The 60,948-nt window shown below is 41.4% G+C and overlaps 3 protein-coding genes and 1 long non-coding RNA gene across 9 annotated transcripts; 1 reads left to right on the top strand and 3 right to left on the bottom strand.

Annotated features, from left to right (window-relative positions):
* Positions 1–12,506: 12,506 nt before the first annotated feature.
* Positions 12,507–17,093, bottom strand: LOC124328658. The gene is made up of 3 exons (XR_006916427.1): positions 17,083–17,093; positions 13,077–13,150; positions 12,507–12,989 (listed from the first exon to the last, which is right to left on the bottom strand). It is a non-coding gene; the product is annotated as an uncharacterized LOC124328658 (long non-coding RNA).
* Positions 17,094–18,114: 1,021 nt separating this feature from the next.
* LOC124328519 (importin subunit alpha-5-like) lies at positions 18,115–21,068 on the bottom strand. 6 transcript variants are annotated; one of them, XM_046787331.1, is made up of 8 exons: positions 20,931–21,068; positions 20,212–20,277; positions 20,098–20,136; positions 19,885–20,032; positions 19,568–19,823; positions 18,956–19,508; positions 18,612–18,892; positions 18,115–18,443 (listed from the first exon to the last, which is right to left on the bottom strand). In XM_046787331.1, exons 2-8 carry the CDS (start codon positions 20,252–20,254, stop codon positions 18,405–18,407), a joined length of 1,359 nt encoding a protein of 452 aa, XP_046643287.1. In that variant the 5' UTR covers positions 20,255–20,277; positions 20,931–21,068; the 3' UTR covers positions 18,115–18,404. The 6 variants fall into 6 exon arrangements, with proteins under 6 accessions (XP_046643287.1, XP_046643288.1, XP_046643289.1 ...); XM_046787332.1 differs by having other exon boundaries at positions 20,212–20,296; positions 20,940–21,063; XM_046787333.1 differs by lacking the exon at positions 20,931–21,068 and adding an exon at positions 20,540–20,722.
* Positions 21,069–24,402: 3,334 nt separating this feature from the next.
* On the bottom strand, positions 24,403–26,259 carry LOC124328541 (galactoside alpha-(1,2)-fucosyltransferase 2-like). The gene is made up of 4 exons (XM_046787373.1): positions 25,993–26,259; positions 25,158–25,932; positions 25,063–25,087; positions 24,403–24,992 (listed from the first exon to the last, which is right to left on the bottom strand). The coding sequence occupies exons 2-4, from the start codon at positions 25,854–25,856 to the stop codon at positions 24,598–24,600; spliced, it is 1,119 nt and encodes a 372-aa protein (XP_046643329.1). The 5' UTR covers positions 25,857–25,932; positions 25,993–26,259; the 3' UTR covers positions 24,403–24,597.
* An 86-nt stretch (positions 26,260–26,345) lies between these two features.
* On the top strand, positions 26,346–28,461 carry LOC124328520 (NADH-ubiquinone oxidoreductase 49 kDa subunit-like). The gene is made up of 8 exons (XM_046787334.1): positions 26,346–26,482; positions 26,622–26,847; positions 26,922–27,123; positions 27,200–27,387; positions 27,455–27,738; positions 27,805–28,031; positions 28,094–28,234; positions 28,303–28,461. The coding sequence occupies exons 1-8, from the start codon at positions 26,379–26,381 to the stop codon at positions 28,338–28,340; spliced, it is 1,410 nt and encodes a 469-aa protein (XP_046643290.1). The 5' UTR covers positions 26,346–26,378; the 3' UTR covers positions 28,341–28,461.
* Positions 28,462–60,948: the final 32,487 nt, after the last annotated feature.

The raw sequence follows: 60,948 nt of genomic DNA, 5'->3' as shown, positions 1-60,948 counted from the left end.
ACTAAAAACAAAATGATTCCAACATTTTGGCTTACCCAAGTTGGGTTGCCACAAAGAGTCGAAAAAGCTGTTGACGACAGTTGCACAGCATTTCAAGTCAGCCCTCTTGCATTGAATTCAACAGCAGCACTTTGTTGTTTGTGGTAGGCCTGCAGGAGGAAATTAAGTGATCCAATTAATTAATTAAAAGGAGACACAATTGATGAGTAGTTTGCCTTTCCTCCATCTTAATTCACAATTTTTCTAGTTCTGACATCCAAACATGAACTCACAATTTCTATTTGCAGAGATTTGGTTATAAAGATTATTGAAAATTAAGCTTCATACGGGGAATAACATAGTTTATCGAACTATGAGGTAAGAGGCTTAATTTTTAATTAATTAATTTTCATGAAAGTTGATATTTTTCGAGCAGCCATCTATGAACCATTTTTGAAATAATATTTCGCAACCTTGATTTCGCAACCTCTACAATCTAACCCAAGTCTTGGCCCATCATCTACATTCAAATTGACGTAAAAAATAAAGATAATAGAATTAAACAAAATTTCTTTTTGAACATTTTTCGAAATATTAAAATAAATTGGAATTCAATCAAAATAACAAGATTTGGCTACTCTAAATTATGAAATGCCTAACAAAAAGTGACTTTCCAATAGCTGCCGCGTCAACAATCTGTTCCGAAGGTATAAAGGGGGTTGACAGTTGGTCTGCAGTTATATCGTCTTTACTCTTTAACTTTAAGTCAATGATTTCCATTTTCAAGGCTTGACGAATCAAACTAACTGAAGAAGTAGCCATGGCAAATCTATCAGATGAGAAAATTCCACAAGAACTCCTCTATCCGTGGTCACTTCTACAAAAAGATCAATATCGTGATAATCGTGGAGATCCCCATTCATTGCCCCCAAATCCCGAAAAGTCTGAATGCGAGGAAGGAGACCAGACACCAAAGTATTTCAATGTCAGAGTTCTGAGAGGATACCTTCCGGAAGCCAAGGATTCTGACAAATATTACCTTTCAGTTTCCACGCGGGTCCAGGAATGGGACGGCAAGATTCGCGAACAGGACAAGAACAACAAGAAAGTCAGCAAAACCAAAACGATCCGCGGCAGCCAGCCGGAATGGAATCAAGACTTTCCCATCAAGACTCTCAATCCGGAAGCGTGCCTAATAACAATTAAACTGAAAAAGTCATCGAAATTGGGTTTGAAGACGTCCACGGTCGGCTCCGTCAGAATTTACGTCTCCGCCTTGGAAGTAAATCAAGTCTATAAACTGCAACTGTTCAAAAACAATTTCTATCCTATCGGCAAAGCTTATCTTGAGGTGGATATCTTGAATTCGTCTTGAACTTGAATTCGATAAAGGGAACAAAGAAGCAACTAACACGCATATTCCCGGCAACTTTTGCAATATTCATTGATTATACGGAAGGTACTTTTTTCATGATAATGTCCAATTATTTCCATTATAAAACAAACACCAAAAAGATTTCGAAATAAACCAATTAAAAGAAAAAGTGATTAACGTTAACGAGTTTTGTTACTGATTTTAGTTTACGGGAAAACGGTTGTCAAACAATATTTGGTCAGATATGGTATCAAAAGTTTCACGTCGTCTCTCATCGAGTGGAGTATGGAGTAACTGAAATTTGAATTCTTAAAATATAACCTGAACGATCTTAACGCCCTAACGAGCTTAACACGGCTTACCTCGTTACACACTTACATTAGGCTAGACAACACGCAGACGATTAAATTAACGACTTCTTGGGGTCATGTATTCATGTAACTTCATTTATCATTTCGTTATCGGTTTTTTAGGGCAAACCCAACTAGAAACAAAATAATTGCCGTGTAGAATCTCAATTCAATGAAAAATGATTCCTTTAACTTTTATTCTTCTTAGTTGGTGGACTTACCGCTACGGGCGCCCTGTCGTTTCCCAGACATGTCCAGACCGGCAACATTTGAATCCAAACCGGAATTCCGAAAACTTTCATTTCAAAATCCAATTAAAAGATTAAAATGAATTGCAATACATTTTAAACTAATTGAACAATGTGCGTTAGCCCTTACTGTATGAATACAATTCAATACGAAAAGTTAAAAACCATTTTCGTAATTAGAAATCTGATAAAAACAGTGGAAATAGACAGTGCGGAAAGGGATTCCCCTGGCAAGTCTATATAGGCAACCCCAACAGCAATAGCAGACACAGCAGTTTTCAATTGCAAACACCCTAACTACCAGTGGTGAAAATGATCGTTATAGACATTTTGGCAGTCACTATATTGGCTTTGCTTTTTGCTTATGTCTGCTGGGATATAGGCAGAGATTGCAACTTGATGGATTTATTCAGTCGATCGACCGAATCACAAACTCGGCTTTCGGCTGTTAACCTGAAGATGATTGAACCTGACGTTTTATGCGCAACCAAACTTGCAATTGACAAAGGTCTTTCGACTCCCAGCGGAGATGACTTGAACCAACAAAGTTGTCTTCCTTTGATGGCGAAAGACGATGATAAAAACCTGACTGTATTGGAAAATGAACGCTTGGAGAATGAGTTGAGTCTGCTTCAATCCAAACTGACAGACTCCTCATCAAAGCTGCAAATGTTTCAGAACGTACACGACGAGTTGGCAACTACCAAAAGTGAACTGGAAGAAAAGAAACGAGAAATTTCTGACATAAAAGAGAAAAATCTCCGCTTGACAAATGACGATTCGCAGCTAAGGCGAGAAATAAAAGACAGGGATAACCTTATCGCATCCAGTCGGGCGGAATTGGAAAATCTCCGCGTTTGCCTTGCCGAACAACAATTAGACACGCGCGAGTTGGCCGTGGCTACACGAGAGCTTGAGTCAAAGAATAGAACCATTTCTGAACTTGAAACGAAAAATCTCCGTTTGGCCGAAAACGATTCACAGATGAGGCGAAAAATGGAAGATACCAATCGTCTTCTTCTATCCAGTAAGGCGGAAGTGGAAGAACTACGAGCATCCCTTAACAACCAGACCGACACAATCGAGCAACTGGGAGATCAAATGAGTAGTCTGACCCCGAGGAATGGCGAGGAAGTCGGCATTAAAGTCGAAAAACAAAATGAGATAATGGTGAAAGAACAATTTGAAATGCTCCAAAACAACCCGAAGAGTCTCAACTTTCAAACACGGGAAGCTATTTACGCCACCGAGAGTTTATCCAACGAAATGCAAGCCGAGAATCAGGAACTGGAAGCGCCAGAAGAGCCAGTTTCTAAACCCAAAGACATTCCGGTTGAAGAACGTCCATCCAACCAACAACTTGAAATGGACGAGAAAAAGCCGAAACCGGAGAGTTTGCCCGAGATCATTGACGATATCGAAAATATTTCTAACAAAGATCCGGTGCTGGGTAAAACTGAACTAACTGAAATCACCGAAGAGACGATTATAAATGAGGAAAGTGAACAAGTTGAGGAACAGTCATCAAAGGCTCAATCCAATAAGAGCACTGATAATCAATTCCTTCATAAGCCTGAAAATCCACAGGTACAGTCCCAAATTCCTGAAAAACCTGAACTTCTAAATGATCAGACATTGGATGAGAAACCGGAAGGACCCAGCCCAGAGATCGTTTCTAAACCCAAGGAAACTCCGGCTGAAGTACCTCCGTCTAACGAACAACTTGAAATGGACGAGAAAAAGCCGGAACCGAAGAGTCTGAACGAGAATTTGCAGAAGACTATTGACGACGGAAAAAATATGTCTAACAAAGATCCGGTGCTAGGTGAAACTGAACTACTTGAAATGGCCGAAGAGACGATTGTACCTGCGGAAAGTGAACAAGTTGAGAAACAGCCATCAAAGGCTCAATCCAAGACCACTGATAATCAGCCCCGCCAAGTACCAAAAGACTCACACGCATTACCTTCAAATCCCGAAAAATCTCAACTTCCACAGAAACAGAATGGGGCAATGGATGAGAAAGCGAAACCACCAGAGCCGCTGCGTGATTGCAAGCAAGGAAAAAGGACGCCCAAGCATTTCCAAATCAAAGTTGTGAGAGGAGTAAACTTTCCGGAAGCAAAGTATTCTGACAAGTACTACTACGTTTCCATGCGGTTAGAGGAATGGCACGGCATGAACCGCGTCCAATTCAAGAAAATAAAAACCAAAATCATCCACGGTAGCCAGCCACAGTGGAATCAAAACTTTACCATCAAGACTCGAAATCCGGAAAAGTGGGTGATGGTCATTAAACTAAAAAAGTTGTCGAAATGGGGTTTGAAGACGTCAATCACGGTCTTTTCATTCGTTATTTGCGTATCCCAATTGAAAGTCAATGAAATCAATAGGCTGAAACTGTACGACTGTTATTCTCCAGTGGGACATGCTTGTCTTGAGGTTGAGTACAAGATCGACTACCTGACAGAAGTCATTCCCAGCTCAAAGATCGTTTCTGAACCCAAGGAGACTCCCGCTGAAGTACCTCCGTCTAATGAACATGAACTTGAAACGGATGAGAAAAATCCTGAACCGAAGAATCCGACCGAGAATTTGCAGCAGACGATAGACGACGGCAAAAATGTGACTAATGAAGATGCGGTAGGTGACACTGAATTACTTGAAAAAGCCAAAGAGACGATATTAGAGGAAAGTGAACAAGTTGAGGAACAGCCATCAAAGGCTCAATTCCGTGATAATTATGGAGATCCACAGGTGCAGTCCCAAATTCCTGAAAAACCAGAACTTCTTAATGATCAGACAATGGATGAGAAACCGGAAGAACCCAGCCCAGAGATCGTTTCTAAGCCCAAGGACACGCCTGAAGCTGTAGAACCTGCGTCTAACGAACAATTTGAAACGGACGAGAAAAGGCCGGAACCGGAAAGTTTGAACGAGAATTTGCAGCAGACGATTGACGACACCGGAAATGTAACAAAAGAAGATCCGGTGGTTGAAACTAGACTGCTTGAAATCGCCGAAGAGACGATTATACCTGAGGAAATTGAACAAGTTGAGGAACAACCATCGAAGGCTAAATCCAATAAGAGCGCTGATAATCAATTCCGAAATAAGCCTGGAGATCGACAGGTACTGCCCTCAAATTCCGAAAAATCTCAACTTCCACAGAAACAGAATGGGGCAATGGATGAGAAACGGGAAGTACCACAGCCGCTGCCTGTTTGCGAGGAAGGAAACCAGAAGCCTTTGAAGCATTTCAAAATCAGATTTCTGAGAGGAGATAACCTTCCGAAAGCAAAGGATTCTGACCAATATTACGTTTCCATGCGGGTCGAGCAATGCCGCAGCATGAACCGCGTCCAGGACAATAAAATTAAAACTAAAACCATCCGCGGAAGCCAGCCGGAATGGAACAAAGACTTTACCATCAAGACTCATAATCCGGAAGAGTGTCGAATGACCATCAAAGTAAAAAAGTCGTCGATATTGGGTTTGAAGACGTCCACGGTCGGATTCGTTAAACTTGACTTGTCCAGCTTGAACGACGGCCTTAATAAGCTGCAACTGTACGACAAGTCTTACAATCCAGTGGGCAAAGCTTGTCTTGAAGTGGAGATCGAGTACCTGCTGCCGGTAGTCATTCCAAGCCCAGTTATCGTTTCTAAACCCAAGGAGACTTCGGCTGAAATACCTTCGTCTAACGAACGATTTGAAATAGACGAGAAAAGGCCGGAACCGGAGAGTCTGTCCGATAATTTGCAGCAGACGATTGACGACACCGGAAATGTGACAAACGAAGATCCGGTGGTTGAAACTAAACTACTTGAAATCGCCAAAGAGACAATTATACCTGAGAAAAGTGAACAAGTTGAGGAACAGCCATCAAAGGCTAAATCCAATAAGAGCGCTGATAATCAATTCCGAAATAAGCCTGGAGATCGACAGGTACTGCCCTCAAATTCCGAAAAATCTAATTTGTTCAACAAGAAGGACAATCAGCCCCGCCATGTACCAAAAGACCCACACGCATCGCCCCCAAATCCCGAAAAGTCTGATTGCCATCCCGGAAAGTGCGATTGCGAACCCCGGAACCCTTATAAGGAGATCAAAATCAGAGTTATCGGTGGAGTAAACCTTCCGGAAGCGAAGGACAATTATTACGTTTCGTTGCGTGCCGAGGCAACCGAATCATGGTTCGGTTTGAGACACGTCCAGTCCAGGAAATTCAGAACTAAAACCATCCACGGCAGCCAGCCACAGTGGAATAAAAAAATGATCATCGCTCATACTCAGTATCCGGAAAATTGGATGTTCACAATTAAACTGAAAAAGTCGATATTGGGTTTGAAAACGTCCACGGTCGGTTCCGCCGTATTTAAAGTGTCCAACTTGATGAAAAATCAAGTCAATACGCTGCAACTCTACGACGAGTCTGACAATCCAGTGGGTAAATCTTGTGTTGAGCTGGAGATAAAGATAAAGTACCCGCTGAGGGAAGTCATTCCAAGCCCAGAGATCGTTTCTGAACACAAGGACACTCCGATGCTGGGTGAAACTGATCTACTTGAAATAGCCGAAGAGACGATTATACCTGAGGAAAGTGAACAAGTTGAGGAACAGCCATCAAAGGCTCAATCCAATACCACTGATAATCAATTTGGTCATATAACAAAAGACCTACACGTATTGCCCCCAAATCGCGAAAAATCTCAGCTTCTACAGAATCGGGCAACGGATGAGAAACCGGAAGCAGCACCAAAGCAATCAGTATGCGGCCATCCTGATTGCGAGGAAGGAAACCGGACAGCACCTAAGAATTTCCAAATCAAAGTTGTGAGAGGAGTCAACTTTCCGGATGCAAAGGATTCTGACAAGTATAACATTTCCATACGGGTCGAGGAATGGATCGGCCTGTTCCCCACCCTGTTCAAGAAAATAAAAACCGAAACCATCCGTGGTAGCCAGCCGGAATGGAACGAAGATTATATCATAAAGACTAAATATCAGTATAGGTTTAAATTGATCGCCAAAGTAAAAAAGTTGTCGAATTTTGGTTTAAGGAAGTCCACGGTCGGCTTCGTTAAACTTAGAATGTCCACCTGTGACGAAGGCCTCACTCAGCTGCAACTGTACGACAAGTCCAAAAATCGGGTGGGCGACGCTTGTCTTGAGGTGGAGATTCATAGACCGGCAGAGGTCAAAAGGCAAAAGCTCACAAGGAAGGCGAAATGACGACTGCTCCAACAGTGGAGAATCTGATACCGATCTGATACCCAGATGGTCGTTACACGCGTCGGCAGTACAAATCTACAGGGCCATTGTTCGATTGATTTCAGGGTAAACTTTTAGGTTTCGTCCAGTTGGGTACCGGATGGGAGGAGAGTGGGTAGAGGGTGGGCGGAGAGAGGGCGGATTGGACCAGGAGCCAAGAGAAGAAGAGATGAGGAAGTTGAGATCGAGAGTGGATGGGAAGGAACTGAAAGAAAAGAGAATTGAGGATTTGAGAAATGAAGGGAAGGTGGAAACCGGAATTAGACAGGACAGGTGAATGACCGGAAGTAGACAGGACAGGTGGATGACCGGAAGTAGACAGGACAGGTGGATGACCGGAAGTAGACAGGACGGGTGGATGACCGGAAGTAGACAGGACGGGTGGATGACCGGAAGATGAGAAAATTGATGACCCGTGTCTTCTTTCTTTCTTATTCTTTTTCTACCCATTAATACTTTTCCTTCATCATTTCTTTTTATCTTTTTCATCATCTTCTTTCATAATTGGGTCAGATATTGCAAGTTTCATCCGACCAAACTTTAATTCGACACCTTCCATTTGATGTTACCTTCAACATTTTAAGGCAACTGCATTTCGACTGGTGACAAAATACGTCGACACAGTGTAGCAAAAGTACTTTGACAATTCGTTTTTAAGATTAGGTTAAGTTAGTTAAGTTAAGTTTAAGTTAGGTTAGGTCAAAGTATTTGTACGCTACATCCGTTGTCGAAATATTTTCACACCATTGCGGAAATGTAGTTGCTTTGCTTGTTGTTGAAGCGTCGAATAATTGGTGTCGAATTATTAAGTTTTGTTGGGTGAACGTGTTAGTAATTCCGACCCAATTTCTTTTCTACTATTTATACCTTTTTTCTCTTTTCTAGCTTTGAAACTTCAAATTTTAAACAATTTTAACCCCCACTCTCCATTACCTACCTTTCCTTTATACCGGCTGGCCGGCTGCTTTAATGAGTACGGCATCTTCATATCAAGCCATGGCCTTTCATGATTGCCGTTTCGTGGCATCAGACTGATCAGGTCTATAGCAGGTACCGTATTCGTTGGGTGGTAAAAGGCAATCTATTCTCATTAAGTTATACAAGGCAAAAGTGAAATATACAGGACCCCCCCCCCCCCGCCTAATACTTAATCGAATCAGAGCAACTGGCAGCTAAAACAACAGATGCCATACCGTCAACATTTTATAAAAGCATATAATCTTCCGTGCATATTGGTATATACACCGCCAGAGGGGTAAAAAATAAAAATAAGAAAACAGCTGTTATTTCTCATTTTTTTTAAATGTCGGCCAGCAAGTTCCAGAAGCCCAACCGATGAGCTCGTGACCCTGTAATGCTTAGCCACTCGATCATCATTCATCAGTCGACAAGTCATCATCATCACATCCTTTGATGGAACAGCGAGAATGGAGGAGAGAAATGAAAGAAACGCAGGGAAAAACAGGACGCCACAAAAGCAACACAACACACCGCCAAAATAAACCGGTATTTCAGTACACACACACACACAGAGAAAAAAAAAAGAATCAAAAATTCACGGTACCCTTTTATTCTTTCCCGAAAAAAAACGGGAAAAAAAAAGAAAGAAAAAGTCTAGTGTGGATGATCCGTACCGTACCATAATGGCACCAAAAGTCCCATCACGACGGTCCCATTGTGCTGTAGATATTTGTGTCTCATCTCTTTCCTGTTCAAACGAAAAAACTAACGACCGATCGATTGCAGCGCAAACAATCAACGTGTGCGCAGTACAATGTTCATTTGTTCTATTCTCCTTTCCCGGAAAGATGAACCGAAAAAAAGTAACTGCAATCAAAACCGGTAAACCGACAATGACCGACCAGCATCTGTAAACAAGGAGTTGAACGCAGTGTGGCGGCAGGTCCCCCTCTCGCTCAATAAAATCTCCTAGTTGAACTTTGATTGAATTCAAGTTTGAAATATTTTGGAAAAAACAAGCCTGATCTGTTGTGGTACTATGAGCTATTTAATGAACCCAGAACAAGTCGACGAAAACGGCAAGAGAAAACAGTTCCAGTCAATAACTGGAACTGCCTATAGTTCAGGAATAATCGAACTCGGTAACGATTCATAATCAACGCCCACTCAATAGTCAGAAAGAGGAATAGAGATAAATTGTTTTCCTACTTTTGAACTTTGGAAATTCAGCCAGGTATCCTTCCACAAGTGATCCATCCATCCGCTGAAAAGTTGAGTCCACCAGGCGGGATAGGGAGAAAAGGGAGTCCTCGTGAATACACCCACATTCACATGAAGTGTACATGAGGACATTTTAAGAAAGGGAGACGAAGGAAGAGATACGTAGCTCGGCCATGGTTAGAATCTCCAATCAACAGGGATGCTGTTTATCTAAATAAATAAAAATTTAGTCACGAAAAATATTTGGACAACAAGTAAGGCAAAGTTGAAAATGAAACATTAACTGGCAAGTCACAGGAATAAAAGTATTGAAAATTATTTACCCAAATGATGATGCTGAGGTTGTTGCTGAGGTGACAGATCCAGCAGAAGCAAAACTGGAATATCTTGTTGTCACGATGGCTGTGCATGGTTCAGTACTCAAATCTGCACAAAGAAAAAGGTTAGACAGTGTGAACAAACTGCCATGCATTGACAGAAGGCTTACATCACGAATGCTAGTTAAATGCAGTTAAAGGCTAGTCACAGGAAATACATTTCTCAACTTTGTAACAGGCTTAACTGTTTTACTTAAGCTCCCATAAACATTATTTTATGTAAACTTTATCTTATTTACCCGCTAAAAAGCATGGAGTGTGATTTAGGCGATTCTATTGAAAGAGCCACGACACAAAGTTTACTCGACGAACACATTTTTTTTAAATTTGATGTGAACTGCTATTTTTCGTGCAGCCACATATCGTTACAATTGCTTTGAAATCATACTTCATCTCTTTAGTCTTCTGACTTTTCTCCAAAACTTAAAAAATGAATCACTGAAACTTTCAACAAATTGAAAGCAGACGACACTTTCATTTTCTAAAGATATCGATAGAAAAAACAATCGACCCCTTTCCAGCTCTCCTGATCCTGATTAAACAAACAAATCAAAAATGAATGGGATTATTTACGTATCTAATTATTGATTGTCATCTCAACAAGTTACACTGAGCCCCCCTACCACATTCAAGATAAAAAAACAAATAAAATTTACACGAATCCGTGAAGATAATTACTTTAAGACCGGCACAATGAATAATAATGGAAACGTTATGTATAATTACGTATGTATAATGTGGTAACGTTCGTCCTCTTCTCCGTCGCTTGATCTGGTCAGAATGACACCATGATGATGACACGGTCGAACGGGATCGACTGGACCTGGTATAAGTTCAGACCTTCTTAACCTACCCGCGTCAGATGGGTGGCAACAGCTTGCAGATCGTATCGTACATTTGAACGCGGAAGCCGAAATAGTGCTGGCTGTTGACTCCGCTGTACCACTGGGTGATGCTAGAGCGCTGTCCAGAATGGCCGCTGGACTGAACTAGTGAAGGCCGGGACTTGCTGTGGTATTTTTTTCGCCCTTGGACGCGATGTAAATGTTGAGCCCAGTTGTGTCCGCGAACTTCATGATCGCCAAAGGTTTCCGAGCAAATAATCCAGATTTGTGGCGATATGATTTTCTCCGGCGGCCGACTTGGCAATTTGCGATGCTGATTTGCGATGTCAATTTGTTCAGGGAGTCCCGAGAAGAATGAAGGCTCGAGTCGATGCCAAAATGGCCATCGAAATAGAGCTGCTAATTTCATCCCTGATTCCCAACTAAACTATTGACATTATATAAGCAAACAATTAGCTTACATTTTAAGATATTTTAAAAGGTTTAATGAAATTCGCTAGCAGATACAAAATCTTTGGAGATACTAAAAACAAAATGATTCCAACATTTTGGCTTACCCAAGTTGGGTTGCCACAAAGAGTCGAAAAAGCTGTTGACGACAGTTGCACAGCATTTCAAGTCAGCCCTCTTGCATTGAATTCAACAGCAGCACTTTGTTGTTTGTGGTAGGCCTGCAGGAGGAAATTAAGTGATCCAATTAATTAATTAAAAGGAGACACAATTGATGAGTAGTTTGCCTTTCCTCCATCTTAATTCACAATTTTTCTAGTTCTGACATCCAAACATGAACTCACAATTTCTATTTGCAGAGATTTGGTTATAAAGATTATTGAAAATTAAGCTTCATACGGGGAATAACATAGTTTATCGAACTATGAGGTAAGAGGCTTAATTTTTAATTAATTAATTTTCATGAAAGTTGATATTTTTCGAGCAGCCATCTATGAACCATTTTTGAAATAATATTTCGCAACCTTGATTTCGCAACCTCTACAATCTAACCCAAGTCTTGGCCCATCATCTACATTCAAATTGACGTAAAAAATAAAGATAATAGAATTAAACAAAATTTCTTTTTGAACATTTTTCGAAATATTAAAATAAATTGGAATTCAATCAAAATAACAAGATTTGGCTACTCTAAATTATGAAATGCCTAACAAAAAGTGACTTTCCAATAGCTGCCGCGTCAACAATCTGTTCCGAAGGTATAAAGGGGGTTGACAGTTGGTCTGCAGTTATATCGTCTTTACTCTTTAACTTTAAGTCAATGATTTCCATTTTCAAGGCTTGACGAATCAAACTAACTGAAGAAGTAGCCATGGCAAATCTATCAGATGAGAAAATTCCACAAGAACTCCTCTATCCGTGGTCACTTCTACAAAAAGATCAATATCGTGATAATCGTGGAGATCCCCATTCATTGCCCCCAAATCCCGAAAAGTCTGAATGCGAGGAAGGAGACCAGACACCAAAGTATTTCAATGTCAGAGTTCTGAGAGGATACCTTCCGGAAGCCAAGGATTCTGACAAATATTACCTTTCAGTTTCCACGCGGGTCCAGGAATGGGACGGCAAGATTCGCGAACAGGACAAGAACAACAAGAAAGTCAGCAAAACCAAAACGATCCGCGGCAGCCAGCCGGAATGGAATCAAGACTTTCCCATCAAGACTCTCAATCCGGAAGCGTGCCTAATAACAATTAAACTGAAAAAGTCATCGAAATTGGGTTTGAAGACGTCCACGGTCGGCTCCGTCAGAATTTACGTCTCCGCCTTGGAAGTAAATCAAGTCTATAAACTGCAACTGTTCAAAAACAATTTCTATCCTATCGGCAAAGCTTATCTTGAGGTGGATATCTTGAATTCGTCTTGAACTTGAATTCGATAAAGGGAACAAAGAAGCAACTAACACGCATATTCCCGGCAACTTTTGCAATATTCATTGATTATACGGAAGGTACTTTTTTCATGATAATGTCCAATTATTTCCATTATAAAACAAACACCAAAAAGATTTCGAAATAAACCAATTAAAAGAAAAAGTGATTAACGTTAACGAGTTTTGTTACTGATTTTAGTTTACGGGAAAACGGTTGTCAAACAATATTTGGTCAGATATGGTATCAAAAGTTTCACGTCGTCTCTCATCGAGTGGAGTATGGAGTAACTGAAATTTGAATTCTTAAAATATAACCTGAACGATCTTAACGCCCTAACGAGCTTAACACGGCTTACCTCGTTACACACTTACATTAGGCTAGACAACACGCAGACGATTAAATTAACGACTTCTTGGGGTCATGTATTCATGTAACTTCATTTATCATTTCGTTATCGGTTTTTTAGGGCAAACCCAACTAGAAACAAAATAATTGCCGTGTAGAATCTCAATTCAATGAAAAATGATTCCTTTAACTTTTATTCTTCTTAGTTGGTGGACTTACCGCTACGGGCGCCCTGTCGTTTCCCAGACATGTCCAGACCGGCAACATTTGAATCCAAACCGGAATTCCGAAAACTTTCATTTATAAAATCCAATTAAAAGATTAAAATAAATTGCAATACATTTTAAGCTAATTGAACAATGTGCGTTAGCCCTTACTGTATGATTACAATTTAATACAAAAAGTTAAATAGTATACATAAGTAGAAATCTGATGCAAACAGAGGAAATGGACAGTGCAAAACGGAATTCCCCCTGGCAAGTCTATAAAGGCAACCCCAACGGCTATAGTCAACATCGCAGTTTTCAATTGCAAACAAACCATCTAACAGCAGTGAAAATGATCATCCTTTTGGCAGTCACTATATTGGCTTTGCTTTCGCTTATGGCTGCACTGTATATCATCTTGGAGCTCATATGGACAGTGAATGCACTGTATGCCTCCATCATCAATGCACTGTATGCCTTCATCATCAGTCGACTGACCGAATCACCAACTCGGCATTCGGCTGATAACCTGAATATGATTAAACCTGACTTTGCATGCACTAACCAGCATGCACTTCCCCGACCTGTAATTAACGATGGATTTTCGACTCCCAGCGGAGAAGACTTAAACAACCAAAGTTTTCTTCGTTTGATGGAAGAAAACAACCTGATTGTATTGGAAAAAGAACGCCTGGAGAATGAGTTGAGTCTAGTTCAATCACAACTGACAGACTCCCATTCCAAGTTACTACAACAATTCCACATCGAGTTGGCAACCACCAAAAGCGAACTCGAAAATAACAAACGTGAAATTTCTGATATTAAAGAGGAAAATCTTCGCTTGGCAAATGATGATTCCCGTCTAAGGCGAAAAATTGAAGACAGAGATAGAATGATCGAATCCAGTGCGATTGAGAAAAACCTGATTGTATTGGATAACGAACGTTTGGTGAATGAGTTGAGTCTAGTTCAATCACAACTGGCAGACTCCTCGTCAAAGCTACAAATGTTTCAGAACGTACACGACGAGTTGGCAACTACCAAGAGCGAACTCGAAGAAAAGAAACGTGAAATTACTGACATTACAGAGGAAAATTTCCATTTGACAAAAGAGAATTCGGGGCTAATGCGAAAAATTGAAGCCAGAGATCGACTTATCGCATATAAACGAACGAAATTGCAGGAACTACATAATTGTTATGAAGAAAAAAAATTGCACAAGGTACACAATGAGCTGGCTTCAAGTCAACGTGCTCTGGTATCCAAAAACAGAGCCATCACTAAACTTCAAGAGCAAAATCAAGAAAGTCGAGTAGAATTGGAGAAACTGCGGACTTGCCTAAGTGAACAACAATTAGACACCTCGCAGTTGACCGTGGCTACACGTGAGCTTGAGTCAAAAACTCGAACCATTACTGAACTCGAAGCGAAAAATCTCCGTTTATCCGAAAATGATTCACAGCTGAGGCGAAAAATGGAAGAAACCGATCGTCTTCTTTTATCCAGTAAGGCGGAAGTGGAAGAACTACGAGCATCCCTTAACAACCAGACCGACACAATGAAGCACCTACAGGATCAAGTAAAAAGTCTAGAAAAGGAAAAAGACGAGGCCCTCCAGAAGTTGGCAGAAATGCAAAATAATCAGAAACAAATGAAACCAAAATTGACAGTGGACGTTGGATGCAGCACCGATGAGGAGGTATTCAACCAACTCCAAAACGAAGAGCCCATCATCCCTCCAGTCACTGAAATTACCGAAATCTTAACGCCATTCTTAGCTTGTAATTCCCTTGGTAATTCCACTGCAGTTCAAGCTAAATCACCAGTGACCGAACCCCAGCCTCTAGTAACTGACGCAATGGAGAATACCCCGGCCAACACCTTTAATGAAAAGAAAGCCGTCAAGCAGTGTACTGAACAACCGCAGGATGCATTACCCGAATTTTCCATCAAAACCACTATAGAAAAAGAAGTCTACGTCGATCGAATTGTCGTGACTGGGATAGCGAATAAGGATTGCGGGCGAGTTATTGGACGCCATGGAACAAATGTAAAAAGGCTAGAAAATGAATATTGGGTAAGTGTCTACTTTATCAATGGGAATCTTTTCATCACCGGCGGAGATGCTGAAAGCCGACTGGCCGCTTGCTCCGACGTTATCGACAACCTGCCAGTCACCATCGAGTGTCCTACAATCAATTTGAGAAGAAACATCTTTTCCGAGGATTATTTGTTGAGCGAATTAGCGTTTAATCATGATGTACAGATTTATCGTCCGTGTCGAGAATATAAGTACGTCACGATCTGGGGTACGCTAGCCAATTGCAAAAGAGTGTACGCAATTCTTCAAGTTTCTCGCTAGTTTTTGATTATTTTTTTTTCTTAAATTAAAATTAAGTTACAATTGAAGCTGGACGTCAGTTTTACCTTTCAAAATAGTTGTTATCTGGCGATGACGTTACCTCCTCTCGTGACAATCCAAAGGGATTGGCGGATGAACCCGTCGACGGAGTTGGTGAGCTGTCGCTGGTGTGATGTAAGTGAAGACTTTCGAAATTCCTGGCACTTGTGTACGAGTTGAGTTATCATGACTTCTCTATACACGGTGAAAGGAATTAGATCGTCTTCACTCGCACGCCAGTGTACAGTTGACTAACACCTTGACGGGGGGTTTCAATACCCTCAAACGAGTCCATCAGTTTCTAACGTGCGTTGCGGGTGGAGGTAGCCGAGCAAGATGACGACTATTATCGATGGTAGGGCTGGTCCAGTAGTTTCTTTTGTTTACCCTTTGATTTTGTTTTCCCCTCATTTTCGACCCAAATAAAATTTCATTTTTAAATTTCAAATCTTTTAGTTTCGTTGTGTCATTCATTTTACTAGACCAAGGGGAAAAAGAAAAAACAGATTCCTAGCTGATTTTATGTTGAATATTAAACGAAAATGGTAAAAAGGAGAAAACGTCAACAAGAGGTTGTCGTATTTGCAATGTCTAGATTTTTTTTTCCATCAAAGCGAATATTGAGGAGGAATAAAAAAGTCAAGAAGCAGAGTCACAAGATCTTGACGAAGAGATGAAACGATTTACTTTTGATTAAAAACAACGAACAAAAAAAGGTCTTTGTCTTGCACTGTTCGGCTATCGGCTATTACACGACAATGTGGAAGGCTAATTTCGGTCAATTTCGGCAATAAAACTCTATTGAAAATGGCGATATTGAGCTGTCGACAATTTACCATTTGTGGAACGCCATCAACAGAAAACCTTGGGGAGCAACGTCGAAATTCCCGACACGGAATTGATTGGCGATTATTCCTCTTTTGAAAATAGGCAAGACTTATTCGTGCCATAAAATGACACGCAATGAAGAAAACATAATTAAAGAGCAAAGTTTTTTCCCCCCAGCAGCACCAAACCTTTTCCAAGAACGAAAGACAACCAGAACGCAAATAAGTCCTTTCAAGAACGTGGAAAAGAAAATCAATTCAATTATGTAGGGAATAGGGATGGAACCTTCCACCAAAATGGCGAAAAAGCTACACATTATCCTCGTGTCATGGCAAATCGATATTGCTTTTGATCAATGACTGATTTCCTGAGTTTTAAAGTCTACACAAAAAGGCGCTATATTACGCAACGATCAACCAGAACGGCCACGGCGAATGAATTGCCAATTTGTTGAAAGAGAAAAAGCGCAACGGAAAAAGAGAAAACAAACCGGCGAATGCGATGGTAATAATGAGAGTCTACAATAAACGTCCTACGATAAACGTTCTTCAACAAATTCAACTGGGAGCCGACCCCGGCATTGCTATAACAAAAATGGATTCATCACCTTTCTTGGCATGGCAACGTCTATATGCAAACATTGAACTTTGAATTTCCAAAGCAATTAACTAAATAATGTTACAATATAGATGACCTGTTAACGCTTTTCAAAACCAAAGTCATAGAAAAGTGTCTGTGTCATCGAACAACTAGGAATAACATGCACCAGAAGTAAATAAACTGTTTTCACCTGAACAAAGGTATAGTGGCGGTGTGTATCAATCACAGATTTCGTGGTCGAGGAGCACAGGCGGGAACACAACAAGTTGAAGAAAACACAGGGCGGAATCAGAAGTTGAGGTCGGGATGAATATTTCCTGGAATGAATTTTCGTTGTTAATATTAGGGCATTGAACACAATATCCTATCAAGAATAAAACGCAATCGTGTTAAACAAAGTTCTATCTTGATTTAAACTGGATAGAATTCAACAAACAAAAAGTATAGCCGGAAAACCAACGAAAAGAGCTCTAATAATACCTCAGCCTCTAGAGAGTCCCGATCCGTCGTCCGGACAACTTAAAAAAATCCTATCACAATGGTAAAGGGTGAACCTGAAATTGGATAAAAAGACTAATTAAGAGTGCAGTAAAAAAAAAAGATAATGAGAAGATACCTCGAACAAGTTCAGCATCTCCTGGTCTATGGAACAGCAACAACCCAACAATTTCCGAAATCAATTGATACAAATAGAACTTTAATACTTAAATTACCGAAGCGAAAAAATAGGACAAATCTGCCCGAAATCCCATATTTTGACAAAACTGGATCACCAGTTGCGCAACCTGTGATATCTGATTCAAACTCATACAGTCATATACTTATTAGCTCCTGAGAAGAGAAATCGATATCAATGACTGCGATCAAAATGAGGAAACTTCATTACAACACTCGCCAACAACGTGAATGGGTTGGATGGGGTTGCTGGAAAAAGGAACCGATCCCACCATGCGCGACGAGAATGGAATCCCTCCGTTTCATTTGCAAGTGGCAACGACACGAAAAAAGATTTCGAGATTCTCTACTTAAATAATTCTAGCAAACGAAGTTGACATCAACGACGGTGGCAAATCTGAATTGACTGTCCTTCATTTGACTACAGGTCGTGACACGCAGTCGAAAAAGTTTTCCTCCCAGCTGTTGCATTTTCTATTTTTCCTGGGTAATGAGTCCAACAGAAAACTTGCAACATCAAACGACCCCAATGCAAAGTTGATCCATGTTTGATTGAGCTGTTTTGTATTGCTCTTTTATCGCGCATTCAGAAAGAGGAAAGAAGACGTCGTGCATGAACAGAAATGAAAGCAAATGGAAACTTTAAATTTAAATAAATTTTGAAATCTTAAAAAAAGGCCGAAACTAGTTAGGAATTAGGATAGCGTGGAAAAGAGTGAAGAACATATTTACCGTTGTAAAGGCAGAAAAAAGAATTTTGGATGATAAAATTTGGAATCATAAACCTCATTCGGGGGCTATTTTAGATGGATGGTTGTTGAATTCGTAATGGCCGCTCTACGATGGAGATAACGCCAACTCGGAATCTTCATCCCTCTGTCGAAATAAAAAACAAAAATATTACATAAAAATGAAGGGGATTTCAAAATAAAAATAATTTTTGAAAATCTCAGTACATGGTGAAGTTGTCAGCACAAACACTCTGAATGTGAACAGTTGTGATAATCATTGAAATAAAACCCAAAAGAAAAAAGAATAATTTACTTCAGTTGAGAAGTACTGCTCCAGAATGGCCAGAAACTTGTGATAGATTTCAACATTGTCGTGGCTCTGCAGAGCTTCGATGCGATCCAGGCCACCACACTCTTCGACGTGAAGGGTAACTTTCTCCAGTTCGCCCATTTTCTCGGCAGCGGCCAAAATATTAGCCAAGCCATCCAAAACGACCAAGATAGTCTTGCTATCTTCCTTGGCCTCTAGCAAAGCGCACAGCGGAGCGATGACACCAAACTGGCGCAACAAAGCGATCTGCTCCACATTGCCACCTGAAATTATAAAGAAAAAGTTTAAAAATATCAATCAGCACCAGTTAAACTAAAATGTTTTACCCAAGGTAATGTTGGTGATGGCCCAAGCTGCTTCCTTTTGGCATTTGAAGTCACCTTTGCCCAGCACGTCCACCAACGGACGAACAACGTTGTTGGTGAAGAGAGCCTGAATCTGGATGGCATTGCCGGCAGCAATGTAAGACACGGCCAAGGCAGCTTCCTTGACGATGTTCATCTGTGAATTATTAAGCAACTTGGCCAGCAACGGGCAGACACCAGCAGCCATGACGGAATCGATTTGGGAATCACTTCCTGCAACGATGTTGCTGATAGTCCTTAGAGTGGGGATGACGACGGCCAATTCATTATGGTCCAACAAAGCGACAAGCCGAGGGACGACTCCGGCGTTGACTATTTCTTGAATCCGTTCGTTCGGGCCATCGGTGAGGTACGACAGAGCCCAGCAAGCGTCGGCTAGGATCTCTTTGTCGTTCTTGTGGATAAGCTGGGATAGAGCGGGAAGAATCTGCCGGACTGCATGGACACTGGGTGGAAATATCTTGTAGCAACACAAGTTGGACAAAGTCCAAGCGACATTACGCAATAATGTATACTAATAATAAAATCACTTATTAAATGTTCACATGTATTTAATTTTAAAACTGAACTTACTGGAGCACCGGGTTTTATTAAGGTGATCAAAGGCTTAATAATGCCTAGCTCGATGACGTGATCTCGAAGCTCTGGTCCGTCTCCGGCGATGTTACTGAGAGCCCAGACAGCTTGCTCGGCCAGAACTGAATGAGGTGAACCCATTAAAGAAATGAAACCAGCAACAGCCCCAGCACTGACGACAACTTTAGTCTGATCAGATGTGCCGGACGCAATGCTGGTGAGAGCCCAGGCCGACTCAAACTGAAGGTCTGGGCTAAGACATAAAAGCATCATGATGAAATGTTCAGAAACCAAGTTATAAAGACACAACATACTGTTTGACACGACTGAGAAACTCCACCAGCTTGGGAATGACATTGGCATCGATGAAGATGTCAATTGGTGGGTTACGTTCCTTGCTGAGGATTTGACGTGCAGCGTGTGTTGCAGTAATTTCAATTTTTTCATCACCACTATGGATACCTACGTGATATAGAAAAAATTGAGAAAATAGGATATGGAGAAAACAAAAGCTGCCACAAACATACCATTTACTATGTCCTCAATGCTCATGTTGGCTGCAGTCACACGATTTGTTTTTTCAAGAGGGCTGAGGGGCTCATCATCGATTTCAAGGTTGCGTCGCTTCAGGTGGTCTTCCTTCTGGCATTTCCTCAACTCAACATTCACCTCAGTACGCCTCATTTCCTTTACACAAAATGAACAGTCTGTCCATAGATTTAAAAATATATATTAAAACATATGGTATCAAATCGTCATTTCCAACCTAAGAATGCCCTATCTTTCAACTACTATTCAGCCCATACCACAAACAAGAAGGGAAAAGGTAGAGAGAAAAAATTGAGAATGCAGTCGGTAGCTAACCAGCACAAAAAGAAAACATTTCCCTACTGAGCTACAGCGTTGGTTTAGGTCTAGTATTACAAAAACCAAAATATCCTACGCAAAACTGTCCTGGTTCTTGTGTACCTGGAAAATGAATAACTCAACACCAAAAACCCATCCCGATAACTTGAAATCAAGGCTGAATCACCTGAATTCTCTTGGCATCTTTGGTAAATAGTGAAAAATGGAATGAAATTAACTTGACAGTCAGTTATGTCATGTGAATACCTAACATGGGAACACCAAAACAGAAAACCTTGCAAACTTTGGCATAAAATTAGTTTCCTCGTGTTCTAGGCATCAGTCATATCTGAACTGTTAATACAAAGGAAGTTGAACAGGTGTTAATAACTGAAGCGAGCAACGTTTGATGTGGGAATTGAAAACGTCATAATTCACAAAGGACATTAGAGAATTTGACTATGTGAACAATCTTTTAACAGCTGAGAATTCGATAAAAATAAAAAAATATTACCTGTTTAACGAGAAAATCGTCAGTTTACCACACCCAACGAGGAACAAACTCGAGACTTCACACCCGAGTAGTTTCAAAAAAATGCAGCAGACTGCAGACGACACGAGTCACGATTCCTGATCGTAGCCATCTGGCGCTAAAAACTACATCAATCGCAAATTAATCGACGGCAATCTTAGAAATTAAGAATCAAGCTTAAGCGATTATTATATCGGCGATATAATAATCAAAAATTAACTTTAACGCACAATAATTTCTTTTGAACATTGATCGTAAAATTCTGCTGATTACATTCAGATAAAAATTTTGAAGTAATTACATAGAAAATTGAAATATTGAACAAAAATACGAAAATTCCTATCGATCCTATTGAAAAAATGGCTCTTTTAGTATTCGTTTGCGCAACCATATTTGCTTGGGTCTGAACCTAATCCGGAATCTTGTCACAATCAAGTTCCGACAACCAAAGTGCAAGAGGCAACCAGCCGGACCTGTGGGGTGCGGAATGAACACTTTTTCCAAAAAAAATTTTCAAAAATCGATTGCCATATTTGATTTAAAAACAAATTGATAATCGATTTGAATTATGGGGTGCGAAATGAACACTTTTTCCAAAAAAAAATTTCAATAATCGATTACCATATTTGATGTGAAAACAAATTGATAATCGATTTGAATATTGAAATCAAGTTGAAAATATATTCAAAAATTGAAAATCTTTTGAAAACGATTTCATAAATTGAAAATGATTTTGAAAAATGAAAATGAACTTGAAAAATGAAAATTAATTTGAAAAACTAAAATGAATTTCAAAAGTGAAAATGAATTTTATTAAAAGTGAAAACGAATTTGAAAAATGAAAATTAACTTGAATATCCATACAATTTCGGGAGTGCGATATGACACCACCCTACTCTATCCCCAGCTCTCTCCATAGCCATCTCCTATAGCCACCCCGAGACAACCGACTAGCCATTGATGGCTATGTCGCTGATTCCAGCCAGCTAGGCCGTCAGCGATACTGTCAGCCCTTGCCGGGCGGTGCTGGCCACCGCTGCCGCCACAACGGCCGCCGCTGAAGTCTCTCTCGACCGCAGGCCGAGTATTCTACACAAAAATAGATTACACGATCCAACGTGAAAAGTTTCATGTTCCTATACGACTACTTTTATTTGAGGCCGGCCATGAAAAAAAAAAGCTTTTCTGTTGAAACGGACATGGGCAACATGACCATTTGGATCCTCTTCTTTGGCCTCCACCGCCATGTCCGCTGCCTCCATGATGGTAGAAAAGATAGACGTTGCGCCAATTTTTGATGTTCAATCCGTCGCTGCAGCTGAGACAGAGCCATCCTTCCAATGAGCTCTTCCTTGGAAATGGCCCAATTTTATATAAATGCCGTAGAGTATCGGGTAGGTAACACTTCCGGCGCAAGTGGACCACATGGCAAAGACGTAGAGACAATAGAGAAGTCCAGCTCCCCAATCCGCTTAGATAGCGGATAATTTCCAGCAGGGCCAGCACCAACATAAGGATCCACGTCAGCAAGAAGGCGTGTCCGCCTTCTTCTTCTCGTCGGATTGAACGGCAGAGTATCGCAGCAGTACAGGACGCATAGGCCTATCCAGCGAAACGTACCAGAACACTTCTTTCCGGGCAGTTGGCAGTTAGTGGAATGACGAGAACTTCGCGAGAACGTCATACCGAGGCGTGACTGGAACTTTTCTCAGGTGAAAGCCACCCATTCGGCCGTTCCGTCTTCATCGTTGCTGGGTAGGCTGTGTGTCATTTACTGCAGGAACATGAAACTTTTCACGTTGGATCGTGTAATCTATTTTTGTGTAGAATACTCGGCCTGCGGTCGAGAGAGACTTCAGCGGCGGCCGTTGTGGCGGCAGCGGTGGCCAGCACCGCCCGGCAAGGGCTGACAGTATCGCTGACGGCCTAGTTGGCTGGAATCAGCGACATAGCCATCAATGGCTAGTCGGTTGTCTCGGGGTGGCTATAGGAGATGGCTATGGAGAGAGCTGGGGATAGAGTAGGGTGGTGTCATATCGCACTCCCGAAATTGTATGGATATTCAAGTTAATTTTCATTTTTCAAATTCGTTTTCACTTTTAATAAAATTCATTTACACTTTTGAAATTCATTTTAGTTTTTCAAATTAATTTTCATTTTTCAAGTTCATTTTCATTTTTCAAAATCATTTTCAATTTATGAAATCAATTTCAAAACATTTTCAATTTTTGAATTTATTTTAAACTTGGTTTCAATATTCAAATCGATTATCAATTTGTTTTTAAATCAAATATGGTAATCGATTTTTGAAAATTTTTTTTGGAAAAAGTGTTCATTCCGCACCCCATACGGACCCACATAACACCCCAACTACCTGTTATGTGGAAACCGATTATTGAAAATTAAGCTTCATCCGGGGATTAACACAGTTTATCGAACTATGAGATAGACTAAGATGCTTAATTTTTTAATTAAACTTTAATTTAATGAAAGTTGAGATTTTTCGAAAATTCCAGGCCGACTTTTGACTTCTTTTTCGAGCAGCCATCTATGAACCATTTTTTGAAATAAGATTTCGCAGATGGCGCGGAACCTTGATTTCGCAACCTCTACAATCTAAATCAGTTTGTTCTGGCTCTCACAAAACCTAATCGTTATCTATTTAAAGTCTAATTTAAATTTAAAGTCTAATTTAAATAACGGTTTAAATTTTAGTTATTAAATTTTAGGCAGACTATGCTTTTTTAATGCAGCGTTTCATATATTATATATTTCATATATTTCTCTCTACAAAGTACAAACCCTTTATAATGTGCTTCGCTTCACTTTCAAAATTTGGTGCGCGACTTTTCATACTCAAAGCAAAGAGAAATAGGATGAAAGTAAAAAAGTTGGGTGTTTCGTCACGGAACTTCCACGATTCCCCTTTTTTGTGGAACGTTCTGCATTTTGTATTTTAATATCTCCTTTAAATGATTTGTGAGAAGAAATATAACGGTAACTATTGGGGGTAACGGAAGAGCAAAACCAGTAAACAAATATAGATTGGACCAGAATTCTCGACGAAATTACTGCCGGCGTCATGCCGTGCGTTTACACAACTCACATGAGTAACCCACAGACAATTCCGGTTTCATAAAAGAAAGAGCCTCATCTCATTGGCACATGCAACTTGGAACAATTAACGGAAAAAAGTCTGTATGTGCACTACGAAAGGTGAAATAACAAGAAAAAATAATATGACTGTAGAAGACAAGGCAGAAGGCACATAGAAAACAAAACTGTCAACGTAAACCTGCAACAATGCAATGATCCCAAATTTTACTATCTGGGATATTATTTGTTTCTCCCCTACCGTACGCCCATTTTTCAACAATTGTTTTCTAAAGAATAAAAAGTTAACTATGTCAATTAAATTGTGAGGCGGATGATCGATAGTGATAAATACTAGGGCTTTCGAGCTTTCTCGAAGCGCATATCAGCTACATTCGATTTTAGTTGTGTATACGCGTTTCATCTCATACAGTCTCATCAGATTTAAAGGCAATGCGAGTATTGAACAATGATATTAGTAATACGTGTGCTAATGAAAAAAATCTTTAAAATGAGCACCAAGCGACATTTAACTGTTATTAAGATTCAAGCAAACTTAGAATCCAGGAAAGAATTGCCAATTGGAGATATTAGCTGAACGAATGGAATGTTGAAGTTCTGTCGGGACACTAGAGATGTTACCGGCTAATACGACCTCTCCTCCACCCAAATACGCACTCCAGAATCCAAAGTTGCCGTAGGATATGATGGTGTGGTTGCAGGCTGCTAGTAATGCCATATCCTCGGCTGGATTTTCAGTATTTCGATTACCAGCGAATACGACATCGTTGTTGATCGGTTTCAGGTGACTTCGACACCAATCCATATCATCGCTGGCGACGACAAACAAGCTTGAAGGAAACTTTTTTCGAAAATAATCCATGGCACGCGTGAAGTAGACTTCTCCGACTAGTTGCGCTTGGAAACGCCCTTTTAGGAACTGGCTGTAATCTACGTAATTGAAAAGAAAAATGGCACATTTATTTCCAATGTTCCATCATGAAAAATTATAAAAACTCACCTGTTCGGCGGACGTGCACTCCTACCTTGAATATTATAAAACAATTAATAGATTTGAAAAAAAAAAAATATTTTCGATAAATTTAAATAACTTACAAAAACAACGTTTTGGCGATTTTCTCTGAGTCGATATAATTCTGCTTGTGCTCGTTCAACGAACTGCTTCTTAAATCGAAATTCCTTCATGATTTCATTCCGATGGCGATGAAAAAGAGACACCGATGTAGGATAACCATCAATGTAGATGCCTTCTTCAGCAATTTTCGAGCGCTCACCCTTGTTCAATTTGTTGTAGACATGTAAATTCATAGAATTCCACACGAGTGAACAATTTAGGTTGACAATTGTGGGAATTGAAGTTTCAAGGAAGTATTTGGTCAATGTGGTATAAGTTCGATGCTGCAAAATGGGGAAAAGGCCATCTCTCTTAGCTAATGCCCACAGTGTGGCATATTCTCCCATAAGATTTCCTAGGCGGCCTCCAGATTTGACTGTCAAAATACCACCTTTCCCACAAATGAAAGTTGAATTCTGGAAGTGCAATTGATGATTAAGGCTGGGATTGTTTGAAGTTAAAAGATTTTTGTGGGGTAATTTAATGACTGGCTTGACGTGGAATGATTGATTATTTGAGATTTCGTTGATTGGTGCGACAAGTTTGACATCCTTTTCTTTTTTTAGCTTCCATGGATCTTGAGTGAGAAAATTACTTGTTCGACAAGAGAGTATCAGAAAGAAAGCAAATCCAATCAGGAGTAGAGAAAACACTGTCCGTTTTATGTTGCATCTAGGCATTCTTCTTCCATTATTTTAATTGCATTAGAAAAATTGTTAATGAGTATGATATCATTTGTAAACAAATCGCGGATGCCTGAAAATACAAGGAATGTTATGATTACAACTACATGGGGAAATTTAAAAAACTGTTTACCTTATTTTCTGAAAGAGATGACGACAAATATTAAAACAGTTGTTGAAATCATTGCAATTTCCTGTGCGTATCTTCTGTAACTCCTAGTTTTGTTTTTAGTTTTTTTACATGAAATAATTAGGGGGTGGATACCACCGGAAGACTTGACTAACAAAGTATCGACTCGACTTTGACTGGACTGTAAACCGGATGGCTGAGAGCCAGACCAGCCAGACAAAAAAAGAAATGATTGTCCACAGCACATGCTGTCTGATGCGCGCAAGACAAAAGTAGCTAGTTACCAATTGTACTCCTAGGTATCGCTGTTCGATAAATGTGCTACTTCAGAGACATCTAGCAACTAAATGTTACATTCGGGAATTTTTTGTGTATTTCTCTGAAGAAAAATGTCGGCCGTTATTGGACTTGGGTTGAAAAAGGGAACTATTTCCCTAATTAATTCTGCACCAAAGTCTCTGTTACCCCATTTTTCCTTGGGATTCTTTGCCAAGTAAGATTTGTGTTTAATTTATTTTAAATGGTTTGCTCAGCAACTTCATTTACATGAACCCAAACCCTTACATAATTTCTTGTAGGTAGTGGGTTATTCTTTCTTTCGTGTCGGTAAATGATTTTGTTTTCTTTTGCAGCCCACGGCGACATGGAGCAACATGGAATCCTGATATGGAATATTACAAACAATATGATATGCCATGTCTAATTCCGCAAACCAAAGCAAATGTATGGAAAATGCCTCCTTTAAACCACTATGAAGCTCCAGTAGAGAAATCGGTCACCAATATCAACCTTAATTTTGGTCCACAACATCCAGCTGCCCATGGTGTATTACGTTTAGTCTTGGAACTTGATGGAGAAGTAAAAACCGATTTTTTCTCTTTTTAGTGTGACTGCCTTTGTATTCACATTACCATTACTTTTTCCTTTGATAGACTGTTGTCAGAGCTGATCCTCATATCGGCTTGCTGCACAGAGGTACAGAAAAGCTGATTGAGTACAAAACTTACACTCAAGCTCTTCCCTACTTTGACCGTTTGGACTATGTTTCTATGATGGGAAATGAGCAATGCTATTCACTGGCTGTTGAAAAATTGTTAAACATCGACGTCCCACTAAGAGCCAAATATATTCGAGGTGAGACAGTGTTTTTATCGCAATTCTAAAAACCTATAACTAATGACATTTTTAAAAATATTTCTCAATTATTTAGTGCTCTTTGCCGAACTTACGCGCATTCTAAATCACTTGATGCAAATCGGTACTCACGCCTTGGATATCGGTGCTTTGACGCCCTTCTTTTGGCTGTTCGAAGAGCGTGAGAAGATGATGGAATTCTACGAACGTGTATCAGGAGCTCGCATGCACGCTGCCTATGTTCGCCCAGGAGGAGTGGCTCTGGTAGAATTTTCTTTTCAAATGTCCACTCAAAACATTTCTCTTATCGCCAATGTTTTGATCTTGACAGGACCTCCCATTGGGTCTCATGGATGACATCTACGAGTTTTCCAGCAAATTCGGAGAACGTATCGATGAAATGGAAGACGTTTTGACTGCCAACCGCATTTGGAAACAGCGAACCGTCGACATTGGTATCGTTTCCGCCGAAGACGCCCTTAATTACGGTTTCAGTGGTGTCATGTTGCGCGGATCCGGAATCAAGTGGGACCTGAGGAAAACTCAACCTTACGATGCCTATGATTTGGTTGAATTTGACGTTCCCGTGGGACTAAAAGGCGACTGCTATGACAGGTGAATATTCGTCGCTTATAATTTTTCATTTGGCAGCACAAGACAATCATTTCATAATTTTCTTAGATACCTGTGCCGTGTTGAAGAGATGCGGGAATCTCTCCGCATCATCGAGCAATGCCTGAATAAAATGCCGGTGGGTGAGGTCCGTGTGGACGATGCCAAGATCATGGCGCCCAAGCGATCCGAAATGAAAACGTCGATGGAAGCTCTCATTCACCATTTCAAGTTGTTCACACAGGGCTACAACGTTCCACCAGGAGCCACTTACACGGCTGTAGAGAATCCCAAAGGTATCTTGTTATTATCTATTGGCTTAAACCAAATTTCAATCTAATTTGTTGTTGATTTCCAGGTGAATTTGGTGTGTATCTCGTTTCTGACGGTTCTTCACGCCCATATCGCTGCAAAATCAAGGCGCCAGGTTTCGCCCATCTGGCCGCGTTGGAGAAAGTCGGCCGCAACCACATGCTCGCCGATATTGTTGCCATCATTGGTTCGTTTTTAATTATATGCAAATTTCGTCCTGGAATATATGACCGTCTAATTAAATTTTATTCGCAGGTACACTGGATGTGGTTTTTGGAGAAATTGATCGCTGAATGTGTTCCACGCCCTCTTTATCTCCACACCAGTGACTTGAAAAACTGGAAATGGAGTTGTATATGTAAAGCCGAGTTGAATTAGGTGATTATATAATACACATACAGTGGTTGAAATGTGTATGGGAAAATTTAATTCAACCTCTCTACCGTGAAACTCTTGACTTTAGTTGACGTAAAATCCTATTCATGTTCAAGTTTTAAGCAGAAATGGTTCGAAAATGTATTCATTTTCCTCCTGGTTTCGTGTTGTGATGACTTAGAAACACGATCATTGGATATTAGACTATTAGAGAACCCCAGCAGTCAAAGTAATTCGTGGGCGGATAGGTATATTCAGCCTTTTTTATTTCTTCTTAGGAAATAAAAGTAGATTTTCTGTTTTCTTTTAATTATTTTTCTTATTCCTCCTTTTTGGCGCTTTCTTTAATAGGGTCGAGGCGTAATCTCGGTAATGGTGCCTTTTAGCTTTTTCGTACACGCGAGAGTCATGTGCATTTGAGCTCCATTACTTGGTTGCATGACACCATTAATGCAGTTGGCTACTGCTTCCATTGCAACGACGACGACGCTGTCACTGGATCGAATGTAATCTTGACATTGAGGTGTAAGCTCTTTCTTAGATATATATTTTTCCTCCTTCCTTTTATCTGAACCGGAGGAGGAGAGTGGGCTGCGCTGGTTCTTCTTTAGCTCGGCACTGTTCAACTAGCATTCAGGAATCGATTCACAATGTTTGGATCGCTGCTGGTGTAGTAGACTCGATGGCGTGGTTCGGTGGACTCGGGAAAAAAAGGTGCTGGGATCCACTAGTGTAGGCAGTAGGGGTATCAAGGAGGATCCTGTGATCTATCCGTAGGGGGGAAAGACGAGCGTCAGTGCCCGAGGGAACGCGCTCGTGTTCACGAGATCAATACTCGACGGCCGGGCCGCCGCCAACCCACGCCAAGCCCCACTCCTGATCATTCCAACCCACCGTCTTTTGATTTAAATGCATCGAATTGCATCGAATTTGGGCCTAATCAAATGCAATATCATTCATTTCTTTTGACTCGAATCAACAAATGGAACAACCCGAAAAAAAGATTTTCTTTAGAGTATTTGTTTTGACATGTCCCATAATTACAGCTCGTCTATTATAATATAGAAGGTATAGGAAACCAATTGGGATTTAGGTTGTTGGCTTTTTGGGGGTTGTATATCTATAAAACTGCTGGCAGTCGAGTAATATATGTCGAGGTCGACCGTACGTCGGTGTAGTTCTATTCAGTTGGTTTGTCCTGAAAAGGACGTGTGGTGGTAGAGTATCGATTTTTCGGCTGCAATGAAGGGGGCGGACAACACTGTACGAGTGGTGTATAGGTGGGAGGTTTTCGGACGTGAAGCTGTACCCCACCGTCTTTGATGAGATATATCGCATGTAACCCATGCATGCCCATACACAGCAGCCGAATAGACGCGGGGGGACCTTATGGCCGGGGGTGGTGGGCGAGAGTAACTGTAATGACTATTGCCGGGCATATGTAGAAGAGATGGGGGGAACGGACATGTCAGACCCGATATCACCGCGCACACAAGAAAGATGGTTAAAGCATATCGTCCTTTTTTCTTTCTTCTTTTGTTGTGGCGCACACACGCAAGAGATAATACCAGCAAGCCCCTCCTGTGAGCTTGTAAATTGTGGTGACTCTTTTCATTATCGTTTCTTCTGAGACGTCTAAGCGGTTGGACGTTTGATGGGTCGGTCGGTGGTGGTAGCGGGGGGTTGTTTCATTTCTGGGACCTGGTTATCGCGAGGAGAAGACGGTCTGGCCGGCGTGATTTAACGATATGGGGGCGCTTGCTCTTGTGCACGGCATCTAATAGTACCCGCAACACCAATTTATGCAACGACCATATAGTCTGCCAAGCATGAAATTTTCCCTTCTTCTTTTCATCACTTTTTCTTTTGGGTGATGGTTATTGTTGTTGTTGTTGATGGCCGTCGTTGTTATCGTACACGCACTTGAATAACGTCTGCTGCACCGCGTTCTATAGACAATCTATCCGCCACGTCTATTGGCCGTTTTTTTCTTTTTTTCTTATCCAACAAAAGGAAAAACTGGGAACGTTTTCCTGGTGATTTTTCATGAGAAAAATTCCCGAATGTACGTACAATAAGCCAGCGGACAGAAATAATAAAATAAAAGTAGCCATTGATTGTCGTGAGATGGTTCTGATAAAAATTTAGCCAGTCGCATTTCCTTTTAAGGTGCTGGTTCCACAAATGTTTTTTGTTAAATATTTCTAACGTCTGCCAACAAGGGTTTGCCAACTTGACGCCCAGAGCACCAAAATCGTAATATTTAAAAAGTAGAAAACCTGTTTTGATTATATTCACAACTCTTTGCTCGATTTATGTACCTCAGACACACAGACAGGAGAAACATCCAACACCTTCACACAATAAATTCATCGGTGCAGACGAGAGAGAAAAGATTGTCTGTTGTAATAATGTGGCGTCTGTGCTCTGCGGATCGAATAAAACTGTCGGGGCTCGACGATGGAATTGTGCTCAAGGTATATAATAGTAACTATAGGGTCTCTCAACAGCCACCATATCTTCCGTCTGTGCTCCTCTTCTTCTTCTTCGGCGAAACAAATAAAGAAGGGGGGCATATCCAATATTATTAGATATAACTCTATATTCTATCCTGCTATGTAGACGTGTACACGTGTGTGTGTTCTCTCTCCCTGGCATCTTGCGCCGAGTTGATTCGATTGCCCTGGCATCTCTCCGTCTTGTCTCTTGTATTCCCGTTTCTAAATAATAATAAAAAAAGGACAGCGACACGGACGTTCTTGTAATTGTTTATCGCCCCGATTGTATCAAACGAAACGTTCCGGTTATTGCGGAAGCGTGCTCCGTTTTCATCCATCTGATGCGGTTGTTTGGTCGTCAATTGTTTTCTCGTTGAAAGCCAGCAGTTGCTGCTGGATCGGATTTTCCGTTTTACTTTCAATCCTTGTCGTCACGTATATTATACATATAAAATGGTACATGTATAGGCTCCTACGAAATGATTGCTGGACGCAGCCTTGATGGCCAGACACATTTCCTATACAGCTCCTTATTCTTCGGCCAATGAAAAGCCGATGCTGCTGCTGCAGCACTGATGTAATCTTCTTTGGGTCTAATCTTTTGGATATAGTAGAAGGCCGGGTGCTGATAGCTCTTGCTACTACTACTAGCCTACTATAGACTTGTCTCCTCTGCCCGTTTAGGCCGCGCTTTTGTTTCGCTATCCACTTGAAATTGCTGTTGTTGTTTCTTTTCTTATTATTGGACGAGTATCGCCCAGCTGTGGCCCGCGTCTTATATAACGCGCACCCGGAGCATTGGCTGTGTATATAAGAGGCTAGACGTTGAGCTACGGCCTCGTCTATACACAGCGAGAGAGCCCAGCAGTCTAATACAATAGCCGGCAATAGATCCCTGTAGCTTATATAGACGGGCACATATAACTGTCCGAGTGCTGAATGAAAGTGTTGCTGCTGCTGCTGCCCGTTCCGGCATCAGCTCATATAATCGCCGGCCTGCTGCCTTTTGCAACGCCGCCGACTTGAGAGAGAAGAAGAAGCTGCCGGCCTATGCCCGCCTACTTCCTTCGTGTAATAAATCAGCTCCCAAGACAACGCCTAGAGACAATTGGCTTTGGGGTAGTACATCGCCAAAGAGGCGCAAGAGCTTTTCATCGCGCTTATATCTTTGATTGCCCCTTGCAGCAGCAGCAGGCCGGCAGCTCTCTCTCTTTGATATTTATTCGCCCGTCTACCCCACTCCTGCAGGCATCGCTAAGAGTCTCGCTGTTAAACGTCCTCCTATATAGACGAGAGAGATAACATTTCATGTTCCGCATCTTATACATTTATCTAGAAAACGCTGGAACGTTTAGATAGTACAAGACTAGACACCACACCTCGTAGCCATTTTGCCACAGTATAGAAACCCTATAGACACACTATATCGCAACTCTATTGCGGATAGACTCCTTTTGAAGACTGCTGGGGCCCCCTTCCAAACTAGATATTATACCAGTGCTGTATAGACGCGTGAATAGAATACCAAATGGCCATCAGACCACTATACAGCTATATGCCTATAAACTAGGCGAGTCGCGGTGTATTGGTTTTTCCTTTGGCGTAGTAGTGTAGAAATGTTGTCGTCCTTTTTTATTTTTCTCTTCATTATTCCGCGAGCTGGATATCAACTCTTGGGGTTTAGGGTTACACACGGATGGAGTTACGGCGGGTCTTGTCGACCGAGTTATCGGAGATTCGGTATAGTACCAGACTCCCCGCGCTCGAGTGCTCCTCCGTATTTTGCGATGGATTAGGCAAGCGCAGCACGTGACCAGTATTATATATTGTGCAGTCGTTCTCTTTCAAACGTATGTCGAGAAAGCGACCGACTTGATGATATTCTACAGGATAGAAGAAGAAGATGTTTTGATGGATCGACCGGAGCATCAACTAATATTACGGAATCATCATCGCTCACGCTGCTCATCCAGGCGTATAAGGCAGCACTCTCAAGTATGTGATGGCACATATACAAAGCGCTAAGTATATATTCGAGAGTCGACTGTCAATTCAATCGAATCAATCATACTATGTACCGCAGTCTTGCACGTTTTTCGGTGATTTCAAATCAATATTATTTGCGGCGAATATTGCTGTGCCGTTTCAAAAGTCAACATTCCAATGTCGACAATAGTACATAGTCAAGAATGTGCATTATTATTAAACAGTTGAATATATAAAATATTGGAAATGTCGACGCTAGAAATTTTATTTCATCCCTCCCTATAGGCCTATACCCCCTATAGTTTGTATGGGGAAAGATATGAATATAAGAAGAAGAAGAGTGCTAGAAGAGACGGCCAGCTTCCTGTTTTGGCCGTCTATAAGCCAACTCTCGGCGGGGATTTTTCTCCCCCATGAAAACGATGGGGTCTCCCTCCATATAGTTTTGAATAAGACGAGTTGTATGTCAAACCACAGCACGACAGAGAGGCTCATGCCGGAGGAGTATAGTAGGTAGTGCTGCTGCCACTGTATATGGATTGAGAAGCTGGCCAGCAGCAGGAAAAGCAAAAGAGCTTTTTTTCCCTTTTGCTGTTTTAAGGCGTTATGCCATCATTGCGCTCGTCTTCAAAAAGTCTATTTTCTTTTCCAAACTGCTGGCACGGGCGCTGTCGCCTCTGAAAGCATTATCAGATGCTTGTTATTGGAAGCAAAGACTATGTGGGAATTGTCAAAGTTTATTCAAAAGTGCCAGGGCCCACATCAGCGTCTGCTGTACCATCCATTCAAAGTGCTGGTGGCGCTCCTGTTCTTGTCTAAACACAAAAATCTTTTTTGTTTAGACGACACGCTAAATGGCATGGCAAACAACACACACAGACCACATGCGGAGCTAGAAAAATAAGAGGGTGGAATTTTTATGGATTATTATACGGAGAGTTGTAAACGATGGAAACATTTATTTAATTCTTGTAGATTTGAAATCAACGGTGGAAAAAACGGAAATAGTTGACTGATGTAGGCCTTTGATATATATATGGTGACGGGTGCTATAATATACTGGCGTTGTGTGTATAGATGCGACGATTGGTGATGAATATTGGGGGGTTGACACAATGGAGCGTGCTGGGTGTCGGGAGACAATCGGCCGCCGGATGTGTCGGATGAGGTGGAGGAATAAAGATTGTAGGGAGGAAATCATCCATTGATTCACACACAGCAATAGTGAACGTGTGTATATAGATTGAAGGGATATATCGCGGGTGAGAGAAAGGGGTTGTGTATAAGGGGGAAGTGTGAAAAGCAGGAGAGATCAAAAATCTAAAAAGATTCTTTGATTAGAAACGCGTGAAAGGAGGGGCTGCTGGATATGATGGCAACCGCACCACCACCAACAAGAACAAGAAGTCAGTGGGGTGTGTGGATGGAGGAGGAGGGTGGCAGCAGCAGCAGCGACGTTAGACTTTGATCACAATTTCCCAACAAAGACTCTGAACGCTCCAAAAGTCGCCGAATGAATGGCACCAGCTTCTATAAAAGATAAAGGGACTCTATATTCCTTCTTCTCACCATATGGATTTGTAACGGCAACGGCCAGCAGTAGAGAGGGTGGCTGGCCAGAATGGGCCGCGTAATTGAATCGACTAATGGAGGTCACCCTCCGCCTATATTCACACTGCGGTAGAAGAACACGGCCAGCAGTAGAGAACAGGAAAAAAAGTGAACTGTATACTATCAACTTATATACATCAAGTCTATATAGCTCCTATATACTCTTTTATATAGTGAAACGTATATATCCGGCGCACGGTCCTATACATGTATTATAAGACCCAGCACAGCACAGCTGTCGAGAGATCAGCCAAGGGAGGGAGGGAGAGGACCTATATAGGGCCGCCGTCCAATTAATGAAACGAAATACAACCCTCCCGCACCATCGTCGTCGCTTATATTTCCTGCAGCAGGTTTGGATTTCATCTCTCTGGCTCCTTGATTTCTTGTCGAGCGGATCTAGATCAATTTAATTTTGATTTATATCTCTGTTTTTTTCTTTTTATTATTTCTTTCTAGCTGTGCTGTATATATTCCCCATTGTGTTTTACATTAATTTTGGGGGTTTGGCCGGGGTTGCTGGTATATAAGAACCTGGGCTTTTGTGCTGCTGCTGGATGAGAGCGAGAGAGAGAGAAAAAGAAAAAAATCTGTGATGGATGGGAGGTTGATAGATTCATCACCCGGTGCGCACGACGCGCGGTCTTTGGGTTGACGTGCAAGAATGAGGAAGTTAGACCTTCCTCCTTCTCTTTTAGCCCATCAGCTCCGGCCATGTTGTATATGGCGTGTGGGTTTTAATAGGCCATAGCATGTACAAGGACGTCTCTCTTTCTATTTCCCAGCAGCTATAGTGCATGAACAGGCACGATATACTCTACTACAACATGCTGTATTGAGTAGAAGTTGCACAAGAGCAGAACCGTCATGGAGCCGCGGGTCTGCGGACCGCGTGCTGATGTAAGAGACGTCTCATTGTCGGTAATGGGTCCATTGATGGATAACAAAACGAGGAAGAAGAAGAAGAACCAGAAGAAGGAAAAGGAATTGACACTGAACATGCACACGTGACCGTCAACAAAGTGCTAATAACTAGAGCTATGCAGCATATGTAGAGAGACGCCCTTCCGGAAATACATTGACGTCATCAGTGCTCTCCATATCATTTGCTATTTACGCCGAATTTGTAATTATAGTTGACTATATTGTACTTTAATTCTGGACAAGAGCAATAACACGTGAATTTCAATTACAACAGCCTCAGCCAACATTTGAAATGTCTGTAATTATTGGACAGAGTCTACTCTGTTTGTGCTGTTTTCTCTGCAGCACTCGTCCCGGCTGATGTTGCGTAACACGAACCAAATTTAGACGCAACGAGCCGGGCCGAATATTAATCGGATGCGCACGATTCTTATTCCACTTTTGAAATGAGCGCGCGTGGGCCCTCTGCTGAAATGTTTCATCTCGTCTCCTTGCTGCGTGTTTAATTGGATTTGGACTCGCTCAGCCAAAATCCTGCACAGCAAACACAACAAAAACAACAGACCTCCTATGTATAAATTCAAAATGATGAGACATAATATAATAAAATGAATCCAAAGATAATAAATCCAACCAAGAGCATTAGATTTTTCTATTCTTTTTCATTGTTGGTTGTGTGTGGCGCAACTGAGACGTGAACACGCAGGAGAGGTGAAATTACAGACGGACCAGTAGCAGTAGTAACATGGCAGGGATTCTGTCTCTGCTGGGCAAGGGCTATACCAACTATACGCGGACGCGGATGAATTGTTTGCGGCTGACCGAACGCTTTGGTTTCTTTTAATATCAAATCTACTACATCAAAAACATCTTCCACTACAACAGCAGCAGAAACACAATCCAAAGGGGTTTATATATTTACGAGGAATAATAATCATCCAACATTCTCTCTTCGTGGTGGATCATGTTTTTGTCGCTCTGATCCGCGAGGCCCAGCAATGCTGCTGCTGGGCATATATGTCTCCCCCCTTCTCTTGCTTCTTTTCTTATGTAGACTGTGCACAAGAGCAGAGCAGCAGCAGAGAGTCTATTATAAATGTATAAGGCGCGGACAGCAGCAGCGATGCGATCATATTTCCTGGTAGAATTACTCCCGCTGAGAGCAGATTGGATTGGGGGTCGTCGTCTTGGGTGGGAGCGCATGTGGGAAATAAATAGACACAAAGCAGCACAACATCTATACAAAGCGCCCAATATAGAAGCAGATCTATACTATATACTATAAAGCATCAGAAAAGGAATATAGAAAATAACGCTGGAGCGAATTGAAAAAAAAAATGCATCTCTCAGAAACTGCTGGCCAGGAGGGAGACCAACAACATGTATTAGGAGACGGCCAGCCGGACAAGTTTGTTTTTTTCTTCTTTTTTATGGATCTATATCGAATAAGGAGGGCGAATGCTTATATAGAGATAGAAAATAGACGACGGACCTCTCTCTTTAGACTGAATGGACGGCCATCAAGGGCCGCCGAGAGTGACCATCAATAGACTCTTCTTTAGCCCTGGCCGGCCGCACTGCTGTGTGTCTCTTTTTTCTTTCCCATCACTATATACTACAGTATATGCACTTTGGTACACTCCTCTAGAATATTATGAGGGGCGGAAGAGACTCCATCAAACGCAGAGACGAATGTACATAGTCCTGTTTTTACTTATTCCTTTCCCTGCTGGATGCGCTGGACCTTCTCTCACAGGACTAGTGTGTGTGTGCTGGACGTCAAAGCCGATTTGCTATAAAAGACTTATTCATTGGAGCGCAGTACAGACGTGAGTACACGTTTTTAGCGCGGCCAGCAGATGTTGATCGTTGACGGACGTGTGGGCTGTTTGGAATTCAATTCCAGCACAGCAGCAAAACTCCCGGCGAATGAAAAAAAGGAAAACCGATGCATTTCCACCACGAATTTCATCGATATTATTACACACATCTATTTCCAAGAGGATCATATCAACAGCTCGATTGAGATTTTGATGTGGCCGGCCTGATGATGCCAGCGGCTTCTTTAGTCGCCACTTGTTCCCAGCAGAAACTTTATCGGAGAAAGTTGCTGCTGCGCTGGAATCGAATTCCGCCGTCGAGCCGCTGGAGCCGCACCGCTCGTCGACCGACGACTGTGCCAATCAGCTAATTAAAAGAAACGTTGAAAGCTATTCGCCTCGATGGCTGTTGGTATATGTCGGAGAGTCTATATAGCAGGGGCTTGACGTCGTTTGCTGCTGATAGCTGGGAGCTAGAAAACGAGGTTGGCAAAAGAGCTCAAGGGGCCGCCGCCGACACTGCTATATGCTCCCACCGGCTCCTGTGTGCTGTGAAGGTGCCAAGTTATAATATTTCTTTTTCGGGTTTTGAGATTTCCCCCCTAGACGAGTTGGCTGACAGCAAAGTATAGGCAGAAATATAAAAGAGAAAATGTTGTTTGATATTGGACGCTCATCATCACGCGTTTGCTGGAGTAGTGCGCGTAAATCGGCGTAAATCAACATCCCGCGCGCCAAAGTCCAGCAGCAGTCGCCGGACAAGTTTTCATCTGATATGCTGTCGACAACCGTAAGACGTTGAGAGACCTGGATGCTGTGCACACGGACGTCGTCGTGTTGTTGCTGTTCGAACGCAAAAGCCCAGCGATGTGCTGTGGGGATATCAACTCCCTCGAGAGGGACTGTCAAGAGCATAACGTTGCGCAGCTCTCAGTTGATCGGAGATGTTGTGCTGCTCATCGAAGGACCTCTCCCTCCCACCGCCGATGGACGGAACTGAGCGCAACTCGGAATAGACAATACCAAAGAGGATACGCTAGTATTTATACCTTATGAAAAATAAAACTCGGCCGTTAAGTGAAGAGTTACATATGTCCATATCAAGATGTCTAGTATAGAGCAGTAGTTATTTGGTAGGCTATATAGGTCATAACTTGATGTGCCTGATAGAAGTTAGGTGAAATAAATAGGCCTACATGGCTGCTTCTATAATAAGAGCCAAAACAAGTCGATCTCTCTCCAGCAGCACTTTTCATTTTGAAACTTTAGTTCGTCGTCCTTATATTCCCTTTTAACCTTTATAAATGTGCCTGTTGGAGCGCTACATAAATGAGCAATGATTTCAAAGTACTAAATAACAAATCAAGATGAGAAATGCTACTATAGAAAACTGTTGGCTTCTATTACGTATAAATATAGTTCATATAGTTCCTGCGCTATTTCCCGGTTGCTGCTGCTGCTGTGTATAGCCAGAACGGGTGGATGTATATAAACTTTGGTTCAAAAATGCATCGACGCTGGCAAAACTTTATATAGACGACGCCCGCTCAGCCAAACTGTGTACCTACTAAGCTCAAAGTGAAAGGTTAGATTTCCGACGAGGAGCTTTTCAGCTATTCACGTCATGATTTCATCATGGCTGGGGATATTCATGACTTTCCAAACAAGCAAACGCGCGATAGGATTGACGGAGATATATACCAACATGGGCGTAGGCCGCCTTCATTGCACCGACTCTTTTCTTTCTCTACATGTGAGGCTGCTGGTGGATGCTGTGGAATATTATATAAAGGCATCAGCCAATCATTAATATAGCTCCGCTGTGGGTCTCGCTATAGACTTGTATTCCATAGACATAGACATGGGCGGGATCACAACAACAACAACACAGCTCGAGAGTTGTTTATATTCGTGAAAGAAATCATTCAAAAAGAGCACAGCGGAAAATAAATGGCTTTGTGGTTTTGGCTATGTGATTACACGATGTGAAACAAATGGCTCGTCCATTTTATTTTTATTTCTACGGGATCAATCATATCGGACCAAATACTCACGGCGCAGCAGTCGTCATGCTTTTTATATATTCTCATTCCGAAATTGCCTGGTTTTTTCTTATGTAATATATTCCTTATTCGGTTGTTGTTGTGTACAAATATTTTACAGTAAAAGAAAGGCTTATACAAGTACTTGTTTGCTTCTACATACAACGGTGGGGGGAAAAACAGGTTGGTGGGCTCTCGGCACAGCGGGAGCGATGCCGCCGATGTGCGTTTTGTTTCTGGGTGTCAATCGCTCCACCTTTTTTCGACCCTTTTTCGACATTTTTTGGTTTTCCTGTTTTTCTTCTTTTGTTTTTTTACTTTTTTGGGGTTGGGGCTGGGCTGCTGGGCTGCGCCATGTGTGTGGTTCTCGGACCGCACACGTCGACAAAAGAAAAATCCCTTTCCCTTTCGCTATGTATATTATTTTTCAATTTGGGTTCGTCTTTAGTTTGTGTTGTTGTTGTTGTTTCATCATTTTCCAATGTTTTCCCTTCTTTCGCTAGAATAACCAAAGATTTTTTTTTTTAAGTTATTCTGTTTCTTGTTTTTCTTGTTGAAGGGAAAATGAAGACTAACGAGAAGGGAATGAAGCTAGCCAGGCAATAATCTACTGTAGCCTACAATGATACACGGCGGCGGCAATCACAGCAGCGGACCTGAGTATACTGATGCCGAGTGTATGACTTGGCACGGGTCCATCAGCCGCCGCCTCGTCATTTGGCTATTTCATCGTGAACATAACCGAAAAGAAGAAGAAAATCAAGAAAAAGAAATAAGATGAAACGATATATTCGTCGGGCCTCGCCGTGTATGGCTCGAATCGCACAAGCATAGACACATTGAATCAATCACTGGTGCGACGGCCAACAAATAACCATCCCAGCACCGTCGCTATACACAGCAGCAGCGCATTGGGTTTTCGAATAAGAATAAGTTTCCGTATCGCGGATCACGTCCGCACCAGCTGGATACCTGCGAGAGCTTGGCGCCACCAGCCAAAAGGAAAATAAAAGAAAAAGAGAATCTAAACGGCCGCGTGCGCTCATCTAAATAAGGGAATCGAGAACGACTATACAGAGCAGCATAACCCATTCGTCTCATTTCCAGTTTTGTTGTTGTAATACAAGAGATGAGAGACGTGTCTGTCTGTGTATAGTCGGCGCTTCTATAATAAGAATCACAAAGTTTATGCACCGAAAAAAATCTCTTTGGGTGGTGGTGATGTTCTTCTTTCTTATTCTTCTTCTTTTGGCTTCGCTTAGTTTTCTTTTCGTTTCATCGTCAAAAGAATAAAACTAGAACTGACTATATACAGGGTTGCATCAGGATCATATCGTCGGATGTCTGGTCATTTTCCCTTTTCTGATGGATGTATAGTTGTATACAACACGTTTGACTATAGCTGTTTCGTATTTTATATTACAGCCATCATCACGCTGCTGCTTGGCTCTGAAGGTTATTTGTCGCGACGGGCAGACCGGGGAAAACTAATAAATATCAGCGAGTTGTTTTTCCCCATTTTTCGCCAACAAATCGCAACTGTAGAAATAGATGAGTTTTAAAAATGTGTATCGTTCAGAAAATTAATCCCGAAATGCTGCCGTCAGTTGGCCTGGCTCGTTGCCAACGCAGAGGGAATATAGACATACAAACGAAAGCAACAGGCTCTCTCGAATATAGAACTGCAAGTGATTCGTCTTGTATAGACTCATTCATCAGCGCAAGAAAGAGTAGCAAGTGTATAGCTACAAGTCGAGCAGAGTATAATAGTCTATACTTTTACTATAGCACAGATAACTAACTTTTCGGGAAACAGATGCTTGATTGGAAAGTTTCTCTCGCCGACAAGTTCTTCATTCGCTCCGGCAAATGAAATATGTACGAGAGAAGAGAACGACGAGTTTCTCCCGACATTTCCCCTCCAATCCCTGGCGCTAGCTATAGCTGATGCTTTCAGTAAATATATATCAATTGAGCTCCACCTACTGCAGATCTCCAAGCACTCTAATACACAACAACAGCATCTCTACCGGGATGTATAGAATCTGATATAGATTATACAACACGTACCTATAAAAAGAAGAAAAGCATCGACTGTGTCGACCTTTTGAAAATGTCGCCAACTACATCTAATGCCATCGGCTTAATCGATATACACTTGGCATACGTATAAAAATGTGTTTCCGCTCCATAACTAGATCTAGGATAGAGTTCACTGCACAGATTTAGAACGTAGACGAACGTAGATAGTAGTTGCCTAGTATAAATACGTGACTCATTTGTCCACAGACACGAGCCGGAGGGGATAGTATTGTATAAACTTGTGGGTTTACAATCCAACGACGACGAGGCGCTCCTTTAATGAGTTGCCATCAAACTGCTGTGCTACGTCTATAAACTACACATACAAGGGCGCCCGTGCCGTGCCGTACTGGGAGGACTATAACACAAGGGGGGGCGATGTGTCGCCCAGTCAAGTGACGCAAACACACAGCACAGCACAGACTTGGATGACTTGATGTGCGCTGCTGCGACTAGTATTTAGCGCTGCTTATTAGTTGCTCGAAGATGAACAGGCCTCGGAGCGCAGGGGTCGATGCATATAATAATAACATCGGCGACTCCTTCCCCAACTCGAATATGCATAGATATACGCGCAATCCGCGTATGCTAATTGGATGTCAGCTGACATCTATAAAGGCGTTTTCCTAATGAACAGTTTCGTCAACAAGAGGAATTTCAGGATCCAATCCTGCTCTATAGCTGTATACAATAGAACCTACGATGTTCATTGTCCATAAGTCACGGAGACAATGTTTTTGTTTGCCTCGGCGGAGCATGTTTGAATGCCCCGGGTCGTTGTGTGTGTGTGTGTTCAACTGCTGATATGTGTTTCTCTCTCGTCTCTATAGCTATAGACTATGTGCTCAAATAGCACAAGTATAGCACATTTATTATAGAGGCTGATATTTGTACTACTATAGACTTTTGTGCGATATAGAGTTACTAGTTGGGAGCAAATAGACAACATTATCGGGCAATGTGTATACAAGAGTCGTTCAATTTTCTCTCTTGTATAATATAAAGAGATTTAGAGAGGGGCCAGGTCACCGGTATATAGAATTAGCAGGGGTGTGTAAGAGAAATCGACATGCTGGCTCCATGACTCCCCTACTAACACAGCGATGTACCATGGATATGACTGAAGCGTACTCCCAAGGATAAGGGAGATACAAACAGCATATCCATGGAATGCTTCATGTTTATCCTTATTTCCCCTTCCCCGCATGTACCATTTGTATGTCCCTTGAATATACCGGTTTGTGTATACACAGTATCCTTAAATAACATCCATCTTTGGATATGATTTCTGTCAGAAATTAAAAGATAAAAGTCTACCCCGAGACTTGAACTACTGACCTTCAATTCCGTAGCTCACCTCTCTAACCATTTGACCAACTGTTCGTACAATTTAGGAACAAACGTTTGGGAGTAATGGAAATTGAGATATTTTTTAGCTTTTTCGTCCACTGTGTACCTAATATGGTTATACTGTGATGCACATTCTGTGTATGTACCAAATGGTATCACAACAAAATCATACCCCCGAGTATATTACTTTGATGTACAATCAGTATGTTAATGAATATACGCTGGTGGATCTACGATGAATATTCTTTATTTGATCCCATCCTAGATCCGAATAAATTTATACCTACGCTATACTACCGCCCCACAATTGCGACCTGGATCTATCCATCCCATATTTATCTACATCTTACATAAAGAGGATGGGCCGTGTTAGTAGGGTCGAGCGATAGATCGTCTCCCAATGTGCTGTTGGATGCTGTTGTGACGAGGCGTTTTCTTCGATCTCCCCCAAAGATACTCCCGCTGCTCTTTTTCAATAGAGCCATGCTGCACAGCTCATGCATATTTCCTACATCCACGTCGATGCTGACTAGGCGATACGTCTAGCTCAAATAGGGCGCCCTCGTCTATTTTCCCTTTTTCTTCTATTTTTCTGTTGCTGAGCGCGTCAATGCCTCGCCAGTTTTTGAATCTTTGTCACCGTTTTTAAATAGACATGTTGTCTTGTTCGACAGTTGCAGACTCTTGTGTGTGTACACCTACACATTCTTCGACTCCATCAGACTCTTTTGTACATAAAGAATGAGACGGGCCCTTTGCCATTGCGTGATGGGCAGACGTGAGCGTTCCAGAATGCGGCGTCTATTATACCAAGCATCTCCTCGACTAGACCTAGTGGCGCATTATTCAACTCGAAAAATATAACAGAATGCGCTACATGTAGAAATCAAGATATACCCTTTAATTTGTTCAAATTCAAATTTATGTTCACAGTTTTATTTTGTCTCGTTGCAATATCAAAAGGACATTTTTAATGACCCTCTTTTCTACGCAACCTTCCGTAATATACACGACTCTTTGAGTGCGAGCATATTATATCCTCCCCCTCCTCTGAACCCTATATAAATAAACCTTATACCAATACGAAGCTATTTCCGTCATTTGAAAAATCTGATTAAATTGCGCGCTCAACACCAACCAACCAGTTTGACAAGTACTCGAGTGGAGAAACCCCAGTGACTCTCGTTTGATTGGTTGATAGTTGCTCGGCATATCGGGTGGTTGAACTCGAAATTATAATGGCGAAAATATATATAAGAAATGTCTACGTGCTATTTATAGTCTAGAACTTGAGTAATGATTTAGCTGAAAGAAATGAAATCAAAAGGGTATGAAGAACAAACTCCATTTTTATATGTAAATAAGGTGAGTAGGTATACACAAGTACTATTGATCCGACTCTTGCTGATGTGTTTAATGAACTTGGACTGCACGGCACGTCTATTTGATTTGTTCAATGATGAAGAATCTGTTACGAATGAGATCAGTGAATGGCCTCGACTCGGAACTTCGTCACTATGGATGCTGTTGCTCCGCCGTGTAATTCCAATAAGTTAACCGTTTGCCAGCAGATTGGGGCTCCATCACTTTTTTAATTGGAAAGAGAACTGTTCAAATAAAGTTGGCAGCAGTTGTCGCTGCTGCTGTGTATAGGAAAGCCTATTGAACCAGAATCCGGAAATTATAATGAAGGAAGGCAAGCGCATTCGTTATATTTGTTCGTGGAAATTGTAAATCAGTTTGAAAATTTAGCCGGGAAATCCCCCTTCTCTTGTATCCAGTTAATTGCCTATTTATTTGACATTTTCAATTACACGTACGGTGAATGCTGGGTTTTAATTATAGTATTCAAATGATGTATTATATGTGATTCAAAGTTATACGCCTCTCGTATATTTTTGTTTACCGATGTAACCCAATATCACCTGCTTGCCGATGCACAGCCACAAATATTATTTGTTCCCTCTTGGATTCACAAGAGGGTCCTGGGGGGTCATATTATTGGGCCAGTTTCTTACCAAACGGTTTTGTGGACATTTTTACTTTTAGCTCAGTGCAGCAACTTGTTGAGAAAAACTATTTCTCCCAATCCCAATCCCAATCCGTTCAGCGGATGTCTAGAGCTAAACTGAGAAAAAAGGTTTGATCGTTTTTGATTGGTTGGTTTGATTAGGAGAGGGTGGATTTTTTAAATTGCTATCGATATCTTAAGCTAATTAGAATATTAGTGTCGTCTGCTCTCATTTTGTTGCAAGTTTACCAGTTCCATCGGACAAGTTTGTTTTTTTCTTCTTTTTTATGGATCTATATCGAATAAGGAGGGCGAATGCTTATATAGAGATAGAAAATAGACGACGGACCTCTCTCTTTAGACTGAATGGACGGCCATCAAGGGCCGCCGAGAGTGACCATCAATAGACTCTTCTTTAGCCCTGGCCGGCCGCACTGCTGTGTGTCTCTTTTTTCTTTCCCATCACTATATACTACAGTATATGCACTTTGGTACACTCCTCTAGAATATTATGAGGGGCGGAAGAGACTCCATCAAACGCAGAGACGAATGTACATAGTCCTGTTTTTACTTATTCCTTTCCCTGCTGGATGCGCTGGACCTTCTCTCACAGGACTAGTGTGTGTGTGCTGGACGTCAAAGCCGATTTGCTATAAAAGACTTATTCATTGGAGCGCAGTACAGACGTGAGTACACGTTTTTAGCGCGGCCAGCAGATGTTGATCGTTGACGGACGTGTGGGCTGTTTGGAATTCAATTCCAGCACAGCAGCAAAACTCCCGGCGAATGAAAAAAAGGAAAACCGATGCATTTCCACCACGAATTTCATCGATATTATTACACACATCTATTTCCAAGAGGATCATATCAACAGCTCGATTGAGATTTTGATGTGGCCGGCCTGATGATGCCAGCGGCTTCTTTAGTCGCCACTTGTTCCCAGCAGAAACTTTATCGGAGAAAGTTGCTGCTGCGCTGGAATCGAATTCCGCCGTCGAGCCGCTGGAGCCGCACCGCTCGTCGACCGACGACTGTGCCAATCAGCTAATTAAAAGAAACGTTGAAAGCTATTCGCCTCGATGGCTGTTGGTATATGTCGGAGAGTCTATATAGCAGGGGCTTGACGTCGTTTGCTGCTGATAGCTGGGAGCTAGAAAACGAGGTTGGCAAAAGAGCTCAAGGGGCCGCCGCCGACACTGCTATATGCTCCCACCGGCTCCTGTGTGCTGTGAAGGTGCCAAGTTATAATATTTCTTTTTCGGGTTTTGAGATTTCCCCCCTAGACGAGTTGGCTGACAGCAAAGTATAGGCAGAAATATAAAAGAGAAAATGTTGTTTGATATTGGACGCTCATCATCACGCGTTTGCTGGAGTAGTGCGCGTAAATCGGCGTAAATCAACATCCCGCGCGCCAAAGTCCAGCAGCAGTCGCCGGACAAGTTTTCATCTGATATGCTGTCGACAACCGTAAGACGTTGAGAGACCTGGATGCTGTGCACACGGACGTCGTCGTGTTGTTGCTGTTCGAACGCAAAAGCCCAGCGATGTGCTGTGGGGATATCAACTCCCTCGAGAGGGACTGTCAAGAGCATAACGTTGCGCAGCTCTCAGTTGATCGGAGATGTTGTGCTGCTCATCGAAGGACCTCTCCCTCCCACCGCCGATGGACGGAACTGAGCGCAACTCGGAATAGACAATACCAAAGAGGATACGCTAGTATTTATACCTTATGAAAAATAAAACTCGGCCGTTAAGTGAAGAGTTACATATGTCCATATCAAGATGTCTAGTATAGAGCAGTAGTTATTTGGTAGGCTATATAGGTCATAACTTGATGTGCCTGATAGAAGTTAGGTGAAATAAATAGGCCTACATGGCTGCTTCTATAATAAGAGCCAAAACAAGTCGATCTCTCTCCAGCAGCACTTTTCATTTTGAAACTTTAGTTCGTCGTCCTTATATTCCCTTTTAACCTTTATAAATGTGCCTGTTGGAGCGCTACATAAATGAGCAATGATTTCAAAGTACTAAATAACAAATCAAGATGAGAAATGCTACTATAGAAAACTGTTGGCTTCTATTACGTATAAATATAGTTCATATAGTTCCTGCGCTATTTCCCGGTTGCTGCTGCTGCTGTGTATAGCCAGAACGGGTGGATGTATATAAACTTTGGTTCAAAAATGCATCGACGCTGGCAAAACTTTATATAGACGACGCCCGCTCAGCCAAACTGTGTACCTACTAAGCTCAAAGTGAAAGGTTAGATTTCCGACGAGGAGCTTTTCAGCTATTCACGTCATGATTTCATCATGGCTGGGGATATTCATGACTTTCCAAACAAGCAAACGCGCGATAGGATTGACGGAGATATATACCAACATGGGCGTAGGCCGCCTTCATTGCACCGACTCTTTTCTTTCTCTACATGTGAGGCTGCTGGTGGATGCTGTGGAATATTATATAAAGGCATCAGCCAATCATTAATATAGCTCCGCTGTGGGTCTCGCTATAGACTTGTATTCCATAGACATAGACATGGGCGGGATCACAACAACAACAACACAGCTCGAGAGTTGTTTATATTCGTGAAAGAAATCATTCAAAAAGAGCACAGCGGAAAATAAATGGCTTTGTGGTTTTGGCTATGTGATTACACGATGTGAAACAAATGGCTCGTCCATTTTATTTTTATTTCTACGGGATCAATCATATCGGACCAAATACTCACGGCGCAGCAGTCGTCATGCTTTTTATATATTCTCATTCCGAAATTGCCTGGTTTTTTCTTATGTAATATATTCCTTATTCGGTTGTTGTTGTGTACAAATATTTTACAGTAAAAGAAAGGCTTATACAAGTACTTGTTTGCTTCTACATACAACGGTGGGGGGAAAAACAGGTTGGTGGGCTCTCGGCACAGCGGGAGCGATGCCGCCGATGTGCGTTTTGTTTCTGGGTGTCAATCGCTCCACCTTTTTTCGACCCTTTTTCGACATTTTTTGGTTTTCCTGTTTTTCTTCTTTTGTTTTTTTACTTTTTTGGGGTTGGGGCTGGGCTGCTGGGCTGCGCCATGTGTGTGGTTCTCGGACCGCACACGTCGACAAAAGAAAAATCCCTTTCCCTTTCGCTATGTATATTATTTTTCAATTTGGGTTCGTCTTTAGTTTGTGTTGTTGTTGTTGTTTCATCATTTTCCAATGTTTTCCCTTCTTTCGCTAGAATAACCAAAGATTTTTTTTTTTAAGTTATTCTGTTTCTTGTTTTTCTTGTTGAAGGGAAAATGAAGACTAACGAGAAGGGAATGAAGCTAGCCAGGCAATAATCTACTGTAGCCTACAATGATACACGGCGGCGGCAATCACAGCAGCGGACCTGAGTATACTGATGCCGAGTGTATGACTTGGCACGGGTCCATCAGCCGCCGCCTCGTCATTTGGCTATTTCATCGTGAACATAACCGAAAAGAAGAAGAAAATCAAGAAAAAGAAATAAGATGAAACGATATATTCGTCGGGCCTCGCCGTGTATGGCTCGAATCGCACAAGCATAGACACATTGAATCAATCACTGGTGCGACGGCCAACAAATAACCATCCCAGCACCGTCGCTATACACAGCAGCAGCGCATTGGGTTTTCGAATAAGAATAAGTTTCCGTATCGCGGATCACGTCCGCACCAGCTGGATACCTGCGAGAGCTTGGCGCCACCAGCCAAAAGGAAAATAAAAGAAAAAGAGAATCTAAACGGCCGCGTGCGCTCATCTAAATAAGGGAATCGAGAACGACTATACAGAGCAGCATAACCCATTCGTCTCATTTCCAGTTTTGTTGTTGTAATACAAGAGATGAGAGACGTGTCTGTCTGTGTATAGTCGGCGCTTCTATAATAAGAATCACAAAGTTTATGCACCGAAAAAAATCTCTTTGGGTGGTGGTGATGTTCTTCTTTCTTATTCTTCTTCTTTTGGCTTCGCTTAGTTTTCTTTTCGTTTCATCGTCAAAAGAATAAAACTAGAACTGACTATATACAGGGTTGCATCAGGATCATATCGTCGGATGTCTGGTCATTTTCCCTTTTCTGATGGATGTATAGTTGTATACAACACGTTTGACTATAGCTGTTTCGTATTTTATATTACAGCCATCATCACGCTGCTGCTTGGCTCTGAAGGTTATTTGTCGCGACGGGCAGACCGGGGAAAACTAATAAATATCAGCGAGTTGTTTTTCCCCATTTTTCGCCAACAAATCGCAACTGTAGAAATAGATGAGTTTTAAAAATGTGTATCGTTCAGAAAATTAATCCCGAAATGCTGCCGTCAGTTGGCCTGGCTCGTTGCCAACGCAGAGGGAATATAGACATACAAACGAAAGCAACAGGCTCTCTCGAATATAGAACTGCAAGTGATTCGTCTTGTATAGACTCATTCATCAGCGCAAGAAAGAGTAGCAAGTGTATAGCTACAAGTCGAGCAGAGTATAATAGTCTATACTTTTACTATAGCACAGATAACTAACTTTTCGGGAAACAGATGCTTGATTGGAAAGTTTCTCTCGCCGACAAGTTCTTCATTCGCTCCGGCAAATGAAATATGTACGAGAGAAGAGAACGACGAGTTTCTCCCGACATTTCCCCTCCAATCCCTGGCGCTAGCTATAGCTGATGCTTTCAGTAAATATATATCAATTGAGCTCCACCTACTGCAGATCTCCAAGCACTCTAATACACAACAACAGCATCTCTACCGGGATGTATAGAATCTGATATAGATTATACAACACGTACCTATAAAAAGAAGAAAAGCATCGACTGTGTCGACCTTTTGAAAATGTCGCCAACTACATCTAATGCCATCGGCTTAATCGATATACACTTGGCATACGTATAAAAATGTGTTTCCGCTCCATAACTAGATCTAGGATAGAGTTCACTGCACAGATTTAGAACGTAGACGAACGTAGATAGTAGTTGCCTAGTATAAATACGTGACTCATTTGTCCACAGACACGAGCCGGAGGGGATAGTATTGTATAAACTTGTGGGTTTACAATCCAACGACGACGAGGCGCTCCTTTAATGAGTTGCCATCAAACTGCTGTGCTACGTCTATAAACTACACATACAAGGGCGCCCGTGCCGTGCCGTACTGGGAGGACTATAACACAAGGGGGGGCGATGTGTCGCCCAGTCAAGTGACGCAAACACACAGCACAGCACAGACTTGGATGACTTGATGTGCGCTGCTGCGACTAGTATTTAGCGCTGCTTATTAGTTGCTCGAAGATGAACAGGCCTCGGAGCGCAGGGGTCGATGCATATAATAATAACATCGGCGACTCCTTCCCCAACTCGAATATGCATAGATATACGCGCAATCCGCGTATGCTAATTGGATGTCAGCTGACATCTATAAAGGCGTTTTCCTAATGAACAGTTTCGTCAACAAGAGGAATTTCAGGATCCAATCCTGCTCTATAGCTGTATACAATAGAACCTACGATGTTCATTGTCCATAAGTCACGGAGACAATGTTTTTGTTTGCCTCGGCGGAGCATGTTTGAATGCCCCGGGTCGTTGTGTGTGTGTGTGTTCAACTGCTGATATGTGTTTCTCTCTCGTCTCTATAGCTATAGACTATGTGCTCAAATAGCACAAGTATAGCACATTTATTATAGAGGCTGATATTTGTACTACTATAGACTTTTGTGCGATATAGAGTTACTAGTTGGGAGCAAATAGACAACATTATCGGGCAATGTGTATACAAGAGTCGTTCAATTTTCTCTCTTGTATAATATAAAGAGATTTAGAGAGGGGCCAGGTCACCGGTATATAGAATTAGCAGGGGTGTGTAAGAGAAATCGACATGCTGGCTCCATGACTCCCCTACTAACACAGCGATGTACCATGGATATGACTGAAGCGTACTCCCAAGGATAAGGGAGATACAAACAGCATATCCATGGAATGCTTCATGTTTATCCTTATTTCCCCTTCCCCGCATGTACCATTTGTATGTCCCTTGAATATACCGGTTTGTGTATACACAGTATCCTTAAATAACATCCATCTTTGGATATGATTTCTGTCAGAAATTAAAAGATAAAAGTCTACCCCGAGACTTGAACTACTGACCTTCAATTCCGTAGCTCACCTCTCTAACCATTTGACCAACTGTTCGTACAATTTAGGAACAAACGTTTGGGAGTAATGGAAATTGAGATATTTTTTAGCTTTTTCGTCCACTGTGTACCTAATATGGTTATACTGTGATGCACATTCTGTGTATGTACCAAATGGTATCACAACAAAATCATACCCCCGAGTATATTACTTTGATGTACAATCAGTATGTTAATGAATATACGCTGGTGGATCTACGATGAATATTCTTTATTTGATCCCATCCTAGATCCGAATAAATTTATACCTACGCTATACTACCGCCCCACAATTGCGACCTGGATCTATCCATCCCATATTTATCTACATCTTACATAAAGAGGATGGGCCGTGTTAGTAGGGTCGAGCGATAGATCGTCTCCCAATGTGCTGTTGGATGCTGTTGTGACGAGGCGTTTTCTTCGATCTCCCCCAAAGATACTCCCGCTGCTCTTTTTCAATAGAGCCATGCTGCACAGCTCATGCATATTTCCTACATCCACGTCGATGCTGACTAGGCGATACGTCTAGCTCAAATAGGGCGCCCTCGTCTATTTTCCCTTTTTCTTCTATTTTTCTGTTGCTGAGCGCGTCAATGCCTCGCCAGTTTTTGAATCTTTGTCACCGTTTTTAAATAGACATGTTGTCTTGTTCGACAGTTGCAGACTCTTGTGTGTGTACACCTACACATTCTTCGACTCCATCAGACTCTTTTGTACATAAAGAATGAGACGGGCCCTTTGCCATTGCGTGATGGGCAGACGTGAGCGTTCCAGAATGCGGCGTCTATTATACCAAGCATCTCCTCGACTAGACCTAGTGGCGCATTATTCAACTCGAAAAATATAACAGAATGCGCTACATGTAGAAATCAAGATATACCCTTTAATTTGTTCAAATTCAAATTTATGTTCACAGTTTTATTTTGTCTCGTTGCAATATCAAAAGGACATTTTTAATGACCCTCTTTTCTACGCAACCTTCCGTAATATACACGACTCTTTGAGTGCGAGCATATTATATCCTCCCCCTCCTCTGAACCCTATATAAATAAACCTTATACCAATACGAAGCTATTTCCGTCATTTGAAAAATCTGATTAAATTGCGCGCTCAACACCAACCAACCAGTTTGACAAGTACTCGAGTGGAGAAACCCCAGTGACTCTCGTTTGATTGGTTGATAGTTGCTCGGCATATCGGGTGGTTGAACTCGAAATTATAATGGCGAAAATATATATAAGAAATGTCTACGTGCTATTTATAGTCTAGAACTTGAGTAATGATTTAGCTGAAAGAAATGAAATCAAAAGGGTATGAAGAACAAACTCCATTTTTATATGTAAATAAGGTGAGTAGGTATACACAAGTACTATTGATCCGACTCTTGCTGATGTGTTTAATGAACTTGGACTGCACGGCACGTCTATTTGATTTGTTCAATGATGAAGAATCTGTTACGAATGAGATCAGTGAATGGCCTCGACTCGGAACTTCGTCACTATGGATGCTGTTGCTCCGCCGTGTAATTCCAATAAGTTAACCGTTTGCCAGCAGATTGGGGCTCCATCACTTTTTTAATTGGAAAGAGAACTGTTCAAATAAAGTTGGCAGCAGTTGTCGCTGCTGCTGTGTATAGGAAAGCCTATTGAACCAGAATCCGGAAATTATAATGAAGGAAGGCAAGCGCATTCGTTATATTTGTTCGTGGAAATTGTAAATCAGTTTGAAAATTTAGCCGGGAAATCCCCCTTCTCTTGTATCCAGTTAATTGCCTATTTATTTGACATTTTCAATTACACGTACGGTGAATGCTGGGTTTTAATTATAGTATTCAAATGATGTATTATATGTGATTCAAAGTTATACGCCTCTCGTATATTTTTGTTTACCGATGTAACCCAATATCACCTGCTTGCCGATGCACAGCCACAAATATTATTTGTTCCCTCTTGGATTCACAAGAGGGTCCTGGGGGGTCATATTATTGGGCCAGTTTCTTACCAAACGGTTTTGTGGACATTTTTACTTTTAGCTCAGTGCAGCAACTTGTTGAGAAAAACTATTTCTCCCAATCCCAATCCCAATCCGTTCAGCGGATGTCTAGAGCTAAACTGAGAAAAAAGGTTTGATCGTTTTTGATTGGTTGGTTTGATTAGGAGAGGGTGGATTTTTTAAATTGCTATCGATATCTTAAGCTAATTAGAATATTAGTGTCGTCTGCTCTCATTTTGTTGCAAGTTTACCAGTTCCATCGGTTTCGAAAAAGACTAAAGAGACAAAGTTTAAAAGAATTCAAAGCAAATGAAACTGTACGTGGCTGCACGAAAAATAGCAGTACAAATCAAATTTCGGAAATGTGATCGTCGTGTAAAGTTTGGTGTCGTGGCTCTTAGAAATACAATCGCCTAATACACACTCTAATGACTTCATGCTGTTTGGCGGGAAAATAAAATGTAGTTGACAAAAAGAATAATGATGGGAGAAAAGGTAAAAGAGGGGTCGCCATAATTCGTCATCGTCATCGTCATCGTCATCGTCTTTTAGGGACTAAACTGCGGAATGTGTTGTGGAAATCACGAATCGGCCACCAGAGGGAGCCGCTTGACTTCTACTTGGCATTTTGAACAACCACTACAGTTTTTTGTGGTTCGAACATGGTAGTACAAATATATTTTATAGCGTAATGCTAATGCAATTGGTGTAATGAATTAAATACTTAAAACTAAAAAGAAGTGCGAATGCAAATTAATTTAGAAAATGAACACAACATTAAAGAAAACACAACTTGGTGGCTTTTCCACTGCCATCTGCGGACCTGCCGCAGCAAAATATTTATCACGTACATGAATCGATAAGTTCCATGATATTATCAGTGTGATGATGTGATCCGTTCAAGATACCTGGTGCTTTGTTATTACATTTTCACGTCACCTGGAAAATTATCTGCCTTTAATTTGATAGGAGAATACCTTGAATTTATATACGACTTTAGATATTTATGTCTAACATTATATGTAAAAATATATATAATTATATGCGATGTTATATAACCGCATATAATTATATATATTTTTATATATGCGATATTATATAATCGCATATAATTATATATATTTTTATATATAATTTTTGTCCTTTGTCATGTGTACCTTCTCATATAATTGTATACAATATATAAGTGTATATACTATGTATACGCTCATTTAGCTTTGTAATATAACATGTTCTGACGGACATGATTTCGTCTTATGTGTTGATCCTATTTTATTTGCGAAATTCTAATTATAACTAGATTCTCAGAGGTTCTGATTGAAGCGTTGTTTTATAACTTGTCATAGGATGTCTAGTTATCTACGACATTACGCCGATTAATTTTTTCGAAAATAACGTCAAATTTTACATTAGTTTTATGTTTTCTATGCGTGAATGTTTTAGAGAATACAGGAACATTTTGTTAATTTTTTTTTGCATTATAATTTATATTTCATTTATTATTGCCTATTTTTAAAATAAAACAAGCATTAAAATCTAGATAAACTTGCACAACTTTAGCCTATGACGGATTTGAAATCTAGTGGTTCCCCCTGGTGGCATCCACAGCGGATCCCGCATTTTAGCCCCCTATGGGCAGACGATGACGATGACGATGACGATGACGAATTATGGCGACCCGTAAAAGAGTTAAGCCTGTTCCAAATTTTTGAATAGTTAGTTTCTGACTAGCCTTTTACTGCATTCAACTATCATTCATGATGTAAGCTTTCTGTCAATGCATGTGGCAGTTTTTTCGCATCTTCTAATCTTTTTCTTTGTGCAGATTTGAACCAGCCAATGTAACAACAAGATATTCCAGTTTTGCTTCTGCTGGACCTGTCATCACTGCAACAATCTCAACATCACCACTTGGGTAAATGATTTTCAATACTTTCATTCCTGTGACCTGATACATTAACAACTTTTCCCTACTTGTTTCTGTAAATATTTTTCGTAACTTTTATTTTATTTTTCATTTAGATAAACAGCATCCCTGTTGATTGGAGATTCCACCCATGGCCGAGCTACGTATCTCTTCCTTCGTCTCCCTTTCATAAAATGTCCTCGTGTACATTTCATGTGAGTGTGGGTGTATTCACGAGGACCCCCTTTTCTCCCTATCCCGCCTGGTGGACTCAACTTTTCGGCGGATGGATGGAGCACTTGCTGGATCTCGGTGGATGTGGTGCCTGGCTGAATTTCCCAAGTTCAAAAGTAGGAAAAACATTTATCTCTATTCTTCCTTTTTGATTATTGAGTGGGCGTTGATTGTAAATTGTTACCGAGTACGATTACTCTTGAGTTATAGGCAGTTATTGACTGGAACTTTTTTCTCTTGCCGTTGACTCGGTCAGGGTTCATGAAATAGCTCATTGGACAACTACAGATCAGGCTTGTTTTGTTTTGTACCTCGCAGATTTGTCTGCTTGTAAAAAATCGAGTTTTAAATTATTTGAACTTGAACACTTGAACACGAGCTTAGTGGAAATTTGATGGAATTTGATTGTTAATAGTATTTAGTATCCTGCCGCCACACGGGCGCACCTCCTCGTCCAATACTTTAGTTCCTTTTAAAAGATGGTCCCCAACTCAAAAGCGAAGAAAATGTCACAGCTGCATTGGAATAGACATTAGACATTCGTCAATGATGGAGATAGCACGCCAAGTATTTCCCCTGTTGGCCACAGCATCAGTTTTCCAGTTCTCTCGCGAGACTCGTCGTCGTCCATCACGCATGTTTCAGTCCCGTGTATTTACGTAAGAAACAATAGGCTCTTATATGTGTGGGTAGAGAAAACAGGTTTTCTTATTTTTCTTCTTTTTGGGGTCCTTTCTCAAAGATTCATCGATCCACTGTGACATATCTTACAACTTTGTGCCTTCAATTCGTTGACAAGGGGACAAACGCTGGGGCCTGGGGATTACTGGGAATGCCTGGAACGTTATATCCGTGACCGAAAACAAAACGCGCTTTCTCTCGGTCCTCTCTGACTTTTTTCGATCTTGGCAGTTGTCGACGATGAATAGTACAAAGCCAAAAGACGAAGAAAAACGTGTATAGATATTTGCTTGGTATACAGACACCACCCCCACACGTATGTATTAATATACATATGCTCTATGCCTGGTATTAGATATACCTACGCACTTTTGGGAAGACATCAGCTATATCGTCTATTATGTATATAGACGTGCGTGATGGGGAGGAGGAGGACTGATTTTCTATTTCTTCTTTTTCTTTGAGAAAGTCTCACAGTCTCAGCCAGCGAAAGATTGCGCTCAGTCACAAATCACGTCGCCGAGTCCTTGTGCTTGTGTGTATCATTATGAATCACCCGCCCTATGGCGAATCATATTTCCACATCATTTTCGATATAAACATTTGACGTCATCCCTCCAACCCCCCATTCACCCACAACAATCAGCCATATAGAAAAAACACCTTTTTACCTTTTTGAAAAACAACCTTTTTGACTGCGGGATAGATGCATTACAGATGGGTAGAGAGTTGACTTTGAACATTTTATGATGGGGAGAGAAAAATATGAATAGCCACAAAACAAAAAGGAGGAAAGAATGACATGGGACTTTATCAAACTCTCCAGCTAGAAATAAAACAATATTCCCTTTTTTCTATAGAGAGAAGAATGTTTTATTCCCTTTTTCGTTCTTTTTTGACAAACATAAAAATGATAGAGTTGTCAATAATGACGCAGAGAAATCACCATCACCGCAGTAATCCATGTCCGTCGTAACATGTTTCGTCTAAAAGCGGTATAAAACTGTCTACACTTTGATTTCACACTAAACACGAATTGCTAAATTCCTGAGCTCTTTCGTTTATAATATCGCCCCCCAAACGCTCTTGTCGATACGCGATTTCAGTGTATCATAAATCTTGACGGGTTTTTTTGTTTTAAAACGTTAAAGTATCAAAGCCAAATCCTGATTTATAGCCCAAAAAAGGTTTCAACATGCTGATCTCGATAATCTGGAAGGAGATCGACAAGCATCTCTCGACCGCCATCGATCCATACACATCCGCACATGTCTTTTGGCATGGAACGACACTGCGTTGGGTCTCTTGATACCTGCGTTTCTCTAGCGCTGTATATCTAAGTCTTATATAATCGAAAAAGCTTTGGGGGAGAGGAAATGCTGTACGCTCGGTATAAATGGGACCATTATTCATGATGAGGTGATTTCTAGACGGGCGGGGATCTAATACAGCGAAGGCAGGAAGAAGAAGAAGAAGAGCCGTTTGTTTCGACTATCTGCAGTCACCGAATAATCCGCTCCTTCTCTTTTTCGTATGGCGATTCGGTGCGTGATAAGAGGGTAGGGGGAAAACCCTGTCGTTGATGAGGGGACACAACCAGTGTGGGTGGAGAGGGGAGGAAAAAAATATAGCTTTTTTCTCTTATGTGAAAGAGCTTCCAGTTGGCAAAACCATCAGGAAAGATAAAAAGAAACGAAAGAGGAGAGAAAATCATAAAAATATAAGAGTCTGGTGTATAGTATTATAGAGGGTGAGGAGAGCTATTATATATACAACGCGGGGAGTATGAAAGGATATAGATACACAGCAGCAGCACACTTGCCGGTGGGGGTAAAGTCTAAAAATGTTACGCTATATAATATCCACGTATGTTTTCGGTCCAAAAAGTCGATAGCGCTCACAGAATGATTCATTAAAGCTTATATTTTACACCGAAAGTCTAACCACTCGACGCTTGATTCCATTTAAGAATCTAAGGGTGTGCGATCTTTATACATTATATTCCCTGTTGAATTGGGTTCCATCAAAACCTCTATGCTCTAATATTCCAGTTAGATTGTGCGCGCGGAGATTCTCGAAAGGAAAAAAATACAGACAAGATAAGACAACGAGGATTGGATGAGTATTTGATTCCGGCCCAAGACGACAAGAGATGCGTGAAAGCAGAGGGAAACTCTCTGGTGCTTCTTCTGGGGCGCTTGATGTGCAAAGCTGAGGCTGCTGCTGCTGGGGATTTCCCTATATAGCTTCCATTTGAAAAGCCTCTCCTTCTTTAGCCATACGTGTGTCTATCTCTCTCTCTCTCTCCAGTATCTCTCTCCCCTCATTCTTACTGTCCTTCCAATTTGAGCGTAGGAGGACTGGGCCGGAATAGACAATGAACTGGATTACATATAACCCCCCTCTATCTCTCTATGTATGCTCTTCGGCTGCTCTTCGGCGTCTGTATGTGTACTATCATGCACTACATCTCTCTCTATACCTTGATGCTCTTGGCCGCACCTCACGCCTTAGATTCTCCGCCTTACATTTATCCGAATCTCGCCTGTGCGCCAGCTTGTTTCTATAAAGAAAGAAAAAGAGTCTACAAAGCTTTTCGGATATATCTTTTTTCTTTCTTTCTCCCTCTGCTCTCTTTTCTTCTTCAAAGGGATCGACAGGATATGTCGTCGTCGTCGTCGCAGCCGAGAATATAATACAGCGCGCCAGCGCTTGCATATTATATCTACACATACATTCTGATTTGGACGGCATGAAACATTCATGCAGCACTCGGCACACACAGCGCAGCGGCATACGCCGACGAATCACCAAATAGATGTGACTGAAATCGTTACAGATTTTTCAGTGGCTCAAACGAGGAGAATTGAGGTTTATTCAGTCTGCAATAAGATGCGAATCATTTCCCTTTTTCGCTTGAAATTGCCAAAAATTGGTCAACGTCAATTTTTCATCTTTTCGGCGTCGTCCTAAATAGATCAATGCGCTATAACATCTAGCTTAGACATTGGTGATTTAATATTTTTGAGAAGCTTGTCTATAGATACATTTTTTGAAAAAGGAAAAATGTCAATTAAGTTGCCTTGGAGAGTAGATAGACAGTGATTCAATGGAAGCTAAAGTTGATAATGGAGCCCAGGATATTTTTCTCTCTAATGAAAACGGCAATCTTGAGTGTGTACTAGACGATGGGAGCGTGCGTTCCTGGCTAATTTCCAAGTTTGCCGGTACTACTACCATGTAGAATAGAGGGGACGACGGGTGTGTGTGTACAGCTCGATGGATGAGAGAACACCAAGAAGACGAAAAAGTAAAAGAAAAAGGAACTGGGCGATGGCGGAAGGAATGGAGGTGGAAGGGGGAAAAAAGAAAGAAGAGCTCGTTATCTCTTATACATTTTAGGTTGCAGCTAAGGGATCGAAAATCTGAGCGAAGGGAAATTCACTGGCGTGCGCGAGTATATTGCGTCGTCGTCGTCGTGAAACAAATTCTAGAGATTCTTTAAATACATCTCCCAACGTTCAAGACGTACTATATACCCCTCGTCGCTACGGGAAAAAGTAATGTTGTTAAAGGAAGAAATATAATGGGACAAGGCTAAGAGGATTCAATCAAGGCGTCAAAAATAATGGCGACTCTCTTTTGATCCGGTTTCTCTCTCAAGAGTTCATATCTCTTATATATACCAATTTCTATTACGTATAAGGGGGGTTAAACAATTAAATAAAAAAGGGATGAAGAACTATCGTCGCCTCTTATATTCTCGTCGGTATATAGAAGGAAACAACCGCACGGAATGAAAACTAGAAGCTTAGACGAGCTGCTGGCCTAATTGAATGAGTCGCAAGCCTACTTGTAACTGCGCTGTGGCTAACGAGAAGACAACTCTTATATAGACTACTGCTGCCTATTTCACGAGCCAAGATTCCTGCGCTTCAGCTTGCCCAAAACATTGATTCGAAATGACGTGATTAGAGTTGGTAGTCGTCGGATTTTTGTTAGCGTTTAGTTCACAAGTCTATAAATATAATCATCACCCGTGTGTGTCTATAGATTGGGTCTCCTGTCTGCTGGAAAAGGGAATTTGTCTGATTATTATATAAGACGAAATATACATAACGAATATAGATTTCTATAGACGGTGGTTTGATTAGTCTAGAATTTAGGGACGACTGACCGAGTTGCGCTGGACACTGCTGACATGTGGTAGACCAGCCAGTTTGATCGATCACCCAAAAAGTCTGGGAAAAAATAAAACAAAATACAAAATCAAGGCAACTCATATTTTTTCCGTCAGCACCAAGTAGCCATCACTTGGTCCATTATCGAACACGAAAGAGAAAAAGGCGAAACATAGATGGTGGTTGCTGATTATAGACAAAACTTGTTATATACAGACAGCAGCAGTGAAGAAACAAAACAAAAGGAACTTTTCGGTTGAGAAGAAGAAAGTGAAAAATCGTGATGTGACGACTCTGATAAAATAATGGTCGATCTAAACCAGTCCCTCTTGTTAGGAGAGATTGTCACTTTTATTTTCCCCCCTCAACCTTGTTAGTACTCTGATCGTATAAGACGCTCACGAACATCTCAAACTCGGGATTTTTTCTTCTTTTTTCCTTGAGCCAATTGCTGTGGAGACACAAGTACTAGATGAACGTGAGTTCACTGTTTGATCTGGTCTATAACTTTTCTAGTTTCTTTCTTTCATTTTCTAGTTTTCTGATTTTATTTTTTCTATTTGCTTGATTTTTCCTCTTCAGAATTTGAGAGTTTTATATCTACTACCAGTGGCGACGGCACCAGTATGTGTGTGTGCCGTCCGTTGCTATCAATTATGTTAATTCTCCGATTCCCCTCTCTATACTCCCAACTAGTTCTCCGAGATCCCTCCCAGTTTCTCTCTCTCTCCCCCGCTCCGTTTCGCTTCCAGTCTCTTGATTTTTCAAAAAGTAGATTGACTCACCCCCCTCACTCTTTTCCCCATTGCTGCTAGGGGGGAGATATCTGTTAGGTAAGAAAAAAATGATGATTGCTACTCCGGATGGAATCGAGTGACTATAGCCCACCCCAAACGACGACAGCATCAAACACCATTTCAATTCCTAATTGGGTTTGCCGATTTCTTTTCATTCCTCTCCCCTCACTTTTTTCCTCTCTCTCCTCTCATTTCGTGTTATTTTTATTCTGGGTTCTTCTTGTATGCCTTCGAATTGATGGC

This window comes from Daphnia pulicaria, chromosome 3 (genome assembly GCF_021234035.1).
Source record: "Daphnia pulicaria isolate SC F1-1A chromosome 3, SC_F0-13Bv2, whole genome shotgun sequence".
NCBI classification, from domain to species: domain Eukaryota; kingdom Metazoa; phylum Arthropoda; class Branchiopoda; order Diplostraca; family Daphniidae; genus Daphnia; species Daphnia pulicaria.
This window is presented reverse-complemented; position numbering and strand designations above follow the sequence as displayed.

Coding starts and splice junctions, on each gene's coding strand:
- LOC124328519 (XM_046787328.1), bottom strand. CDS start 20,254: ATGAGGCGTACTGAGGTGAATGTTGAGTTGAGGAAATGCCAGAAGGAA. Junction 19,509..19,567: donor TAATAAAACCCGGTGCTCCA/GTAAGTTCAGTT, acceptor TTTTATTATTAG/TATACATTATTGCGTAATGT. Junction 18,893..18,955: donor CATCACCAACATTACCTTGG/GTAAAACATTTT, acceptor TTATAATTTCAG/GTGGCAATGTGGAGCAGATC.
- LOC124328541 (XM_046787373.1), bottom strand. CDS start 25,856: ATGCCTAGATGCAACATAAAACGGACAGTGTTTTCTCTACTCCTGATT. Junction 25,088..25,157: donor ATCGCCAAAACGTTGTTTTT/GTAAGTTATTTA, acceptor ATAATATTCAAG/GTAGGAGTGCACGTCCGCCG. Junction 24,993..25,062: donor AGTGCACGTCCGCCGAACAG/GTGAGTTTTTAT, acceptor TCAATTACGTAG/ATTACAGCCAGTTCCTAAAA.
- LOC124328520 (XM_046787334.1), top strand. CDS start 26,379: ATGTCGGCCGTTATTGGACTTGGGTTGAAAAAGGGAACTATTTCCCTA. Junction 26,483..26,621: donor TCCTTGGGATTCTTTGCCAA/GTAAGATTTGTG, acceptor TTTCTTTTGCAG/CCCACGGCGACATGGAGCAA. Junction 27,388..27,454: donor GCCCAGGAGGAGTGGCTCTG/GTAGAATTTTCT, acceptor TGATCTTGACAG/GACCTCCCATTGGGTCTCAT.